Here is a 71,717-nt window from a genome sequence, read left to right as displayed (position 1 = left end):
AATGAAGGATTTCTCGTTACACGCGTTCCTGAATCTCACTCATCTGTGAAGACAAGTAAGAAATGTCCTTTCAACGGCACAACAAGAAAATTGTGACCTGGTGCTGATAAAAGTGGAAGATTAATCAATTCCAGTCCCAAGTCTCGCCAAATTATTAAGGCTTACAGTGTGGGTTCATGGGATTTTGATATGCATCAGACTTTGACATTTTTATAACAACGAGTTTCAAATTGTGAAACTGCTAATTAATGGGGTTTAATTTTTTTTCAGTCAGAGTATGTTTTTTTGTTTTTAATGAATATTTCTTTTTTCATCTTAGTATTTTCCCACAAGGTTTCAGTACTTATTTCACTTGGTTGGCATATGGCTTCATCAGCACGTTCTGTTATATTCCTGGAGGATTAGATTTAGCCTGTACGGGTGGCTAATTAACAGCTAAACAGCAGTATGCAAAAAACATGTTTGAACTCGTTTAGCGCTCTTTTGAAGTGCATCATTTACTGGCTATTATTTCTGCTTAGCTGGTAAATCAATGGCACCCTCAGTCCAAATGGAAAACTGTGCTGAAAAACAACCTCCCATGGTGAACTTCCCTATCTCTAGGGGAAATGGTGTGTTGATTCCATATAGGAAAGGAGTCCTGTATGTGCTTTAAGTGCTTCTCAAGATGTGTACATTTTGCATTCAGCAGAATGTGAGCTGCAGCCTTGGATAAGTCAGGTTTATCTGACCCTTAACCTCTGCTATAGAGGACAGGAACAGGAACGGAGACAGTGCCACGCTGTTTATTCTGCTTCCCGTGCGGCGGTTGATTATTAAGAACTTGGGGCGGCTCCAGACTCTTTCTGTATTATCTTGGTCAAAATGTTCCTCCTAACTTCCGCCAGCAGTTGACTCTAGGCTCCTGAGCAAACAGACAGAGATAAACCTGTTTCTTCTGATGGTCGGGAGGAGAGCGGGACGTGCGTCCTAGCGGGCTCTCCCTTCCTGGGCTTTATGTCACCATGGTCGGGGTCCACAAAGGGAAGGGTGGGATGGGGGTCAGCTCCCTCCATTAGACTGATTGTCCCAATCAGGTTTGTTTTCCTGTCAGCGTGTTGATGGGGAGTGTGTTTGCGTGTGCGTTCATTAGGGATGCTCAGCAGGGAAACAACTTTAAATGAAAATTGCTGGGTGAGAATTTGATTGCGGGATATCCGTGAAGAGTGAGGAGTATGATTATGTACGTGTGCAGCAGGATTGTCTCCACACATCCTGCAAAGCTACTTTATGAGGTGAAGAGGTAGAGATCCAATCAGCCTGACATTGCGTGTAAAGGAGGAGAGACAAAGGGATGGAAATCAGAGGAAATCATGGACATGTCAATTTTAGATCTCGTGACTTATAAGCTTATATCTGATCTTCCCTGTTAACATGGACACATTTATGTGGTTCGACATCATCTTGCCTTAGGTCCAATATATCTGCCACGGTATCATCAGGATCATTTGCTTTGAGTAAATCAATTAGATAACCTTAAAGTATGACTGAACCATGTAATGGACTGTTTGTGTATTCCTTTGAACATGACCAGTACTGCAGTTAAAACTGACCTGACCCTGGCACACTTCAGAGGGCCGTGCCGGTCAGCAAGTAATAGCCTGTGAAAACCCCCTCCAGGGAGAAATGGGCCCTTCCACCGGTCATAATTCAATGCTTTATGGAGTGGAATCTGTCATTTCAAAAGACCGAAATGGGGAGTGCACTGGTGATCAAAATGACACATATGAGGTTATGAAAGAATGAAAATACAGATTTATTCTGAGAGTAATTCTGCTTTAATAGCTTTAACCCACCTCTGCTGTATCCCCACAAATTTCCAACTGCACCGAGTGGGTTTGTGTGAGCGAAGCTTACCTTCTGACTTCATAAAATGTTAATCCATCTGAATTAACCTTTATAATTTAAGATAAGATTCTGGCTGTGATTAAAGGAAACTGCTGAATAACACAGTAGGGCAAAATTTTCATATTTCTCTCACAACATGTGCTGCCAGAGTACAGAGGGGTTGGTTTATGAAAAGGGAAAATCCAGTTCTCATAAAACCCCACTCAAAGTTCAGACCACAGCTGAGAGATTCATAACCATTTATAAGAAGGAGCTGAAGCCCAGCACTAAGCCTGTATTTATTCCTTTTTCTTCAAGCTGGTATAATCCTGTTGTTTACATCTTGTGTTCTGGCTTGTGTTGTTGAATTCCTATCGACCAACCTTAATCTTCATGCTGAAATCATTTCCCTGATAGTGAATTCCTTGTTTGTTTTCATACACTAGCACAAGCATACACACACAAACACACACACACACATGCACAAGCTTATAAGAAAAAAAGCCCTATGAAGCGTTGACTCACTGAAGCAAATCTATGAAGAAGTCTGAGAATGGGAAAGCTTTGTCCGTCCTTCGGTGCGCTTCAAAAAGCAGCCAGGTCTGAACCCGTCTGCAGGTCCAACAGTGAAGCATGAGCGTTTGCCTCCTGCTGGGTAGAGGCTTACATGCTGGTAGCACTAAGAATACAACACTTAAAATATCAGCTGCTCTGCATCACTCAGCTGTGGAAAAAAAGAACATGCTGGAAATGCTTTGGCAGAGAGTGTTCATCGCCTTTGGAGATAATAAAGTTGTTGTAAAAAGAAGTGAGAAATATTATCACTATCACATGATCAAGTGAGAGTATGGATCCCCGGCCCCATCTGGTGCTTCGAACAGCTGTTAGACCCACTGTGGAGAGCACTAGGGTCTAACAGTATCAACAAATTCTTCACAATCCATGGCCTCAGTGAAGGGCCATTTAGGGATTTCAACTGCAGCACAGTGCAAGACAAGTTGCTCGGTCGCTCACAGTTCCTCTCACATACACACAAATTGGAACACATGCACTCAAACACAGGCACACACACACACACACACACACACACACTTAGCTAACTCTCCATGACATTCTCTCTTCCTGTCTTGGAGGTCAAATGGTCTCCTGGCAGGATTTGACCAGTATGACTCTCCAGGGAGGAGAGCAGTCAGTGAATGGACTGCCAACTTCCCCAGACCAGCACTCACACCAAACCACCACGCACACTTTATGAGATGTATTAAGTATTATGTGTTATGTATTATGTATTATGTATCTTACCGCACCTCAATTTAAAAGACAAATGAAAACATCCACTCTGACACACACAGGACATGCTAACAATATCACGCATTTTTACGATATTCTGAAGATTAAACTGTTACGATGAGCATGATGAAAGGCCTCCATCTGCATACAAAGACTGTCTAGTCAACAGCCACTAGAGCATAAGCCTCTATAAACACTCCTCGACCACATCTGCTGCCCTCCAGTCAGTGTAAGAGTTTAACTGAACTGCATGTTGGACCAGCAGCTGCGTCTGGTTTGTAGGTTGAACTGAACTCCTCTGTCTTAAACTTCTCACACAGGCAACGAGACCTCCCCAACGCTGTTATAACACACCTTATCCATCTGTTGGGCTGCGGCGAAGTTATGAGTGAGTGAGTGAGTGAATGAGTGAGTGAGTGGCTGAGTGACTGAGCGAGAGAGAGTGAGTGCACATGTACATGTATTGGTAGCAAAATTTCATTTTACAACACTCACTTTAACACAGCTATGGACAATGTAGCTTGCATTTCTGGGTCCATTTTGTTGTTGGGTGGTGTATTTTTCTTATAAACTTTTCAGCTACCTATGGTAAACATCAGGTTTTGGTGTCAGTCCTTCAGAATCAAAGAGCAAGCGCTGCTGTCTAGACTCACCATTCTGCATTGACGTTCAACAATCACACAGGGAGAAATCCATCGCAGAAGAGGGAGTGAATTTCTCTGACAGTAGCCTCAACAGACCATAACGCAGTACAGCCACAGCTTGCATCTTTGCGGTTCTAATACTTCAACAGCCTTTTGAGCAATCGGGCACAGCACACCAAGGCATTGTTCTCTCTCCACTCTCACTTTTTCTCAGTTGGAAAAACTTAGCAAACTATCGCTATCGCTCTCTCACATACAGCACAGAACACATTCTCTGGGGGAAAGTCGAACTTCACTAACTGAAGTAGAAGTAGACGAGGCAACTTGAGGGAAAGTGGATACAACGAAAAAGGTAAATCACAACACTTATCGCAACATAACTCCTGGAATGCATTGAACATCACAAATTGATTATATCTAGCATCGTAACAGCATCGATTTTCCTTTAACTTCAGATTGCACAGCTGAAGAAGTGTAATTTACTGTTCGCTCTCCTTGGGACTCTGGTGGGAGTCTTGTCGGTGAAACATGCGGCTACTGTTATCAGGGGAAATTGCTCGTTCCATTAGAGAAGACCTGTATGGATCATTCCAAAGACCTTCACACACACATCCTGACGAAGTGCTGTCCCACTGTCCACTTAACCTCAGGGAGAGAATGGACAGAAGTGCGAGCAGGAGCGTGATGGGTTACAGCCCCCTGGAGACACTCAGACCTAAGAGAGCACTTCACAAACCCAGGTTTTATTATGGCGGCGTTCCTACTGTTTGAGTGTTTTCATGCAGCCTTTAGATATCCTGTGAGGTATTTTCCCTTCTTTTACACTGCTTTTCCTCCCGCTGGTTGGCAGTATAAAAGGCCAATATTGACTTTACTGATGTGTTTTTGTTTGGCATGGGAACGCTTCAGGCTTTGGCTGGCGCTGACCGCATTGAGTGGCTTACCAGAGGGGCCTGGCAGATAGCCAACACGTATAGCAGCTAATAATGGACTGTGCTATACTGCTTTGCTCATCAGTTAAGAGAACTGGGAGTGGAAATGCTCGGCCACTATATGTACAAGCCACTGTAATTGAGGTTACTGTATATACTCAGGTATTGCAACGCTTTCAAAAGTGATTTTAGAGTTGTTATGGTGTTATCCACAGAGCTGCATAAGAGTAAACAGAGTTAAATAGATTTAGAGATTTAATAGAGCATTTAACCAGGTCCTGTTTGGTTTCCAGGCGCCTCGAGGAAGTGCTCGATAGAGGAAGGGACCCGTGTTTTATCCTCTACGCCAGGAAACATCCTCAGGCACCGGGAGAGAAGAATAGAGTACATAAAATATGGATCACAATCGAGGAGGAAGGATCAATCGGCCTTCTGCCAGGAGGTTTCATGATCTAATCCATGCACAGAAACTGAGACACAATAGGGTGTTGTACAGCACAGAATAAACCACAAATCCACACAAGCCTTGACAAATCTTTTTTGACTGATGCAGAAACTATCTGCAAGACAAACAGACACACAGCCTGTTTTGGAAGACACTCTTCCAGCCAGCAGTTCAACAAATGCAACAAATCAAAGTTGTTTTCTGTTGATGCTTCTTTGGCTGAAACTAGGGTGTTCCCTCACTGGGTTATGTAAGGTGCAGCACTGCAGAACGAAGGCTTACTGGTTCATTAGGGTGGATTTCCCCTGAGTAAAATAACCAGTTCTGTGGGGAATTCATTATGAGTTACAGTAACCATATTACTGTAAGGCGTGACTAAGTAATATTGTGTTTTGGTTTGTTTTGTTTTTTTGCTAAATTGGCTTGTGCCATTACTGTTATTTAGCTTTCCAACTAAACAAATGTTACTTGCAGAACCATATGTCCGCCAGAGTCTAGTGTTTCAAATTCTGAGCTGCAAACAAAACTTACATAATATAACCAAATTTAATATAATCTGTAATAGGCCTAGGCGATAAGATATTTCTCTCCACAGAAAGCAATATTGTAATATAAAGTATTACTTTGTTTGAAATTAAATTACTCTCCGCTGTCTCCATAACAGAGGGAGTAAAGCGTTCCTTCAAATTTTGTTAATATATTTTGTCTGCCCACCCAAGAAGCATCGTACTGAATAGAAAATTCTAATACAGAGGCATCATTGGTCACATACAAATACCCTAAATCATTTTCTGATGGCCCTGTGATTCATGTTTTAGCTTTTTGCTGTTTGCATGTCAACATAACACAAGTCTTGTTGAGAGACCACACACATTCTGTGATGGTTCCTCCCAGACTAGATTACTGCAATCGATGTAAACCCACAACATACAGTTATAAATTTAATTAATGTTCATGTAACACTTTAACTGCATGAGATACAGTTCAAAACAAGCAACATGTGCCAATATGTCTGTGGTTAATCGAAAAATGACAACAACAATAACAACAACAACAACCACAAAGTGGGTTTGTCTTGTTCCATGGCTGGAGTTGTCATGACGTTCATGTAAATTTTGCTTCTGCATTCCTGTGGTATTAAGACACTCAAACATCCCTGGGCAGGAATTTCCCCTGGCCCGCTCACTGTTTTTACTGCTCTGTCCCTGCCCTGTCTCTAGAGGTGAGGGAAAGTTCAACCACACCAAATCCGGAATCTGAAAGCATATCTATAATTTGCACAAACTTTATGTTCCTCTGCACTGTTGTCTCTGCTTGTATTGGGCAGAAAGTGTGAGTCACTGTGACCTGCTGAGCATTTCCCTTCCAGTATCTTGCATGCTGTCACTAAGTTGCATTCATATTTAAAGGTCTAATGATGGATGCACGTGTGTGTGTGTGTGTGTGTGTGTGTGTGTGTGTGTGTGTGTGTGTGTGTGTGTGTGTGTGTGTGTGTGTGTGTGTGTGTGTGTGTGTGTGTGTGTGTGTGTAGGTGTGTGTGTGTGGTTGGGTGTGTTTTACAGTGGTCGTGGATTTATGTCGAACCCTTTGTGTTACACAAAGGCAGAACATAATGCTCAACAAGCCATGCAAGGCTGGATGTATAGAAATGGATAAAAGAATAGGATAACTGTTAAGACTATGGCAGTGACCTATGGGAGTATCACTTTCACTTTTTGTCTCCCAGACACAGGATGAGAGAAAACACTGAATAACATCATCAAACTATGCCAGAAAAACAAGGAGAGATTCATGTCATTGTCTTGGCAACAACTCAATGTTCCGTGCTGGAAAACGTTAGAAAACACCAGCCCATTGCCATCAGGGACATATTTTCAGAGTTCTGTCCAGATCTGGCTCAAAGTCGTGTTCCCTGAGTGATTCATAGGTAAACTTTAGCCTATAATCGGTATCACCTCCACTCCATAAAATAGTGTTAATTCCTCCATAAGGATTTGTTGATATGTTCAGTGATAGCCAAGATCAGGACAGGGGAGATGTGGTTTGCAAGGGTGGGACTCATCCTGGTTTTCTTTCTCCCTCAAACCTCAGAGGTGGCAGAAGACATGATGTCCAGATGATTTAGCAAGTTAAGGTGGACGCTATGTCCTTACATAGTGAGTTCAAGCTCAGCGATACAATGAGATATAATATAATCAGATATAATGATATAATCAGATATGATGATTGAATGATTGTTTTAGCTTGAGTTTGTTTTAATATGGAAGATACCAAAACAGCTGTTCAGATACTGTCAGATTTTGACTTCATCCCACCATGCTGCATTACAAATATTGCAGTTCACAGTGTACAGTATGTGAAATCTTCTGTGAGGCCTGCACATCTGAGAACGGCGCTGTGCCTCCCCTTGGAGATTAGTGGTGTGTGGGCCAGTGGACGTCACTACTGTGTCCCAGCAGAGAGGCACACTACCACCGCTTTCACCACCACACCATTCCAGTGAAGACATTTATAGCCACAATCGTCACTCCTTGGCACAACTTTGACACATATCCTTCCAGAATATAAATCAACCACAGAATCCCAAAACATAACATGATGTAATAGCCGGGCGAAGCTTTAACAAGAGCAGTGAGATTTAGGAGGGCTTTTTTTTATTTGTAGACTGAATCATGACACACTCCTCAGGACGGCTAGTTAGTGAGAGAGATGAGGTAATGCCAAAGACCCAAAACCCGAAGGCTGCAGCGACCAGTTCTTGAACCCAAACTGCCAACTCCTTCATCTCACCTCTGATACCACACCTGTCAATCCCAACGCATGGGACTTCACCCCCATCCCCCAAACACACACACACACACTCAGATACAAGATCATGCCCCTGACAATCATTTTCTACTGAACATTAGAGACAGACAGGACACACATACTCACCCATACAGTATTGTAAAAGTCCTGGTGGAGAGGAAAAGGCCCGGTCTCTCGTCTCCCAGAGCTAAAAACACTCATGACTGTGCTTGACTGGTGCACTTCACCCTGGCTTTGACCTGGACGGGACAGAGGCTGACAGGCACTTTAACAACACCCAGAGCGCTGTCTAACTGCACCCCAGATTGAACTAAAACAGATGAGATTTTTTAAAATACTAGTAGTAAAAGAGGCTGTGCTATCGGTAAGATAAGGCCTTTCACTGTGCCATTTGAGAAGAACCAGGTCATGGGAATAGGATTGGGGGAGAGGAATGAAGACGGACCAAATGTACGCTAATGTACACTAAGAGTCTCATGACTGATGCTAATGGAAGAGAAGAGTTGATACTGTAACTTAGGGCTGTATGTCATGAACACCTTTACCTATGTACTGGGTTACATCCTCGTTTCTTCACATATTACAACTTAGTTTGTGAATAAAACAGGGCAGCGGTGTTGCATGGAAGCACAAATCCATGAGCAGATTGAGCCATTCATTTAAATCACAGCATCAAGCCCACCTGAAGCTTTTAGTGAGTCTGCCCCTGTGAGAAAGTGTAAACTGTGCTGCCATTTGTTCTCACCCGCTTCCATGACACACACACACACACACACACACACATCTGTGAAGCACAAGTCATGATTAATGTGTGTAGAATTTGAAAGTAGAGGGGGGTTGAGCCTTTGATATCTGTATATCAGTGTTTCCATTACGAGGCCACCTACTCAGCACTATTTATACATCATACTGCAGACATAATCCACGTAGCGGGAGAAGCAGGAGGAGGGCAAGAGTCTGGTGAGAATGGGTGGAAAATGTATGAGGATTTAATTAAGAATGCGGATTAAAGACTGAAATTAATTATACAGCATAAGGACAGAGAGGGAGGTAGAATAGAGTGTTGCAGAGAGAGAGAGAGAGAGAGCAATGCAAAGGACCGCTTGTGTCTGCCTGTTGCTTATCTATGTTTTATGTGTGTTTGTGTTCTTCCATCTCCAGAGGTAAGTGTGTGTGTGTCCGGTCTGCGGCCTGGTGTGGATCAGGTTCTCTCCCTGTGTGTGTCCCAGCCATGGACCCCCTCTGGTGGGCCGAGGTGATGGATGATGCCTGGAAGCCCTGGAGCTGCAGTGTGTTCATAGGTGTGCTGTCTGAGCGCTTACTAGACAGTTATGAATGATGGCTGTTTTGAGTTTGTGTGTGTGTGTGTGTGTGTGTGTGTGTGTGTGTGAGAGAGAGAGAGAGAGAGATAGAGAGGGAGATAGAGAGAGAGAGTGACAGGTTACTGATGGCTGTTGTGTTTTAGATGTTATTCTAGCATTATTGATTACAAGGTGACAGCCCTGTGAAGAAAAGCTATTTAATACTGCGGCACAGAGCGGTGACACACACACCTACACACACCTCCTCCCTTTAACTTGTGTTTGTCCTAACCCCCACTTCTCATCTAGAGTTACGGCAGAGCAAGGCCTGATCCATATACCAAGTGTAAGGCCAGGATGGAGAGCCCAGTTTGGGTTGCAGCCTTTAGCTGTGGCATATCAGACTCAATGAAAGTCTTCATTCATCAGTCTACAAGAGGCAGGTATGAGTTTACAGCACAGTCCAAAAACTGTGAGAACTTTTCCTATTTTCTTCTGTTGAAATCTATTATGCTTCCAAGGTAAAAACACAAAGCCCAGATCAATATAATAAAACCAGTCTGTGTTTTGAGAATATTTCTGCAATATTTTAAGATGAAATATCAACCTTGTATATAAAAAAGTGTATAATATAGCACTAAATAAGTTGTAGAATGAGACAGATTGGACAGTCAAATATTTAGTTGTCATGTATGAATGAGTTTTACTGTGCATCAGTGTGAGGCTATGTAAGTTTTACTATTAGTTTTAGCTTGAATGTAAGTTTGATGTGTCTGTATGAGTCACATCAAGAGAGGCACATCAAAAGAACTTACTCTAGAAAAAGTACTCAAGAAATGAATTATATCCTTGAGAATATTTTTCCTTCATTCCTTCATGTTTTTGTTTGAACATTTCTTTTGCTCAAAGGGGTTTTCATTAACAGGGGTTTCCCACTGGAAATAAGAGAATCAGACACAAAAGAACTAATATTCCGACTACCTCTCATTCCCTCCATCTTTCTTGTCATCTATCTGGCATTTTCTTGGCTCCAAACCCCAATGGTCCTTTGATGTTCCATGTTACCTTGGTAACTGTTGACGGGGCGACGCTGCAGGTTATCATGAACACACATCTTGTTCCACTGCGCTGAGTTGTAACACAAGAAAGTATGTCTAGTATGCGTTCAGGATAGGAATATCCCAAACTGGGCTACTTGGGTCAGTCAACTTGTCTTATCTTAGATCTAAAATATAATTTCTTGAATTTGTTGATCCACTGTACATCAACTCAGGCACATTCAGAAGTTAACCTTACACAGTGGGAGGTCAGGTTTGCTGAGCTCTTGTATACTGTACATAGAAACAAATGGATTCACTGGATTTACCACATCTTTCAGTATGTGGTGTTCTACTGCTATTAGTAATAGGCCCTACCTTCATTAGCTATTTCACAAGGCTATTCAAATCACTGTACAGTAGTGTCCCTGCTACAGCGCTCTTTGTTTTTAACAATGAAAAATACTCATAGCTGCAGCTGTGACAACAATGATGAAGACTTGAGGCAATAAAACCAGTAATTGATACATGGGGTGACTCAAAACCACTGCAGGGGTGAAAAGGGGACAGAGGAGGACAATCCCTGAGTTTGGCTTCTGAAAATCTTCTATTCATAACTAAAGGCCAGAGGGGGAATACAATCCCTGCCGTGTTTTCATTCGGTCAATTGTGCTGGTGAATGCTGAGATTTGGTGTCAGATACATCGGGCGTGTCAGCTCTCAGCTTCCCCACCCAACGCACCCCACCCCCACCCGGAAACTACGGCTTCCTCCCCTCATTCATCTCGCTTCAATTTTGTTTTATTTCTCAGGCGCTTTTTTACAAACTCATTTGTCAAAAGACACAAAAGTTTATTGAGCCCTGTGAAACCATGCCTAGGGAAACAACAGTTAGGAAACTCTGCTTTTCATATGCAGAGGAGGAGGAGGGTGACAGAAACAGCGCTGGGGGGAATCTGAAAAAGCCAGTTAGCAGAGATTTGAGGAGACCAACCACAGCTAACCTTGGCCACAATGTAATATAGTTTGTTAGTCACCTGCTCTACATGGGGAAAGTTCAACTGCAGTTCAGCCTGTGTGCTTATGTTTGTGTGTGCGTGCGCGTGTTCATTTTGGATGCCTTCTTATCGCAGTGGGGTGCACCAACCGTATCAGAGGTTGCCTGTGCTAGTGTGGACCTGCAACCAAAACACAAGCACAGAAGAAGAGTTGAGTGAGCGCCAGGGGAGAGAGAGCAGTGGAAGTATCACTGCTGGGGAAGGGGGAAGGGGGGATGCTATGGAGGTCACATCACAACAACAGATAATGACTAGTATCCCTTGTTTCAGCCAAGAAACTTTGAGGTGTTTGTTGAATGAAATACAGACATTCATTCCCACCTCGGGGTGTGAAGTGTGTGTGTGTGATGGTGTGAGTGTGTGTGAGAGAAACCCCCTGTAAACTGATAGCCACGCTGATACCAGCGTCTGTCTCTGCCCGCTATCCAGGAGAGAGAAACAGACAGAGAGACTCTTTTTTTCCCATGCCGCTGCCGAGGGCATCACGAGGCAAAGTCAGGTCAGGCAGTCAGTCAGTCAGTCAGTCAGTTAGTCAGTCAGTCAGTCAGTCAGGTAACGCTTAGTGAGATGTCGCTTCGTGAGATGGCCTCTAGAGGGTGTCTTTGACTAAGAGATGGCCTCTCGCCTATGGGCTAAATGCCACATTGAGTCCCATACCGATAATGCCATATTGGATCTCACACTCATCCCACATTGAGCCCCATTTTCTGGCGTCAATTTACAGACATCCACATCTTCTGCTGTCCTGCAAACCTTAACGGTAGGTAACATTATTATCTGTGGTGTGTGACGTTGGTGGAATAGGTAATTTAACCGTTAAATGCGGAATAGGTAATTCAATCGATAAACGTGTCGCGCTAGCCGAGCATTGCTCCCACACTGAGCCCCAGTTTCTGCCGTTAATTTACATTCATCCATGTATTCCATTGCCATATAAACTTTAATGTTAGATAACATTATTACCTGTGCTATTTAAGGGTGCTTTCACACCAGCCTTGTTTAGTTCCTTTAAATCGAACCCCAGAGCGTTTACCCCCTTGGTTCAGATCGTTTGGGGTGGTGTGAACACCCTAATCGAACCCTGGTGCGGACCAAACAACTGCTCTCTGGTCCGCCTTGAAGAGCTGGTCTCAGGCTGCTTCCAAGTGAACTGTGGAGAGCTTCATTTCTGGTGAGAACACCATTTGAACCAGTCGCAGGAAGCAAACCATTTACTCTGCATTTTATTGGTTAAAAACAACATCTTCACATCCTGCTTTGGTGACTGGTAGCGTTTGCATGGATCAACTTTTTGGGATTTTTGCATGATTGCAATTGTCAGCTCTATAGTTTGGACCAACCTACCTCACTGGTCTCGTATTGCAAATGCAAACAAGTGGTGGTAGGATCTCATCAGAGCCAACCTTCTTCTTGATAAAATTGTCTGATTGCAGAATGTCTTCCTCGAAATATGTGTATTATTGAATTATTTAATACCCGCATTCTTGACAGGCGTTCATATGCGCAATCCTCTAGAGTCTGCTGATCTGCCTCCAAATCAAGACCGAAATTAACAGAAGTTAACACTGCTCTGTGATGTCAGATATAGTATAGGCAGAAGTTGCGAGGGTTTTGTTGTATTTTTACCCGCTAACTGTCTTACCAATAATCAAATGGCTTTTCCAACCACATGGCTTTGTTTACAACCTCTGGACCATTTCATTTTTGGCTTTGTGAAAGCAAACGGGAACTGAAAAAGGAAACAATGTATCATTCTCGCATTAGGTCCGCACCAAGGAAGTGGACTATCAGGTGTGAAAGCGCCCTAAGTGACGTTAGTGGAATTATTTAACCAATAACCGTGTCGTAATGCTTCAGTGCATTGAGTTGAATTGAACACACGCGCCGTGGGTCTGTACAGGACCTGTGCTTGTTTCTTCTTAGTGACAGAGGAATCTAAACACTGACATGTCATCAGTGACAAAGCTTGCATATATACAGTGGAGTGTCTGTGACAAAGCATGTGAATTGCTGATGGGTAAATTCAATGTAATCACAACTGCAGCTATATAAACATAACAGTCAGGCAGTATGGCGGCTCAGTGGTTAGCACTGTCGCCACACAGCAAGAAAGGCCTGGGTTTGATTCTCGGTCTCAGCCCTTTCTGTGTAGAATTAACATGTTTGGGTTTCCTGCAGGTGCTCCAGTTTCCTCCCACATACTAAAGACATGCAATTCAGGTGGATCGGAGACTCTAACATTTCCCATTCATATGAAAGTGAGTGTGTATTTGCCTATGTGTGTTAGCCCTGTGATGGACAGGCAAACTGTCCCTGACCTCTGCCCAGTGTGTATAGTGATAGGCTCCAGCCCCCATGGCCCTGTAAAGGAATAAGCAGGATAATAGTAAGTGGGTAAAGAAAATGAATGTGGTTAACGAAAATGAGTGTATTCAGTCAAATCACAATATTAATCCATGACATTTCTTTTCCTTTACTTTGTCTCCCCTGATTCTCTTGGGAGAAGACTGATGTGGGGATACTGTTTTACATGCACTATGTTTAAGTATTCAAGTGTTCCCATGATGTTTAATAATTTCCAGGCAAAAAGAATGAATTATGCTGTTGCCAACATATACTATGTGTAATTCTATGGGTGAAAGAGTGGGTATTGGCATTTATTCATATCTTAAACTTTAGGGGATGGTGCATTTCATCGTAGTATTAGAAATTTTAAAAGTTTGTAATGTGAATGACAGAATGCACATTAGTAGAATTGCTAGAGTGGATGCACAAGCATATCATCAGTGTCAGGTGAAAACAAACACCATAACTCCATGTTTTAACTTCAATTGAAGCATTATATGTTTCTGTGTGGGTTGAGAGAATTCTACAACCCTTTGGTTTATGAAACCGTTTCAAAACTGAAAGCTGAAAACCAGACTGTTTTGTTTTTTTTAGTTCCTTAAAGGTTGACATTTTGGAGATACAAGGCTTTAACCCAAACACAACGATATGCAAACTTCTACTTGGTGCATGAATGGTGCATTACACTTCTCAGTCTGGCAAGACCTATTTGTCAGAAATTACTTGTGTGTGGTGTGTCCTGCAAAGAAAAAAGTCTCATGGGGGATCTGTGAGTTTATGAAGCAATAAAACTTATTAAACAGGGTTTTGGTGCAGGGATGACATATGGACCAGACTGAAGGCGTTGGGTTGGCCCGCTTTTGTCTGAACAAACAGCCGTGTTTTTTACCCCAGACAGGAACCGAGGAGGACATTTGTCTGCTCAAACATCATCATAGGCCAAACAACATATGCAGGGAGTGGAAAGCCAAATGTAATGTCAATAATTTTCTATCACTTCAGAGGAAGACATAAAACCTCATGTTGATTTAAGGTGTCACCCTGTCAGATGAGTTCAAAGTTAGTCAGCACCCTTACTGTAACCTTCTCTTTTAGGAACCTAAGTAGGGTATCATTATAACAGTGAATCTCAAAGTCCTGCGGTAGGTTATTCATTATCCATGAAACAGAAAGGGGTGATTTGACTGAATGAAATGCTATGATACACACAGCCAAATTGTGCAGCACATTAACAAACAGTTTTTCTGAGCAGCTCTTTGTTATGTACGTACAGTATATTCACCTATGATGTAATGTCTCATCCCCTCTTTATCTGCGCACAAGAGAAATAAAACAGTCAAAATGAAAAGATATGAAGAGAGATTAGTTAAATAAACCAGTCAAATGTAAGCAACTTGATACTTTCACATGAGGGTGTAATCAACCTCCTCCTGCCTCCACACACATAACTGAACGCTTACAGAATGCACGATGGATACGTATATAATCACACAGGGAAATAGTTTGTGTGGATTTTTGTGCCTCTGTAAGCCGTAAAGCAGCTGCTTCACTTCTCAGACACGTCTCTGAAGCTCCATCATTAATGCCGAAGTGAGCGTGCCGCTGAGCCGACAGAGCGGAGGGTGAACTTCAAGTCGGGCGTCGGGCTCAGCTCTTTAGCAGACGGGATGTCAGATGAATTAAGTGGTGTCTAAACACCGGATCCGCAGCTCGGGCACGGAGTGTGGGATAAATCACCTCCAAAATATCAAACCTTCACAGCCATGCATGTCCTGCAGTTGCATTGTTGAATCTGGAACAGCTTATAATTTTCACACTCACGATGAGCCATGGGATGGTTTATGAGGGGCCGAACATTATCATACAGCGGTAGGCAGCACTAACTGGGAAGCACAGAGCAAAGCACAGCCCATCATTCAGGGAAGATGTGAGGCTTATTTTTGGAACAGTCTGTGTCTAATCTGTGATGGTCTGGACCTCAAATAAGGCTATGTGGTGCAGTCCACAAGGCAAGCAACACTTATTCAATGGGACACTTCAGCCAAGCAATCTGATTAGTAAAAGATGCGTACCAACCATGCCAATGCTTCCCAAAGGTTATGCCAACTCTTATGGTAACCAGAGAGCTAGTCTTTTATTGTTGTATCTATGCTTCTTAGGAGAAAACCTTCCAGACTGGACACGTGTCGGCAATTTGTATAAAAGCCATAACACGCTTGAGGACATTCTTTACTGTGATTATGTGTGCTTCGGTGCTATTGCATCACCGTCATACACATAATTATAGTTAAAAACGCTTTCTCCAGTATTATTTCTGTATTAAACACATGTACAAACCCCTTTTCCTGGGCTGGGGCCCACTTCCGATAAGAGTCTCTTTTCCCCTCGTCTAAACCAGAAAATTTACAAAAAGGACTGGCCATCTGCACTCAGAGACCATGATAGCATTGTCATTACACCTTAACACACCAACACAAACTCAGGCTGCCAGTTGGACCTCAGTTGCTGTTGATGTATTCCAGCCTTCTTAAGTGGACACAAAGAATTTGCCTTCAACTACATGTTATCAGGCCTGCCTGGAAGGTTAAATAAGCTATGTCTCTGTAAATTGATGTGCATGATTAGTGTTGTTTGATCTAAATTCAGTTTGGATGCTCTTTCAACCCTCATTTTCTCTCCTGTTTAACTGAACATCTGTCCAACATCTGTGTGTAACACTTGTCCTCCTCTCCTACAGGAGAGAGCAGTCATGGAGTGTTAAACTATCCTTATCCTCTGACTGCTCCTCATATTCACACCAAAAACTCCCTATGAGCACAAGCAGCTGCTGCCTTCCCCCTTCACCTTCATTAATAATTCAAGACCTTTCATTTGCCATACATTCTCATATGGAATTCATCACAGATCCACCGAAGCAAGCACAGACTTGATTGGGAATTGAACCTATAGTGAATGCTTGGAAATGGGCCAGAAATAATGTAAGTTATAGTTATAATTACACGTCTGTAGTGTGTGTTTATATATGAATGTGCATGCACATCTGTGTGTGTGTTCAGCACACTTGCACAATATGCCCCTCCTGTAAAAAAATTCCAGCCATTACTCTCCACCTCTGCTCCTCCTCCCTACTTCATCATGGTAGATAGTATGGACTACCATTGTACTATAAAGCAACACTCCCTTCACCAGCTTTGTTTCTGACCCATTATATCTGCATATTAAATCAAACCAAAAGAGACAGCCCCATTGCATGGCATGCATTGCAACTCATATACAAACAGCCTTGAGAAAAGCCAGGATTGAGTTAGACAGCAGATGATTTCAGCATACAAACACCAACTTCTGTACCGTACTTCTTGTTCTTGGACCACTGAGCTGTTTATGAACTTCAGGAAGAATTACTGTGCCACGCTTCTTTCCTTTGGTAGACAGAGACGTCTGTATGGAGAGCATTGCAGAGATTCACAGTACTGCGTGTGTTCCTGATAATGACAGCAGAAAGCTGCTGATAAGACAGAGACTGTGTCTCAAAAGTGAACTGGCTTGAAGGCAAACTTGACAGAGTTTACCCCCGAGGAACTGTCTGTATTTCACTCACACTGACTGTGTTTGGGTTTGTGTGGATGGCTGGCTCTAGGATAATAGTCTGTTTGACACGTCCTGTGTAAGCAAATCATACTGGGTGCGGAGGAGAATCAAAAGTGAATCATAACTGGCAAATTGTAAAAGGAAGCAAAACACTTCACAGGATACATGTATGCCAAGTACAACATGGGCCGTTCAGTCATGGAGCAGCAGGAGTGTGTGTGTTACATTCAGGTTCAAACTGTGTATTCAGTCATGCCTGCAGCATCTGAACAACTATGGGTGGGATAGTTTGGGTAAATGCTATGGAAATTGGAGCTCTGAAATATATCGCATCTCATCTGGACTTAGCATTGAAACTGTTATTCACTGCTATGTAGACTCCTATCTCCATTGTGCATTATTTAATACATATCACTGTTTTGTGCTGGCACACTGGGTATGTGTGTGTGTGCTGTGTGTGTGTGTGTGTGTGTGTGTTGTGAGTGGCTTTGCATGTTTTGTGCATGCATGTATATTTATGTTTGGCTATTCTACCTTAACCTGCCACTGCTTTGTGCAACCAGCCATAAATCTGCAAGGGTAACATCCTGTTTCCAGGATCCTTCTGATTTCATGTCTGAAACATAGATTAATTGTGACACCAATTGAAAAACATGTGTCTTCTGTCATGCTAAAGCATTGTGAATGCAGAAGCCATGGTCCATAACTGAACCATGACGTGCCTAAGATACAGTCCATAAGTCACATTAGAGCTGGGTGACTGGATGAGTTCATATGCATGATTTCAGTGCCTCAACAGAAGCAATAAACCTGACTTTCTATTTGGGTTTTTGCTATTCAAAAAGCAGTATTTGAATGAAATGAATTTGACAAGAGCCAAAGAAATCACCAAGGAACAATGATTTTTTTTTGTATTTAATATAACAAAACATATGTTACACATTACAATACCAATGGAATGCCTCTGTTCTTGTAGACACATGTTTGTGTCTTCATTCTTTTCTAATCTCAATGTGGAATCTTTTCAGTGTAAAAGCATACATGTGTAGCCAATCAGATGACACAATGTGCTCTATGTCAGCATATCGAAAAAATATGTTTCCTACCACAGACAGTGAATGAACTGTATAACTCAATGTTCATGACACATAAAACATCAACTCTTGGTGTCAAGCTGTGCACAAAAAAACATGGAGATAGAAAGGTCTAAAATGTACATAGAAACACCTTGAAACCTGCAGTGAAACCACACACACACACACACACACACACACACACATCGATAGAGTTATGTAGCTATGTTTTTTGTTATTTGGTCCCTAATAAACACTTGGTTGTTGCACACCACAGCTGCTGCCTACATGAGTGCAGTAAAGCTGCTGGTGGTTATTTGGTCATAAAGACTTTGCTGTCTGTGGCTGGTGTGCTGACGCAGCAGGATTAATACCACATGGATATGTGTCTCTTTTGCACTATTAGCACTGAAGCTAAAATAAGCCAGTACATCAATTCATACTGTACATTTCAGGAAAGCTCAGTAGTCCTTTGAAGGCAGCAGATGAGGAAAGGGAGTTGAAGCCTTCAGACAAAGAACCATATCATTGTGCTTGGAAACATTTTGAACAAACTGCAAATGTAGAGTTAATCATTTGCAGTGTGAATGTTATACATCATTTGAAAGTACAGAATCTCTACTTACTTGAACTATGAATTCCCAGAACATATATACTTAAGATAATGAGATTTAAAAACCTTAGTCAAATGAAATAACTTAAAATGTATTTATACTGGTATTCGTCTGAAGGATTCAACTGATGTGAAGTGAGGTTGTGATTAATCAGACAGCAGGACTGGAACATTGAGCCAGTCAGTGGCTCAACTAAAACGATGAGGCAGCATTGTACAAAGTGGAGCGCAGACAGAGCAGACATGAGAGAGGCAAAACGATTAAAGAATATATAAATATGATTTGATACAAAAAGATTAACATATAACTAGCAATGGTATTCAATGCCCATCTGACTATGTACAAAGTGGAGGGAGAATTTCTAGCCCCCCCACTGCCCCAACACACACACAAACACACACAATACAATCACTAGAGACACAACAGAGTCAATGATTGTTTCACCTCTGCTACGGAGAGGTACAAATTTACAGTCTCTGTTTTGGCTTTACAAGTGAGCGACTAAAATTGTATGACTTCAGCAACAGCCTTTACAGTAAAACTACTTTAAACAGGATCAATCAGTCAAATTTCTAAGTGCTTTTTTCCATCAGTCTGTCAAAGTTAATAATAGCCAGTCGGAGCTTTCTTTTTTACATGTGAAACTGAAGAACATGACTCAGACCCACAGTTCTGTGAAGAGGATGTTGGATAGACTTTAAATCTTGTTTCCTTGTTTTTTTTCCTTCTAATGTCACACCTACTATGCTTTGGAGACAGGCTTTGGATTGTTCAGGCCCAGATACTGATAAAAAACAAATCTGTCGTAAGATAAGTTTATGTTATGTAATAGTCACTCCAGTTTATACACAGTGTTCTAGAAATGCTCATTGGGCTTGGTGAGTTTCAGATCTGCGGCGGGTTGTCGAGAGCTACGGCGGAGTACTCAGCCTCAGACACATGGGAAGCCTCGATGAGGCGCGCCAGGCCCGTCCTGGTGGAGTACTTAAAGATGAAGGCTTTCATGAGGTCATAGCGGTAGTTCCTGTTGATGAAGTTGTAGAGGATGGGGTTGAAGCAGCAGTGGAGCAGGGACAGGCACTGGGTGAGGTGTAAGGCCACGTAGATCACATTCTCCAGACCGCAGGTCAGAAGCACCAGGCCCAGCTGAGACAGAGCGTCAGCCAGGAGGACGGCGTGGTACGGGCCCCAGCAGCCCAGGAAGACCACAATGTAGGCCAGGATCACCCTGCGGCTCACGCGGCGCTCCTGCTCTACCGTGGAAGAAGAAGAAGAAGAGGAAGAGGAAGAGGAGGGGGTGAGGGCCCTGGCCAGCAGGGCGTAGAACACCGCGATAACGGGGAAGGGGAGGACAAAGCCCAGCAGGATGAAGCTCAGCTGCACCCCCACCATCCACTCCCTGGGGTTGTCCTCCGGGTACACAGGCCTGCACAGCATGGTGTCCCCGTGTGATGACCTCACGGTGCGCAGGAAGTAGGTGTCCGGCAACGAAGCCACCAGAGCCAGGAGCCACACCGCAACGCACGCACCGCGGCGGATCAACTTCCTGCGTGCGCCTCCCTCGCCGTCTCCGTGCTGCGTCACGCTCACGTAGCGGTCCACGCTCATGCAAGCCAGAAAGAAGATGCTGCTGAAGAGGTTGACGGAGAACAGCAGGTGTGTGAGCTTGCACGCTACCTCGCCGAAGGGCCAGTGGCCATGCTGGGCCAGCGAGCTCACCCACACGGGCAGCGTGACGCACACGCACAGGTCTGCGACCGCCAGGTGGGCGATGTACATGTGCGTCTCATGGCGAGGGGTGGAGTCTCTTTGGGCGCGGACGTTGACCCAGAGGACCAGGGCGTTAGCAGCCAGGCCGACGATGAAGATAAAGATGTAGAGGACGCACATGGAGTAGAGCAAAGCACTGCGGTTGAATGCCGTGGCGCACATCTCCACGCTCGATATGTTGCTGAAGGTGTCAGAGAAGTTGAGTTCCCCCAACGACTCCCACAGGTCCTCCAGCTCACTGGTGCTCAGACTCATCTCTCAGCCCCGGGAGAAGACAACCGCACACCACTGGGAGAAAACACACACCGCCTCTCACTGGGACAAGTTCTGTGGAAGCAAGACATCAGCTCATCAGTTCTCGCACCACACTGAAATATAAGTATATGTGGATAAAGATCGAACGGCTAAATACAACCATATGATGGACAACATTCTGGAATTATATTTGAGAGGCAATTTGCTGTTACATAAAGCATGGTTTCACTAGTATATTATGAGATCCAGTAAGAACTTGAACGGCATTAGCTAATAAAACACAAAAGCTACTTGTGGTATGCCACCAGATCCTAAAGAATCTTAATGTGGTTAACTCGTTACAACAAAGCTTTCATGAGTTCATAGAGGTTCTCGGTTGCCGTGTAATAACTGGAGAACTAAGGAGTTTTCCACGTTTGATGTGCAGTCAGGGGGCAGCATAATAAATGTTTACATTAGCCCCAAAAGCACAGGGTGCATATTAGACATGAGGAAATGAGATCGAGAAACCCAAACAGAATGTATTTCCGGAGCGTTCCGGGCGTTCCAAGATATAGCACTGGTCAAGATGGGAAACCTGATGCCACTTTAAAGAATGTTTTCCTTTTGCGTGCTTGTTATAGTAAAAAAAATGTTCCCATGTTTCTCTTCTTCTCTTGAAATAAGCAAGGAGAGGGTGAGAGAGGAGCTGTCACCACCCAGAGGATCAAAGAAAAGCCTCCTCATAACCTTGAAGACGTCATGCTATAACATCTGAAACTAATAACACATAACACACATACATGCACACACAGGCTACATACTCATACACACAGAGTAAAGCAATATGCATGATCAGAAAGGGAGTCTAGAGCAGCTCAGCATGCCAATAAACTGGTCTGACTCTTTTGATCCCAGGGCCACAGTAAAATCCCCGGCCTTCTATAGCTCAGCCTGATTTGTCTTCACAGTTTTTGGTGTGATGTCTCTCTCTGCTCCTCTGACTGCCAGCCAGTCAGCCAGCCAGCCACAGTGTGAGGGATCAGAGGTGAAAGGTGAGAAGTCAAAACCGGTACAAGAGTGGCTTAACCCTCCTGTTGCCCCTGATTGACGTGTACGCCCACAGAGTGAAATGTGTAGAGACATCAGTGGGGGGGCTTAACGCCTGCGATATGGTCTGACCACGGCTAAAACGAGGGTCACCGACCACTGGGTGACACAGCACGCTGGAGTGCAGTGAAATGTGACCGCCTCAGACAGCTGTCTGTGTAGGAGAGTGGGAATTTGTGATGTTTGCACACAGCATCTTTGGCACAAAGTTGCAGGGGAACAAGGCATATCTGACCTTGCATAAGGACAGCTTGAACATATTAGAAATGCGTGGCTTGGCCTTCGAAGTTGTGTTATGTCTGTCTTTGGAATCTGTCTAATAATTCTGTTTAGAAGAAATGTCAGAAACCTTGCATTTAATCTCAGTTTCCATTATTTTATGCCTCTGGAGAATGCTGTTCTTTTCTAATAGAGGGATTTTGTATGCTGAGATAATCCCTCACAGTGGTCTCTGTATAATTCCTTTCTATTATATGGAAAATACCTGGAGGTGCCAGGTAAACCCCACAGGCTTCAAGCCAATTAACCTCTTCACACTCACACCATCAGATAACAGAGCACATAGTAAATCACAGTCTCTCTCACTCTCTCCCTCTCTCCCTCTCTCTCTCTCTCTCTCTCTCTCTCCCATACACAAGCCGACAGCATCCAGTTACAAATTAGTTGAAATGCATGTAAGGCAGCTTTTGTTTTTCAATACACAGAAAATAATGAGCTCACTGAAGGCCGTTTTCATGTGTTAATGCTGTCGAGAGGAACGCTGCAGGTGCGGCGTGTCTGTAAGAAATTACTCCTGTTTGCCTTTTTAGCAGGCTTTAGTTGGGATGAAAGCTGTTAAATTTTTAAGACAGGTCCATGGCTTTCCCCGTGGGCTAAGATGTCCATGTTGTAACTGCTAAGAAGCAATTTCGGCGTTTCACAAAGTTTCGTCTTATCGTCATTATGCACAAGTGCTGAATGCACCGAAAAATCTAAGAGGTGATGTGCTGACTGAGTACACATACAATGTCACTGTTGTCATTGTTGATTTATATCACGGTGAAAACAAACCTTTCTTATCAGTTACCAGCTTCGGTATACAGTGGCCTTACTCGGTGTTTGAATGTATAGGCTGGTAATCGGCGCACGGTGCCGCCTACCCCGCTGGGAAGCTGAAAAATCCACATAGGGACCAACTGGCCTTAGCGAAAAAAGAGAGAAACCCCTATAATATTCCTATAATATACCTATAGTATTCTTGTAAGAACTTAATTGTGCGTCTGTGGTACTTAGTAGTGAGTAAGCTATACAGTAACCTTAGTCTATGGTATTTTTTTTTATCTCCTTTGGTATCACTATAATATTCCCATAATGTGCCTGTAGGGACTTAAACGATTTTTTCATATAAAAAATATTAGGTTAACTGTAGGCTACTTCGCAGCCAGCCAGCTGTAGCACAAAAAGACAACAGCGATTCTCCAAATAGTATGATTCCACACACAATATGCACTAATAATGACATGCATTGAAAATGTTAGAAAGAGAAACTTCCCTAATAGATACCCTTTTGTCCTATTTGATCTCATTTTTTTGCAACTTACTTTTTTAAGAGTCCTCGTCCCTCTGAAGTCTCCTCTTTTGAAGAATAGAGTAGGCTAATTTTCGCGTATTAGTTTTACTGATGAGGGATGACTCTTCCACGGTACGTGTGTCTCCCTCTGTCTCCTAAAGTGAATCTGAGCCTGTTCCTCCTCCTGCACTTGCTGATACCCTGAAGAGCTACGCCTCCAAGGTTGGCCCTAAAAGCCATGCACATTAACTTGGCATCACTTCAGGCTCTCAATACACAGCAGCCCGGGGAGTTTCGGCCAAGAAGAAAAAAGACTGCAACCGGATTTCCACCTTGCATAGGATAAACTTCTTCAGAGGCGGCATGCTGTAATAGTATTGATTGTGCAAGATTTTGATCACACAGGCATGCTCAGGCCCCACAGATGAATATTAGGGCCACATGTGAAAAAAACGAAAAAAAAACAAAAAAAAAAAACGTTTGAGTTCTGAGAATTCTGAGAATAAAGTGTTATTTTTTAAAATTAAAGTCAAAGTTGTAAGAGTAGTCAGAATTCTGAGTTTAGAATTCTGAGAATGAGAATTCTGAGAAATCAAATAAATTGTTCACATGTGGCCCTAATCATCTTCCATATCAGGCTGATGAAGAAAAATAAGGGCAGCTATGATTTGTCACCATGATTAGAATGATTTACTGAATATTACTGATAATGCTAACCTGTAAAGCTCAATGCACGATAAATAATATACCTAATACATAAGTCAGTCAGTGCATACACCCAGTGCCCCGCCCTAAGCTTACCTAAATCTGAAACTAGAAGAGCAGACATGAAGTATCTGGTAAACCACAACCACAGACATCCACTCCCACCAAAGACCAGCAAATGGGTTAAACCCAGCACTAGACACACAGTGGAAACTGAAAACGCCCTGTCAATGATGAACCACACCATAAAAACATGTTAATGAACAATCTGATGATTCATTTCATCTTTCAATTTGCAGCCAGCCCATTTCTGTCTGTCTGACTGTCTCACTGACTGAATGAATGAATGAATGAATAATGAATGCATGAATGAATGTTATCCAGGTTTGGGGGAACAAGATTCCACAGAGTGTGAGGTGGTATTCTGCCCATCTAATAATTGCAGGTTTAAGCTTTTATTAGTTTGATTAATCCACTCACAAAATAAAGCTGACAAATGGATCAAACTGTTTTTTAAAACAATTAAAAATAATGCACGGCTTGCCCCGAAAATATGAACAGCAAAGTCAGGTGCAGATGGCTTGTTGTTGTTTTGTTGTCATTAGCATTGTTGAGCCTCAGCATTCAGTCTCACTTCAGGCACATCCTCTTGGAAGCAGCACAAAGCATTGTGGGAGTGCTAATGTGTTCACTCAAAGCTCACCTGCAACTCTGCTGGCCTTGCAGCTGCTCTCACCAGGGCACTGAAGCCCATTGTCACACTCACACTCTAATGACAAAAAAAATTGACAAAAATGCAAAGATATTCTCAGAGAATTCGTAAGTAAAAGTAACACTTTTGATGAACATCCAAAAAAGCAGAAAAGCAGTCACTTGAGCCGGTATGGCCGGCATGTTTGGTTAGGACAAAGACACCGGTACATGGCAAAGGTCACACGACTGAAGTTTATTATCATTGTACGCCCTGTATTCAATGATGAAATACAGTAAGGTGGCTACTCTGACCTCATAAAAGACCAGAGTAGTGAAGTTTGTTTCTCTGAGGCTTTAAAGAGAGCTCCCACTACGCACGCATATCCATTGTCCTCCGTATCAGGAGCATCAGGGGGGATTTGTAAGCCTTTCTGATAAGCATCCGTAGCCCTGCAAGCTGCTGCCAACCTCTGTTCTCCAGGCTTCATTCACAGGGAGGCCGGACGGAGAGGTTCCTCTGAGAACAGCAGGGGTGTGTGTGTGTGTGCGTGTGAGTGTGAGAGTGTGTGTGAGTGTGAGTATGTGTGTGTGTGTGTGTGTGTGTGTGTGTGTGTGTGTGTGAGTGTTAGTGTGTGTGTGTGTGTGTGTGTGTGTGTGTGTTGGTGGGTGGTCTGAGAAAAGGCCATACAGTTCCCATATAATTTCTGTTATAATAATGTACTTGTATGTATGTAAGTAAATAGAATAGAATAGAATAGAATAGAATAGAATGGAATAGAATAGAATAGAATCTTTCTTGTCACACGACTAGGGCTAGTAGCACATCATGATTGAATGAATGCAATAGCTCAGCTACATACATACACACATAACAATAAGTAGACACCAAACAACACATATAGAGCAAAACAAACATCAAAATAAAGAAAAATAAAATAAAATACTAGTATTGAAAGATGGCAAAGTAGAGTCACAGTAAAATCTTTCCAGGTAAACCGTTTTATTGACGTTGAAGCATGTAAGTTTTGCTTTTTTGTCTTTTTTTGTCTTTTTTGTCTTTTATTTATCCACCGTTCAAACACAAGACATGTTTGCCGCTGCGGTCACCTTGGTCATTTTCCGAGAGAGCACCCACAGGGTGGCCACTCTCAACCGTCCTCATATTACACACGGCCAAGGTCGTCACACACATGTTTTACACATTGGATAAACAGAACGATCAAGAGATAGGGTGATGGAAAAGGGCGGGAGACAGCGAGAGGGAAACAGGGGAAAGCAGCGGTGAGAGAACGAGGGGGATGGGTGGGGGGTGGCGGGAGAGTTAGATGAGGAAAACAGAGAAAGAAAGATGGAGTGAGTTATTCCTAATGACTGCTCTCGCCATTGTACTCTGTCCCTGCGTCACAGTGGGGGGTCCGAGAGACACATTCTATTTTGGTGCAAATCTCCATTCAGAGGGTCCCTCTCGAACTCATTCTCAACCACATCTTAACTGTCGACAGCCAGCCTCTATCCCTCTCTCCCTCTCTCCTCTACTGCATTTTCTCTACTCCCTCGCAAACTCCATTCTTCCTTATCCTCTGGCCCCCCACTTACCCTTCTAACCTCCATCATCTCTCAGGTAATTAAGATTTTTGTGACGCTATCTTTACACGCATTTGTATGCATTTGTCTTTTTTTATATGGAGACGAGAAGGGGGGGGGGGATGATGGAAGTTGGATAAGGAGTGGGCAGAGGATAAGGGTGGATGGAGCGGGTGAAGAGGAGTTTTGAACCTGAGGGAGGGGAGTGATGGATCTGTAGAAAAAAGGAAAGAAAGGTTGGCTGCCGTTAGTTACAGAGTTCAAGAGGGTTTGTTTGAGCATTGCATTTTGGGAGGACGTGTTGTGTTATTGTTGATTTTGTGCTCGCTTAAGATGAGGTGATCCTTTGTGTCTCTCTGGGTTATGTTCATGCAGGTGTGCATTTGGCAGAGAGTGTGTCTCTGTCACGAAGTGGAGCAATCAAGGCATTCCACACATTGACAGAGCGTCCCTCACACCAGCCCATGACTGGAGTGGGAGTGAAACCTGAGAAGAGCTTAAATGTCAAACATGCAGGGAAAGTAAGAGTTTACCAAGAGCCTTTGTGTTACAAACAGGTATGTACGTAGGTGTGAAATACATACTTCTTTTCAGATTACCATGCACATTTTGTACATTGTATTTCTCTGTCTCTGTCTCTGTCTCCCTCTCGCTCTCTCTCTCTCTCCCTTCCCTCTCTGACCTCACTGTATCTTTCAGTGCCTTTATGCATGGCTGTTATGAATGGCCGTAGCTCATACAGTCCATTGACTTTGTCTATCATCTCCGCATCGTAACTCAAACAAAAGCGAGTTCTGCTTTCCCCAAGCTCAGTTTACACGATTGGGTTCACCTACCCTTTCTCCACACTTGCACGCACACACACACACATACACAAACACAGATACACGTCCTTGCACTTCTATCCATATGAGGACCTTCCACTGATTACTTGCATTCCCTAGCCCCTAACCCTAACCTTAACTGACACCACTACATACCTAATCTTAACTGTCACCTCACCCTAACCTAAACCTAATCCTAATTGTAACCTAAACCCTAATCCCAAATCCTGAAGCTAAAATAGCTGTTTGTCAAAGTGACAACCGGCCAAAATGACCTCACTTTGCAAAAGTGTCCATTCTGAAGGTGTGGTTCTCACAAGGATAGAAGTGCAAGAACATGCACTTACACACACACACACACACACACACACACACAAACAACATGCTCAATAATATGAGCCAGGCCATTAGGATTATGTAGAAGATGGGTAATAGCTGTGGAAAGGTTAGCCGTAGGGGACGGAGAGTGTCCAGTGTGGATTAGTGAGTGAATGGCGACAGAATCTTTCTACAGAGGGCATGACATGGTGTCCACTTCGCTGTGTTCCCTAACGCTTGCGGCGCTAATGTAGTAATCCTATCCTGACAATCCTGATGTGTGCTTTAGAAAATGCTGCTTTTCCATGCTGCCTGACACAGAGTTCACAGATAAGGTGGCTGACTTTCTCCGCTATTGTCCTGTCACAGTAAATGAAAAATGGCCCATCAGGACTGTTGGAATGCAGTGTGATTTGGAAACGCCTGCAGCAGTAGTTACAGCAGCTATATTACCTGTAGCTGTTGCAATGCTAGTCCATGGCTGCACATGAAAAGTTCAATGTTGTAGGCCTACTATTGTCACTGGGTTTAAGTTCACCATTTAACTCAAGTTTTAAACTGCTAAATAACATCTACGGTAAACACACAGACTCAACATAGACAAAGTAACATTCCAATTGCAAACAAGAAATGCAAAGTTCTTCAAGAGCATGAGCACTGAGAGAAGACCAAACATTGCAGTCTTTATTGGATATAAACATAACTCCAAACCAGTCAAACAAGCTGATGGAATAAATAATGTAGATAAACATGCTGTGCATTCAGCTTGCAGAATGAAACATAGGCCTGACTCATTTCAGTAGAAAAAGAAGGAAATGGCTATATACTGTAAATATCTTGCTCTTAAAAGGAGCTCTGTGGCAGAATGTGATTGATCTGAGTTACACGTGATGGAAAATTACCTCTAGCTATTTTTCTCCCTCCCAGGTGGTTCCCATTCATGGTCTACCCACCGATGGCATACACACGAGCGAATGCGGCGCTGCAGGGGGATTACGACCAGGATGTGGCAACCCAGCGAGCATCTGGAGTTGAGCCCTGTGCGCCTGGAGCTGCTGGTGAGGGACACTAGTACTAGCACTCCCATTCATCTATTCTTTCTACTCTTCCCCATTGTCTCATCCATAACCCTGAGCCCCAGTTACATCTATTACGCACAGACAAAAACATATGAGCTATTTGTAGTCTTTTTTTTTGTCTGACAGTGAGAAAAATAGGCAGCGAGATGGAGGAAGCACACAGAAGAAGATTGAATCAGAGATACTGAGGAAAGAAGAGTCATCAACAGAGCAAGGGATCAAACGAGCGTGAGGGAGGGGATGTACAGTGCTCACCATGCGTCTGTTTCTCCCATCACTTTGGAGTCTGTGGTGGAGATAGGAGAGATCTGCTTCTCATTACAGCATAGAAGGGATTTAGAGAGGAGTGTAATGGCTGACTGCAGTCTTAACCCTGTCACTCCAAGCCTGCTCTGACGCCCCAAACCACCAAAACCCCCCCTGTGCCTCCCAGTCACACTCAACCTCTGCCTCGAAAATATGAAACAGCTTTGCTGCCTCACATCATCCTCCTAGTACCAGGCACACTATCCTTCGGAGCCAGAATGGAGGCCCGGCCTGTAGTTCATCCATTCATCAAAACCATAAAGGCAGGCCTTCCGTGTGAGGGTTTCAGAGTTGCAAAGTGCAGGCATGCCTGGGCTGCATCACTGGAAACCCAGCGGGGTAAAGTACCTGTCAGGGCCCTGATCTGAGAGTGTGAGCCATTACATGGTAAAATACAGTGTAATCCTCTCAGGAATACATCTCAGTGAACATTCAAATCTCTGATGAGCAAAGGTGTGTGAAAAGTCCTGATGTGGTCAGTGCCAATGGTTTCCTTCATATTCACACTGAAGAAAGGACACAAAAGAAGGATGGAGATGAGGAAGGAATGAGTAAATGATGAAAGACATGTCCTCCAGAAGTTCAGGAAAAGGAGGAAGGAAGGAGGTAGTGTTTGTTGTTGTTTTTTCACCCAGGTTTTCCCTTATTTCATTTGGACCTTGCAAAAAAAAAAGGATCTCCTTAGCTATATTTGTGGTCCTGTTCCTCCACAGCTGTTGTAGTCCACCTCTTTATCATTCATCTAACCAACTGTTAAACAAAACATTAACCTCTCAAGCCTAGTGCCCTGAAAGATACATCTTTGGCACACACACACACACACACACACACACACACACACACACACACACACATGCACTTACAAATACAAACATGCATGCACCTTATGCCCTGAATGTTTGAGAAAAGAAGTCCATGAAAGTACCCCCCTTCATGCATGAGGCTGTAAACAGAGCAGACTGAAGTCTAGTGTCTGGCTTCTCATGTGCCGTGTGTCGTCTGCTGCTGCAGTCAATATACCACTAACATGTTATTACCTGAAGTAAAATCACTTTCATAAAGGTCTGAAAGATATATTTACATGAGTCTATAGTGAGTCAAGAGTTTTTTCATTGACAGGACTACAGCTTCTGAGCTATGAGTCTCATAATTCATCTCATTAACAAGGAACTGTGGGAGTCGCTCTATGTGTCCCAAGACAAACTGGATTTGGGAATCTACTGTGATTGGCCTACTTTAGAGGAGGATTGCGCTCAGATGTCAGACTGAGTGAATTCCTCAGTTCCATAATGGTGGGGAACACACAATGGACACACTATGAGACCAAGGGAGAGGGGGAATTTGGATCTTCAGTTAAGGGGAGGAAAGCGTAATCCTTTCCTACAGCGGGGTGAAGGGCTTTGGGGAGGAGGGCAGGTATACACCGGTAGTGGTTCGTTACAGACCTTTCCTGCTGCCAATCTTAATAGAGCTGCCCTGAACTGCGTCTCACTTTCCTCACGTATGTGCACACACACATACACACAGTTAGACGATCTGTTTTTTTTTCGTTGAGGGATAATTGATTAGATTTTAATGTAGCCCCTGACAGAATGAAAGGATAACACTTGCATGATATAAATCTCCCTCAGTTTTCACCCCTTAACCACTCATTTCTCACCCTGCCTCTTTTTCTTGTGCATTTCTCTCTCTCTCTCTCTCTCTCTCTCTCTCTCTCTCTCTCTCTCTCTCTCTCTCTCTCTCTCTCTCTCTCTCTCTCTCAAGCTTAACCGCTACCCTGTTGTGGGTCATAGTTTTCAATGGCTGGCCTGTTGTTAACCCTGTCACATCTGGCGCAAACACAGGGACTCATTTACTGCCCCATCAAAACACCCAACAGTCAACGGAAAACAGATCAATCACATCAGTTTCCTTTGGCTCAGCACTGCATAAACTTCTAATGTGTCACTCAAACCTCGCCTCAGTATTGGGGTATCATATATTTTTATGTTGTTTTTTAAAATATGTATATTTTGAAAAAGCAGCAATATATTTGTTTAGCACAGATTTGCATATCAAGGTTATTATACATTAAAATATGGGAAGCATTTCCGTTTAATTCTAGCTCCGCGTTAAAAAAAAGTCTGCATGTACATTTAATAGAATGGTGGTGGGGGAGTATAGTGCCTGTTTGTATGTGAAGTCCACCTGCCTCTGAACATTTTAAGGCTAAATTTTTTCTGAATGAATGTGTGTATTTGAGCTTCAAATAGAGCAGAACTGCTTTTCCGGAGAGCAACTGCTCTGTGCCTGGGAAGAGAGTGCCCACTTCCTCCCATTGAGCCAGTGGAGAATGGCTTTCCACTAGCCAGGGTGGGAGAACTGGGATGGACAATGGGAGAGCAGGATGGGCATCGGACTGGAGACTGTGATCTCCCTACACACATAAACACACCATGCCCCCATACCAGTCAATTCTAACTCCATCACTACGGCTCTCTTGTCTGTCTCGGACAATGATCCATATAGATTAAATGCTTTTCAAAAGAAATAGGGCAGAAAAGAAACAATCATTTGATATACCAGCATCCCCTTGCTTCCCTTAACTGTACAATGCTTTTGGTGGCAAGTTTCAATTGCAAGATGGATGGGGGGTGGATCAATGCACAGTGATTCATGCAATTCAGGCTGGCAGTAGTTGCTCTTCAAAACAAATGATATGACCACATTCTCATCTACTGCTGCCATATGGTAAACTATGGAAAGGTGTGTGTGCTCAGATGAAACAGGCGTCTCCCCCCTAAGAAGCTCCAAGTCTTAGCAGCACATGGGAATCACAGAAAAGAGACCTCTTAGTCAAATAAGTCACTGTGTAGGATTCAGGATCACTGAATTTCTTATTTTAGACTGCAAATATTTGAAAGGAGGAAATGATCAGAACATTTACTGGCTCCAGAGACACAGGTGATTGTGAAACTAGATCTGGCTCTGTAAACAAACACATTGTGACCTTGTGAGACCTCAGCTGTGAAATTTGTCAAGAGTTCCTATGTCACAGGCTGCAGTCTGTACATCAGAGTGCAAGCCCATTTCCTCAAGTGCCCCATACCCCCCTTCCCTCATTTCCTCCATACCCAAACAAAAGCTGCTTCTCTGGGAAAAGTGCTAGGCCACTTATGTTGCTGAGTAGGGCCCAAACCTGCACATTAGCAGACTCTTTCGATCACCAGCGTGTCTGTACAGAGGGAGTAGGAACACTTGAGCTACATGGTGCCAGGTGGCATGTGGGACTCGAGTTTGATTTGTTGAAAATTACCATGTCAATCCAAACATTTAAGACATTAACTCGATTGACCCAAACATTCGAGTCATAGCCTCTACCACACTTGTCTAAGTTGAGTAACCAAGAAGCAGAAAGAGAATGGACTACAAGCTTTGTTGCGCACACAGAACCTAAAGTCCAGTCTTCAGCACTAGGCCATCTACACACCAGCTTTGACCTGGCTGTTGGGTGGGAGTGGTTTGCCCAGGTGGGTTACTTAAAAGTCTCTTCAACCAATCATAGCCAGGTGTTTGAAAAGCTGTGATTGGTGGGAGGGACTAGAATATGAGCAGCAGCCAAACACCTGTCAATCAGGCTAGCTAAAAAAAAAAAAAAAAAAAGTTAGTGTTATGTTCCCTCGCTCATTAATCCAAGTGTGTAAACCCCTGGCCTCAAAGCATGCACATCTAGTCAGTCATCTTAAGATGATACGATTCTTTCCAACTGTCGGTACAGAGACTGCAGTTTAATGTGGGCCAGTAGTTTCATAGTCAAGTGCAGAGAGTAGAACTTGAGCACTTTAGTACTCAGTAGAGACATGGGCAAAGCAAAACCCCAGAGGCTCCTCAATATCTGAAGTTTCCTGTGCCAGTAGTGGCTGGCAAACAGATTAATCTGTTCAGATTGGCCAAAAATGTTCATATTGTGCCTTTGTAAAACCAGTGATTAGATTCTCAAGTTCTAGTTTCCAGTATTAGAGATTTAATCTCAACAAAGAATATTTAGGCCTGACACCAGTTTAAGAAGCCATTTATTTGTGCAACACTTTATATACAGTTAAGGCAGACATGACATTAATTGAGGACCCAGCAGTCCTCAGACCCCAGCTTTGATCTGGCTGTTGGGTGGGAGTGGCTTGCCCAGGTGGGTTCCCACTGTCAGGCCAAACTCCTTGTTGGCATGCTTCTCCTGGATGTCGGGCTTCAGCTGGAAACCCTTCTCTCCATCAAAGCAGTCAGAGGGAGTAAAGGAGAGGGGCGTTTCTCCCAGGAGGCCCTGCAGTCGTGTACGCCAGGCCTCCAGCATGGTGCTGCGGGCCTCAGAGGGGATGTGGGATGGAGCCCAGTAGATCTGAGGGGCCAGGACTTGAAAACCACAATAGTGCAGGATGCCATTCTGGACAGGACAGACATTTGGTGTTACATGTAAATATTGATTAATGCCCCCTTCACTTGTCCAGGAAAGGACCCAAAGATACCTGTAGTGGCCACAGGGTGACGTTCATGTCTCCATTGATGCCATTTGCACTGAACATGGACTCTTGGGATCCAGTGGTGAATGACAGCATGGCCCTCTTATCCTGAAGAGGAAATGACAATTTAGAAACCAAACTGGGCACATTAATGCAAACCTCTTGACTGGCTACCTTACCTTGAAGATTCCCTGGCTATACCTCTTCTCTGATGTGTAGGCAAAGCCCAGTGTGAGCACCCGGTCCATCCAGCCCTTCATGATGGCAGGAACAGTGAACCAGTACATGGGGAACTGAGAAGTAGCATCAAGTTAGCTGTAACGTAGAGAGTTGAAGGCAACATGATGTTGTCCTCTAGACTATACCTGAAAGATGACAAGGTCAGCTTCAGTGAGTTTACGATGTTCTTCAGTGATGTCAGCAGACAGTTTTCCCTCCTCCCACGCCAGTTTGGTCTCCTGTGCATACTGGAAGTTTTCAGCATTCTTCACTTCTCCTGCCGAGACAGAAAACAAGTTTCTGATGGGCCTGAAGAGCAAATCAAAGTCTGTCAAGTTGAAATTCATACCAGTGATGTCCTCAGCAGTAGCGGTGGCCTTAAACTTCATGGCGTACAGGTCGGACACCTCCACTGTGCAGCCCTGAGCAGTCAGAGCCGCCACAGCAGCATCTTTGGCTGCAGCGTTGAATGACCCAGGGCTCTGATGGGCATAGACAATCAGCACTTTCTTTGCTGCTAAAACAGGTAATCCAGGTTAGACCAAGTGCACATCAGCTCAGCAATGAAGTCAGCAAATGATATTTAATAAACAAATACAAGTTGTGAAAATGTCCAAGCTTAAACAAAGTTTGAGTTAACCATCAAAACTCTCTGCAGTTCTTAGACAAACACAGCAGAGCAGCAAACTCACCCATTGTGATACAAGATGTCTACTGCAAATGATGAACTACAGATTTTGCTGGTGTGTTAATGGAGGAAACACAGCTCATTGTGAGATGAGGCTAAAGCTGCTGTTTTTATACATCTATCCTTCTGGCGCATTCCCACTCTCACAGCTGCCTGTCAATCAGCAATCAAACTAATCAATCAGCCAATCCAGTCATGGGATCTTCTCTCATACCTCACATCTACACTTACTCTGCCCATCCCTGTTTTCATGATGAACACACAATTCACAGTTAGATACATATACCAAGCATTGTTAGAGCTACCTGCTTTCCCTTCACAGACGTGTGTGTGTGTGTGTGTGTCTGCATGTCTCTGCCTTTGTGTCTTTTGGGTCTCTGTGTGAGTGTGTATGCGTCTTTATGTGTCTGTCTGTGTTCAGTATGTGTAACAATTGTGTGCAGTGCCTGATGTCAAGGAGCCACATGAAGCAAATGTGGTTGAATGGCTCAATACTTTACTGCTGCTGGTTTTCAGCTCTGTTTTACTTAACATTACTTTCGTCTAAGAAGCAGTTGCCTGCGGTCAAGCCCACTCACGGATGTTGTCCTGTAAAAAAAGACCAAAAGCGAAGGGCATCAAAGGCAAGCGTGAGCTGGCACACATCTGGGACCAAAAACATTCCTAACTCCCATCTACCCTGCCACTGTCGGGTGGTGGGGGGCCACTGTTGAACAACTGCTACATATTAGCACATGGGCACACATGCATGCAAACACTCCACATGAGACAGCACATTAGTGAGACTCATATGGATATGGTTTGTCAACTATTCACTGTATTCTTTCTTCCTACTCTTTGTGTTCTTTCTTCTCACTTACTGAGTATTTCAAGTGATTTGAGTTTTAAGGACTCCGAAGTCAAGCTGCTCCTTGGATTGTTCAAATATACAATTATGAGGCATTGTGGTGTTTATAAGGACTCTTTTCATCTTTACAGCCCATTGTCATGTGCCGCATCACCACACTACGTATGCTGGTATACTTTCTGGCTGCATTATCTCTGCTGTGAAGGGACAGGATCACATGTGTTATGCTGGGAGGTATGTTTTCATGGTTTTGTGATGTACTGTGCTACATGATCTCAGCCTGTTTTCATGATATAGCTTGTGTTGGGCCCACAGGTATGTTTTCATGCTTTCCCCTGCATGTGTCTATTTGGTATATTGGTGTATTTCACTACAGAAGACACAAAAGGAGCATCATATAATCACAACCATTGACAAAGTTTACAGAGTGTACACAGGGCACACAAAGTTACATGCAAAGGAAATCATGCAAAGGCTCACACACAGATTTAGTGTACACCAAGCTTGCAAAATGATATGGAAATATAGCCAACAGCGCCCTCATGTGGCCAGCACAGAAAAATACGGCGTTGTGGTAATGTGTGCATGGCAATTTTATACACATAGCCTATTGAAAACAGTGACTGTTAGTGTTGTCACTGTACACACAATAATGCTTTCACATATTGCAGTTAAGGACAAGTTGAAGGGGATACATATTGTTAGAGCAAATTCTATCATATAACATTGTAAATAAATAAAATAAAAAACTAATAAAAAAAAACAACAACAACATATACACAGTTGCCACAAAATTAAAACAAGATACTCTTTCTTGTAAATGTCATAAGTGCAACATTGTTGCTGTCTTACCATCCAGAAAATATGACAACCAAAGATCCCATTTACTTCCTACAGTTTACCACTAGATGGGGACAGATCCTCAGTGCTCTTATAGTTGAGAGATTGATTTGGTGCTGTTTATGGTTTAATCACAGTGTGTGATTGTCTGCCAAGGCTCACAGAGGTTAAGGCCAAAGTGAGTAATAGCTATCCAGATGGTGAGTCATGAATTGTGGCTATATACCGGCAGAACAGTTCCTCTGTAAAGCATGCAAACTACAACCTTTAACAGATTAATGTCACTGATCTAATCACTGGAATGGCCACGAGTAAACACTGCACCAGGATTTACTGTGATCCTTTGGCTCAGTCTCTGCTCTGCTGCCTGGCGGGCACACAAATTAAAAAAGTTCCAAGTCATTCAAGGCATGATAGTCAGAGAAATTTCACCTCGTGTAGCGGCCTCTTACAAAACCTTGAATATCTTTGTTAAAGCTGGCAATTTCTCTCCTGTTTTATTATCACAACCAAGAGATCTAATTATAAGATATAACTCCAGTGAAATTAAATTCCTGCAATTAACTTGTTATATGTGCTACTCCACCAGGGAGCAGCATATACTGATATTTCCTGATATACAAAGGGCCACCTTGAGAGGGAGTATCATCTGCAGCAAAGGAAATCATAAGAGGATTCCAATGATTGTTCACTGAATTATCTCATCATCTCTAACCATTCTTTATGACTTTGACATGGTACCAGGTGCACCACTGTTGGATATTCACATAAAGTTTGTAGTTGTACGATATAATAAAACTTTGTGAGTTTTGAAAACAACATCATGCCCATCTGGAGCAAGAGCTCATTTTTATCAAATTGATATCAAAATGCTGCCTCCATGATTTAAACATTTGGTGTTATGAGGATTTTCCAATTAAACAGAAGTGGCCTCCAAAAGTTTGGCCTGATCTGTCCTGACAGGTGTGTGTTTTGAGAGTAGTGCAGTAGTGTTGTTCTGCATTATATTCAAATGCTGGCAGACAGTGCGAAATCACTGGTTGTATCCTCAGATATATATCTTGTGAGTGAAGACCATGTGGAAACCTCTTTTACCTTGCATCTCTGTGACACTACAGCAGTAGCCAACAGTGAATATATACGGCTCGAGTGGAGATGTGTACAACAGATGGAAGGAGCATAATTGGCACACAGTGGAAGCCAGTGGCAGAGGAACTTCATGTTGTCATAACACCAAGTCTCGTGAGACACTGCAAAGTGAAAGAAAGCTGGTGACTGAGCCTATTGACAGAGTGTTCATGTTGCTTTACAGGTGCATTTTCTTTTTGACTTAGTAGTCATCTAATCATTTGCCACATTTAACATATGACCCCTTCAACATCACTTTCAAAATTCATATCCAGGATGTAATCCACCTTCAGTCCAATCATCATCTGACTATTTTTTTTAAGGTTTAGACACACAGAGGAATAAAAAAAAAAGGCAGTGAACATGGTGAGGAGGCCTCTTGGCAGTCTTCTTCATCGTGTCTGATATTTAACACATCAAATCCAAGTGTGAACTTGCCAGTACAAGACATTTTTAAATGTCCCAGCAGGCATTGTAGTCTGATCTCAAGGTGCATCATACTAATTCTAAGTTGATGTGGCATATTTGCATTAGATTTGAGGCACACCGGCTAACAAGTGACACACTTGAGACCGAAAATAGCACCAATGACACAATTCTGAGTTCCAAAAATTGCAGAGTTTATTAAAATATGAAATGTTGGTTATTCCTACATCAGGGTATTCTCATTTGCATATTATAATGAAGGGGGACAGTGCGAGCCTCAAGGGAGTAAAGTGTAATCTAACCATTCTCTCACCTTCACTTCCTGACAACGCGCCTGGGGAAGTCTCTATCTAGATCGATCTAGATCCATGTAAACACCTGAAGGCTGGTCAAACACAGGCAGCTCAGGCCTGATGGCGGTGTATTGTTTTGTTTTGTTCCTAGCTGGGTATTTTCATTTTAGCTGCAGAAAATTGTTTCAATATAGCCATGACAAATGCACCAGACACTCTGTTTGGCATGGGTTTGGCCAAGCATTTTATACATCTGCACTCCTGGCCAAGCTCATCCTATCTGACTGTTCTTATATCAGACTGCCCCCAGTTCAGCCATAACGAGGCAATAAGGGTCTGGCATAGCCAACAGCTGTGACCCCAAGTTACCTAGCAACAGGTTGTCCCAAAATGAGGAGAGGTACCTGCCTCTTGTAATTCCAAAAAAGATTGGGCGATGGAGGAAAGTGGATGTTGTGCAGAGGTAGATAATCTGTTTGTCTGGAGGCAGCGAAGGCCAGCACAGCATACAGTAAGTACTCCCCACCCTCAAAACCCCAAACTTTCACCTATCCACAAACAATTATACTCACACAGACACTCTCTCTCACACACACACACACACAGGCATAGACATGCATACAGATTTCCCTCATATATTTCAATAAACAAAAGTGGTCGTTGGACTGTGAAGTACACTCAGATTGCACTGAGTTGGATGGGAACCATGAGGACAGAGTGCCTCTCTCGGGGCTGAAAGGGTATTAGATTCAAAATATATTGTGTGGCCATATACTGACGAGGTCATGTGCTCGTGGTTTGTGTGTGTGTGTGTTTGCGTGTGTGTGCCTGTGCTTGTGCGTATGCATACATACAGGATACATGCATTAGAGCTACATGGGAGCATCTCAGGAGTCCAACTTTCATCTCATTCTCATTCTAAATGTAGACTTACTTGTCTCTGTGCTCACCTTTCTTTCTCCGCCCCCCTCTCTTCTTTCCTCATGGGGATAATCAGGCACTTACTGTATGTTTGCAGGCCTGGTATGATTCTTAAGCCGAAGCCCCTCAAGGCAAACCGCTGAAGTGATGTTCACTCAACTGTGACAGAGTATGTTACAGCAAACTCTGAGTTACACTGTTAATGGAGGGGATAACAGAGAGTCTTCTGAAAGTCCTTGTGTGCACTTACAGTAGGAGCACTAATGAATGTTACAGTTCATGGATCCAGATAGCAGTTGTCTGCTGTCAATGCGTCCTGTGTCAATTCTCTGCAATGTGATTGAAGAGAAAGTCTCACTCTTTCAGTATCTTTGTCTTCTCTGTCACATTAACATGTTGTATGCTTCTCCGTTTTCCACTAAATTCCCCTGTAGAAATAGAAACAGGTGTCCTCCGTAATACTGTCTAACTGAATTGCCTAAATTGAAGTACGATTTAAGTAGTTAGTATACACAGCTAATTGAAGTGACTGCTTTTAAGTATGAAGGAACTAACATTCACATTTCTCTATCAGGGAAAAACATGGGTATTCCCCAGTGTTGTTCTCAGCTGTGCAGTCTGCCCAGAGCAAATCCATCTACTCTGCTTTTCCATTCATGCTCTTCTGTGTCAATTATATTTTTGTCAAGGGTTTGTTTTTCTGCCTCATCCACTTTCTCATGCTTGTTTTTCAATTACAGTACAGTTTGGTCATCTTGTGTATAGAGGCCTGAAAACAAGACTGAACTAAGTGCCAACTTGGAAAGAAAAATCTGTGAAAGTTGTTAGGTGGCTAGATGGATAAATGGATTGTCTGTTTTGTGAATAAAGAGAAGACAAGGGAATTATTCCATTGAATTATATTATATTAAAATGTACTATTCCAAAATGTATGCTACATCCTTTACTATTAGTATTTTTTAATGTAACACATAGTATATGCAAACTAAATCAATCCAAAGGTTCACAGGATGATGCTGGGGCGGATTTTCATTGAAAGAGTGAGAATGAAAAATGTCCCCAGTTTTTGTGATGCATATGTTTTCTTCATGTAAAATAATTAAAATCTACAGCCTCTGGTGTCCCTTCAATAATAACATTTTTCACAGACCATGACTCTTATAGTGAACCACTTGAGGCAATGGTAACTCTGTCATATGTGGTAGTACATTACTCAAATACATGAGGATACAGATGCCTTTGTAGAAGACAGACAATTATTTTGACAAACATGGGATGTGAGATAATTGCCTTGAACTAAAACAATGTCTCATTCCTGTTCCATTCCTGTTCATTTTTTATCTCCACAAATACGCTATTCATGTTCGTAACTTTGCAATGCATGCCTTTGTCATTGAAAATAATTAATATGTACAGCCTCTGGTCTTCCCTCAATAATAAATTAAATGAAAAAGATAAAGTCAAAGTTCTTGACTCTATGTGTGTGCACCGGCACCTGGAGGTTGTGCCAAAAAGGTTGAGAACCTCTGAACTGCCATAATGTCTCATCTCTCTTTCCCTCCTCAATTCCCTCCTTTCTCCTCACCCCAGTAGCCATGGTTACAAAGCTGATCGATTATATGTCATCTGATTCCATATCAGCAGAAACAAAAGATGACAGCAGATGGTAACCAGACAGAGAGGCGGGTTGAGGGACGGGGTGGAAGAAGACAGGGAAGAGGGAAAATGAAACAATTTCAAGTTATTTGTATCTACAGTATGTGTGATTTGTTAGTGTTGATGCTCCTACAACAGAGATGACACCTGAAACAAGCATTTAGGCATGAAAGCTTGAAAAATTGTGGCAATTTGCCACATTTGCACACATTTTAGGAGATAAAAGTGACCGAAAGTGAGAGACAGCAAGAAACCAGGATGCAGAAGGAAAATGTCCAATACTGAGTAACAGATGGTCCTCAAACAAATTCAAGGCTCATGGGAGAGAGACAATGAACACACATAGGTCTACACACACACACCAACACACACACACACACACATAATATTTAGCACATACACATGCAAAACACATGCACACACAAACTTCTTTTTAATTGAAATGTACACATCATACGTGCCTAAACATAGATGCATACATTTTCGTCTAGCTAATGTAATGCAAACACTCCATTTGTTTTATTGTGGGTGTCAGTACACACATACACACACACACAGACACACACACAGATGAGGCAGGAGGTGAAAACATGAGGTTTGGGGCTCTATCCTTTTATATGACAAAACAGATGGTGTCCAGGCAAGGCAGGCAAGGGCTACACCCAGGAGAGTTGGAGGAGAGCGGGGGAGGAGAGGACACAAGAGGAAAGGGAAGAGATGGGAAGGGGAAGATGGAGTGTGGCGAAGGGCAGAGAACCTGAAAGTCTTCTTCTAATATGGTCACAAGGGATTCTGCTGAAATCACAGCCGTTATATGGGATATTATTGCTACATTACACATTGATTTTCACATTGTTGTAACTAAAGGGAAGGGCCTGACCAGTCATACAAAAACCTATACAGACACAGATTGGCAGAATCAATCGTCATTGATTCGGTAATTATGGCAAATTAAACTGTTCAAAGCACCCCTAATATGTCATCCTACCTAAAGGTGACATAGGAAATCAATAAAAATCAATAAACGTGATCCATCCTTCCTGTCAGCATGACAGCCAGATAGTCTGCTGTCTCTGGACAGGACTATGCCTTGGGAAAAGAAGCTTTCCATTGCCAAGACTACGATTCCTACAGCAAACCAATGGTAATTCTGTCATACTTGGTAATACAGTATATTATTCTAAAACAAGCACTTTCTGATGAGTATTTGACTCTGTAGGATAAAACTGGCTTTGTAGTAGACATGCAATTGTTTTTGACAGACATACCATATGAGATAATTGCCTTGAACTGCAAGAGTGCACCCTTCTCCCATGGCCTCTTAGCTGATGCGCAGTCTGTTCCATGTCTGTTTATTTTTTATGGAATCTGAGGATGCAGACTGTTACAGTCTGTGCTGCAATTACTGTAGACAGCTGGTTTACAGCGAAACACACACTATACTCACCGCACACGCTCGTGACCATGTACACACCAGCCCCTCTGACCCTCACCTCTCCCTGAGACTGACAGAGTGCTTTCATTTTGACAGAGTGGCTATATACCACCATGCCAAAACTATTCCCATGGCACCCCTTAAATCCTATTGGGATAGGGGTATAGCTACATAATGCCATATGTCTCTTTCTCACCTCTGCTGTTTCCAATCTTTTTTAGAGTTAGATTGTGCATGTGCTTTGCATCTAGTTTAAAAGCCCTCCATTTGGTGCTTTATTCAGTAGTACTGGGAAAAAAAGCCTTCTGTATTGTGTTAGAGGCTGTTGTCATTATTCAATCCTGAGCCTTTGTTCAAATAGAGCTTCATCAGATCGTCAACATACAACATATGGCCAAAATCAAGGAAACACCAACAAAGCCCAACCAAAGTGAGGTGTTCTGTAATGGTGTGTATTTCCTGGCCTGCATCAATCCAGAATCAATCCACTCATCTCTGAGAAGACTAGGCAAATACTAATCATTACTAACCTAACAATTGTGAGGGATCACCTTCATCACATCATGCATGTCATTCCTGGGATGAGCAGCATGTCCAGGATGACATTTCTTAATACATACAGTACATAAGACACAAATGGTCACCTGGTGGTTTGAAGAGAGTGGTAATGATGTTAGCCATATGCCAAGGCTTTCTCAATAACCACACATGATCCCAATTGAGCATCTACTGTAGAATCGCTAACAGTGTCTGAAATATTTTCCACCGTTAGTATAAAGATGGAGGGTCGAGGTGACTCACTCACCATCATTATGTTAGTAATGATTAGCAATGACATTGCCTTCTAAGAGATGAGTGGATTAAAAAAAATGCTATAACCCCACACCTACCACACATAACCATATACACCCATTCCCAAACACACATTATACATATGCAGACACACACTGAACCACAGTATCCATGGAGAGGCTTTATGCGGTTTTGCTGCTTTTTTTGTACCATACGATATCTTATATGGTAAAATATATTTATGTCCTATTGTAATAAAAGGCACTTACACGCCTGTGGGTAGAGTAACCTTCACTGAGCGTGCTGTCCATCTCTTTTTCCTCGCTTGAGTGGAGGAGCAGTTTTACTGTACCGCCCTCTATTCACTTCCCTTACAGATTGTTTATCCTATGCCTCCATCTCTTAACTAGGTGGCTCTATGAGCATTGGGCCTATTAAAGTGCTGGAGATGGCAGAGCAGGTGCCCTGGTGAAATTTTACAGCTTATGAGGTGACAAAACTCTCTGTTGTGTCCTATGGTTTACTGCTCCCCAGCCGTATACAGGCCCGCTGGGCTTTTAAAACCCAATCTCGTCACCAGCACCACGTCCAGCGCTGGCACGGCTCTGACCCATCCTTCCCCTGGATCCATAATAAATATCCTCTTCTAGTCGGCCGGCCTAAAGGAGCTGCTCTCTGCTTTGCCTGCCATGGTTGGCTTTAAGTTTTAATGGTCGGACGACAGCAGGTGTTTCAGCCTGTATCCGTGATGGAGGCAATTTGTGTTTTGGAAATGAGACCATAAAGGCACATTTCACTCAATTTGCTTTCTATTAAGACCCAGGTGCTCACTTGACCTTATACTGATAGGATACTGTGATTGATTTTTATAAAAGATCACGTTATTGGTAATAGTTTCACGTTTAGGACTATAATCAATCCATGCCCAGTCGATAAGGCTGCAAATATGGGTAAAAATGTCTCCACCTAAAACAACAAAGAGGACAACTCTGACTGATAGAGGCTCTGCACACAGGGGGATGAAAGATACAAGGGAGGAGAAAAGGGGGAGAGGTTTAGGCAACACACAGCATCTCATATTATCCTGCATGTCGTCACTTCACTCCGGTCTTTATGGACGAGAAGATTGCGCACAATACAATCAAGCGAGGTTGAGAGGAAAGTGAGAGCAGGAGGCTGACAGATCAACAAGCCGAGCTGTCACCTCAGACTGAAGGATAGCCGCCAGCATGCAGTGTGATGTGCACCTGGCATGATGAACGACAGGGAGGAGGACGGACAGGACGCGGGGCAGTTTGTCACCCGACCTCAAACCTAATCTCATGTCCCGTTTTGAGCTCTTTATCTCGACTGAACTGAATCAAGACCGGAAAAACAGAAGCATGGGGACCGATGGGGAGCTCAAAGAGACAACTTTACTACACCTGCAGGCACCGCACGGACTGTATTTTGGTATTCTGAGACGGGATGCGGCTTAATGAAGACAATACATTATTTCAACTTTTAGGCCTACTTTTGAACCAGTTGGATCTAGCTCTTTAAATGTATCCGGTAAGTTTAAATAATAATATAATATAAATTAATAATGTTTTATACTCTGCATCTTGGTAAATGTTAGTGATGTTGCTAATAACAGCCCCACAGCAATGTTTCAAATGTTTAGGCTATTCCTTCTACCAACAGATAGCATGTGAATCTGGAGCTTCGCTTCTGATTTATTTCATTATTAACTTCCCTGTCGTTTCGTTAACTTATTAGTTCAGAGATTGCAGAATCATAAGCTATACCCACTCGGGGAAAATTTACTTGCGCTGTTAAAGCATGGGGAACAGAATAAAACAGAATAAAACAAATCTAAGCCTACAAGCTCGTGCGCTCTGGAAAATATAAACAAACAGTTCAATGCAAAAAACAATATCCATGTTAAGTCAAGCATGATCGAGTTATAAAATCTTGTTTTCTTTAAAACAAGTGGAGAAAATGCCAAAGGAGTGTGATACCTTCACTTGTTTGTTTTGTGTCAATATTATGAAATAAGGCAGAATAATGCGGTTCACTCCACTAATGCCACGTGATTCAAGGAAATTCTTGAAAAGATTCGATTTGCAGTTTTTTACTTATTGTTTTAAGAAAAACAACATTTTATAAAAGCTTCATTACCAGACTAAATGCATGTTTCTGCAGTGTTGACACTGTTTCAGCACCGCGGACAGCGCCGTGCAGATCCGCCGCCTGGGGGCAGGAGTTACAAAGATTTAAGTCCCTTTGTCCCGTGACGAGCTTTACGAGCAAGATTAGTCTCACCTTGGCCACATAGTTTACGACGAGCTACAGGCAGCGATGTAGTGGTAGGCTAAATAAAAAGGTGGGTAAACTAAAACCTACTGCAGGTGTACCGGCAATCATCAAGGAAAACAATAACCCATCTAAACAAAAATCAATTAAACTTTCAGAAAAGCATTATGCTTTATTCTAAAAATAGATAGGTCTACCATAAAATTAACGTTTGTGTCAGTTTAAAAGGGTGGGAAAACTCTATTTCGCAAATAAAAGGCTGGGTGAGGTTTGAGTGGTTTTACTCTCATCCGTGGTAATGACCAATATCACATTTGCTATTCCTGGAAGTTTAAACAAAGTAATGTCACAACTCTCAAACTGCAGCTGGGCGATTTACTTGGCTGAACCTCTGTTATTTGTCTTAGGAGTTTTGAAATCGGACAAGAAGATGATGCTCAGTCCAGACCAGCCCGGGCCCGACCTGCCCTGGGGCCAGACGGACACCGAGACCCTGTTGGACTCTTTCAAGGTGGAGTGCGCGCCCATGCCGGCCGAGCCCGTGGATGGAGAGGGTAAGGCGCGCTCCCTGACCGTGCCCGCTCTTAGCAGGGAGGAGAAGAGGCGGCGGAGGCGAGCAACAGCCAAATACCGATCTGCCCACGCCACCAGGGAGCGAATCCGTGTGGAGGCCTTCAACGTGGCCTTTGCAGAGCTGAGGAAGCTACTTCCAACGCTCCCACCCGACAAAAAGTTGTCCAAGATAGAGATCCTGCGACTAGCGATTTGTTACATCTCCTACCTCAACCATGTGTTGGATGTATAGGTTGTGAGGACACGAACAGCCATGCAGGCCGCCGTCAGCCACGAAGCTACGAAAAAACCCTATAATGATTTATAGAAGAATAAAATATCACAGCAAAACTGTAGGACAATGATACCACAGGAGATAAAAAAAAAAAATAAGATCACTATAAACGTATTATTGAGTACCACAGACACATAGCCTACTTTTAACACATCACAGTGGGAACCTGTAGCCTGCTTTAGGACTACAGTTCAAACTAGGCTTACTGTCACCAAATAAGAAAGACGAAGAAAGCAAATACCTGCTGTAGATTTTGAAAGCTGCTGTATAGGAGATTTGTTCATTGAAAACTTAAATGTGCAGGCCTCGGCTTTTGTTCAGGCCTATAGGCTATTTGTAATAACTGTGTTTGCACCAATTTATAAATATTTATTTAGTTGTCTTAATTTAAGAATTTAAGAGGGGATGTTGTTGTTTTGTGCACTTTTATTGACTATAATTAAGTCCCGCAGGCCGAATTGCAATTGCAACTGGGAATTTGGGTTGCAGGTATTATGAGGTTGGAAATATACTGTTAAAACTAAAATCACTGTTAAATAAAAAAAATTAAAAAAAACAAACATTTTATAGCTTACACTTTTTGCAGCAATGTTGAGGACTGTCCACTCATATACTAACCCTTCCTAGCCCAGAGGGTCTACTTTGCGTTTTAAAGAAAATCAAAGTTACAGTTTATTTAAACTTAGCCGAAAAATGTATGATTGTAGATTTTCTTTTAAAAAATGTCTTTGCCCTGGTCGTAGTTGAGGCTCTTATTTCAAATAAATGTCTTGAATTTGTTGTTTTGTTTTAGGCTATATATCATGTTCCCTGTCCCCTTTATAAGCACCGTGGTTTGAGTGAGGAGAGGACAGCGACACAGCGGGCAGACAGACTCTTTCCCCCCATAGATGGGGCAGGTGTTGCTCCAGACGAACCGAGACAACCACATTACGGCCCATCCGTCTGCCAAGTCTCCGGGGACACACACGCACACACACACACACACACACACACACACACATACACACAAGACAATGTGGACCTAAAGAAGAAACAACAGAGTCTGTCGAACAAAATAACACTCAAAACTAATGCCAGACATTCGCAGCAAAGCAGTAGATTTTTATTCAGGGTGAAGCAGCTATATAAATATTGATGCAAAATGGCCCACTACTGGCAGTCATAGTGGGCTAAATAGATTTTAGCCCATATTAAAAAAATATCCCTGAAACCCATAACATTAGTTAGTGTGGGACGAAGAATATATTCTCCTCAACCTGAGTGCCTCTTTCAACACAACTACTTGTCCCTTTGCTTTTTCTCTCCATTGGGTTAGACGCTCCTATTAGGCTACTCTTGTCTCTTTATGCGTGTCTCTGCGGTGTAATGTGGCCCAAGGGGTAGAGAGGGCATTGTCCCTGTCCACTCCAGCAGCAAGAGTGACAGGCCTTTGTCTGCACACTGAGAGAGAGAGAGAGAGAGAGAGAGGGGGGGGGGGGGGGGGGGGGGGGGGGGTATGGAGGGGGGGGGGGGGGGGGGGGGGGGTATGGAGGGGGCTGTAACCACATTGTGATATAAAAGGGGATGGGGAAAATGTTATAGCCTATACCTGTGATTATGATATTCTGTATAATTATAGCCCATGTAGGTCAGATATTAAAACTAGGCTACAACTGTAGGCCTATTTTCCAGTCAAGCTGTGCCACACACCAGGGGTCCACAACGATTTGAAATTAGATTTGATTCTTCTCCTTAGGTTGAATATGCTGGAATGTGTTGAAACAGGTTTGGAGGTTACATTATAGACATTTTCTCGCAAAATGTCATGCTTCGATATGTGATATTCTTCAATGTGGTGACTCGCCAAAGGCCATGTGCCGGTTTGGAAGGAGCAACACCGCCCTCTGTTGGCTGCCTGGCAGTGCCTGGTGGATGATTCATGGTTCATCATGGGGGAAAATTAAACTGTAGAAGGTTGAAATTCTAAAATGTAAGTTTTCAAACTGATTTTTTTGAATATGTTTCTCCTGATTGGTATATTTTAGATTTTTTTTTCTTATCCTAGGCCACTGCAGATAGGCTAATCTGTTTTCAAGAGAATTTTGCACCTTTTGCCTATGGCTTATATTATCCTGCTTTTTATAGAGGCCTTTCAAAAAAGCGCATGGGCCTTAAAGAGCACATCAACTCTAAATCACATTGGGCAGAGAATCGTTGTTGCACTGCACTTGAAATTTTTCAAGCATGTTGCACTTCTGGCCACGCCCCAATCAATGACGTCAAAGCAGGTGTTTTGCCTCTGACAGCTGATGCAAAACACCTGCTGTGACATCACTGATTGGTGTTTTCTGCCTTATATGATTTAGTGTTGAGTTGCTCTTTAATTCTATTCGTGTGTGTGTGTGTGTGTGTGTGTGTGTGTGTGTGAGGGCGGAGTCACTCATACCAGGAACACTTACAAGCAGGGGTCATCAGTCCCGGTCCTCCTCCGGTTTCCTGTGTCCTGCAGACTTTTGTTAGTTAATGAGCCACATCTGTTTGTATCTACCTGACACCAGGTGTGGCTCATTAACTGCCACGGAGGAGCAAACACCTGCAGGACACCAGGATTGATGACCCCTGACCTACAGTGGTGTGGCTTAGCAACCATTTAGTTGAGCTCATTGGTTTTCAATCCTGGACGCAGAGTACTGCTGATTTTCTATCCTACCAGACAGCTAATTGCATTTAATTGCAGTTAATTTCATTCACCTGGCAGCCAGGTGTAAATCAGAACCCTGATTAGATGACTAGAATGAAAACCAGCAGGGCTCTGGGTCTTGAGGACTGGGATTTAAAACTACTGGTTTAGTTACTGTCGAAGAACTGTATCCCACGGTGGAAGAATAATATTATTAATTAATATAATTATTATTGTCAATAAAACCTAACATTTATTGAATGTTTACGCTCTTCTTTTTTATACAATGGGTAGTGTCCCTACAGCATGGCAAAGCCCTGCATCCACTATAATTTTCCACCAAAACTTCCAACGCCTCTTATACAGATTAAATTTCTGGGGCCAATTACTGATGGCTGAGAAGATTTTATTATTTGGTAAATTACTGGTCACCGGAGCCCCTAAAGTCCCGAATGGTGATTTTTTTTTATCTGCGCGCACAAGATAATAACTTGTTCCCACAAGATAATTAACTTGTGCGCACAAGATAAAAAAAATATCACCTTTCGGGACTTTAGGGGCTCCGTACCCAAACTATCTTGCCCAGTATGGGGTTGTGTGCCTAAATGCTCCTAGATGTGATCTTTTTAAATATGGTTTCCAGATAGATTCTAGATGTATTTTTTTTTTTTTTTTTGCATATGCTTTGCTCTTTATTATAAAGATAAAAACCACAATATCAAATTTTAACTTGGGATAAGGTATGTCATACCTTGCCATACCCAGGTGACGCCCTTGCTTAGCGGGTCTAAACTCACTGCAAAGCACGACCTCTCGTGGCTCGATGCCTAATTTCTTCTTTGTAACAAGTGCACTGATGCCTCTAGCGTGTAGCCTATATTCCTACCTCCATCCTGCCTCCCTCTCTGGTCCTACTAACCACAATAGCAAGGCGCGTATGGAGGGGCTGCCTCTCCTAGCGGCGGTTCATCAGTTGGCTTTCCAGTAGGTGCGCCCCGCAGCAGCGCAGCGGCAGCACATCTCTCCACGCCGAGACGCAAGTGAAGGAATGGCACACTTTTGAAAAGGTAAGTAAACGATTTCGGATAGAGCGGATATCTGTCCTTTTATATACGATGCGGAGTGTTCACCACACCGGCGTCTCCAATGGCCAAAGCCCGAGACACAGCACGAGACAGGAATTATAGGCTGGTGAAGTTCAATGCTGCCGTCGTGAAAAAATGGTTTCCTTCTCACCAGACAGATGTAGCCTGTTTCTAGTCTGACAGATTACATAGATTGGGCTATATTTTGTGTCGCAAACCCTTTCAATTTTACCTTTCATTTGACTAGTACAATAGATAATCGTTTGTAAATACACCGAACCAACAGAATGCATGCGTGATTTGGGGTGATAGCTTATATATAGCTTATGGTGTTCAGGATGAGACTGAAACGAGATCTATTGTAACCGAAGCTGTAGCTGTGTAATAGAGAAGTAACGTGTCTTGGTCTCTCAGCCTCAGCAGCCTGAAACCTAAATGGCGTTTCAGTTGAAGCTGGCCTCTGATGTGAACCCTATATACCCTATAGACCTCCAGTGGGCTGACGGCGTGTTTCATGCTGCTCGCCATCATCAGCTGTCCTGCTGCTCACCTATTCTGACAGCACACTGTGCACAGCTGGGCGAGCTGTTAATATGGGCTTGACTGAGGCAACTTCACGTGCCTCCACTAGCTCTGCTAAACTTAGTCATTTCTACCTCAGTAGCCTCATACCCCTCTGAGACATGATGGTGCTGTGAAATTGTACAGCACCTACAGCCATTTATTATTGAATAGTGCTGATAGGTCCCATCCAGTGAGGTTTAGGGGTAGGCTACGCTCGGCTGGGAGCGGTGGACCTTTGAAATAGATGAGTCATCCCTTGAAAGATATCAATTCTTGCCCTGAATGCTCACTGCGGAGTAGATGTGACATTGATCTCGCCATTGTTCACCTTCCCTATTTTTAAAGCTTGTATTCAGGCTAAAGTTGCAGTGTAGTCTAGCTGTGATCTACCTTTCAGATACCTTTAGGCTATTCAGGGGCATTGGCATTCTGCAAAGCATGGATGGCAGACTGCAGAGTGCATTATGGAGGTACATTAGTATATTTATTGACACAAAAGCACCCAATACTGTTGTTAAACCAGGCATGTTGCCTTAACTCCGCTCTGAAGAATGTCTCCCAGACCCCTCCTCCCACCTGCACCACTTCTCCCGCTCTCTCTCTCTCTCTCTCCTTCAACTCTCCTTTTATTTCGTTCCACATGAGGGGATCAGGAGTGACGAAGTTTGCATTCCAGAGAACTGTGTCAGCTCTTAACTTTCTCCTTTTACTCTGTGTGTGTGTGTGTGTGTGTGTGTGTGTGTGTGTGTTGTGTGTGTGTGTGTGTGTGTGTGTGCCAGCATATTGTAAGGGCAGCAGGGTGGGAGGGGCTGATATACTATCCTGTCACACAAAGGTCACAGGTTTGATCTCTGCCAATACCAGTTTCCATCCCTGACAAATATCTTTGTGTAAGGCTTTAAACCCCAGGGTGTCGCAGTGTTCTGACCCCACTGAAACACCATCTAAGGGAAAATATACAGAAAACAAATTACTAAATTAATTACACTGTGTATCCTAGTGGTTAGACCCACAAAATTTAAAAAAGGCTTTTTGCAGAGGGCTCCATGTCTGCGTATCTTTGGCTTTGTCTGTGTGTTTTTGGTCAGTCAGTGTTACAATATTATGTTAATCAACAGCTGTTCCTCAGGGTTATCTGTAGTCCATGGGGGGATTGGAGATTGCTATCACTATATATAACACTGGCCGACACTCTGTCACCCTTTATTTGATTTCAGAGAGCTTTTACCCAGCTTACTGGACTGTGTCAATGTGTGTGTGTGTGTGTGTGTGTGTGTGTGTGTGTGTGTGTGTGTGTGTGTGTGTGTGTGTGTGTGTGTGTGTGCGTGCGCGCGCAAGCATATTTTGTCTTTAATTCCACTCAATTTGCCACTTTCAAAATAAGTGCTTTGTGTTTGCGTTATGGTGAAATAATGTATATGGTAGGCCTGTATGTTGTAGATGGGATTTGGTGGGTTGTAGAGTGCTTTTAAACTGTCAAACAAGCAAACAAAGCAGACTGCCAGCTGCTGCATCTGGCACATTATGGCGCAATGCCACCAGGGCAGGGCACACCGAAAAGAAGGAAGGCAAGAGGGCTAATGAGTGTAAGGGAGGGAGGGCACAGATGCCATGGTAACCAGGCCTCGGTGCGTACTCTAGATGAGGTATGAGGTTGATCTGTGCCATACAGGGTGCCAGTGCTGTATGGCATTCATGAGTAATAGATGATCTGGATCGGCAGGGAAAGGATTCCTATGAATAAACTGACCTGTCAGTTGTTGTAGCTTCCCCCCATGGAGACCCACACCCTGCTGCTACTGTAGAACAATTTCTTAACATTGTCTCTCTGGAACAAGACTAAAAACGATTCCCTAACAGCACACACATGCCTATACCTCTGAGTCTGACCTTGCATAATTAGCTCCCACTGTGCCACAGACTTCATCCACTAAGCAAACACATTAATGAGTGTTTGTTTTACATTAGTGTCACTTGCTGCTCTCGTGAATTTCTCCTCAGTGCAGCCAACCAGAACTGTCTGCAGAAATGCAATTATGCTTCACCAGAGCCGATATTTTCTGTGCAGTGTGCTGTACTACTCAGTTTCTGGACGGACAGACGTAGGCGAGGCAGGCAGCCGCTCGCTCACATCCCCTGTTATTCCATGCTTTATTCATGTTTATCCCTTGGTTTGTAATTGATAGTTTTTCTTACCCTGTGGCTGTGATTTTCCACATGGCCTGTTTCTCTGTGCCTCTTCATGCTCGTCTCGTGGATGAGTGACTTCTCAGAGGGATCGGCCTGGCCCATATACCACCGCCACACGTTCAGAGATCAGCGCTCTGGGGGTTAACAGCTTTTATTCAAACCATAGGCTTATTCATTTAACCATAAGGATGCTTAGTGTGATGAGAGGCCATTGTTTGCTCTTTGTGCCCTCTCTCCTTGCCACCCCCACCCTCTCTTTCTTTCTCACACACACACATGAGTGTATCGCACAAATTTACTCTCAGCAGGGGTGATTGATTATTGCTGCTAGAAGGGCCCTCCTGCCTCCAGTGTTACCAAGGCAACAGTGGACGCTCCAGATGTGGGTTAGAGATGAGAGATGACTCTCCTCCGTCTAACTCCGGCTGGTGTTAAAATTTGATGCCCTGACATCAGCTTTGATGCTGTGAGTGGTGTGTTCCAGTTATGTTCAAGTCCATTATTTATTGAAGTCTTGCATATATATTGCTCAGCCTTGTTCGACGTTATGTTCCCTGCTTGTAAATAACATACGTCGCGGCTCAGTGGAGGCAGATGGTATATACTCTCAGAAGAAAAGGTACAGCATTGAGCCTTTTGTCACAGAGGCTGCTTTTACACCTGTTTTGAGTGGATTATAGTGGGTTATCGTGGTGTGTCTGAAACAGCATCCCACCCCCAGCTTGTGTCTGGCACATGAGAAATCCTATAGACAGATCCTATAGTGGTAATGTTATTACATAATTCATAATATAGTATCATATCTGAATACATTCTGTAACAGTCCTAATGGCAAATCTGTGGTTTCTCATATGCAGTAGCCACATTTCCCATGATGGGTATTTCTAATGGAAGGAAAGACGAGCACTCAAACCCCCCCCCCCATGTCATCCTAATGCAAATCAGCCACATTTCAATGTTTTCCAATAACTGCAGCTTTCAGAGCATCATCACCATGCTGCTATGTCGATTTGCATCCTAATATGCTGAATAGGCTATTTTGGTGTTTTATATGCCCCATCGGTTAGAGAGATAATTAATAGCCTCTAAACAGGGCCTGAGAATGCACAATATTTGCATAATCCTGGTTAGTAAAATGAGACTCGGCCGGGGATAGTGATTGGCAGGTGGTTGTCAGGACAACTGCTGGGGGACAGAAAGAGAGTAGATTGAGGTCTAAATGAATGGTCACGCATGGTGGGATGCTAAGACATCCTCATGGAGCACACAGCTCACATTAGGGCCCAGGAAGGGAGTCTGGCAGATTCAATCTGAACCCATTACCACTAAAATGAGAACGACACGATGGAGAGTCAGTTCAAAATGAGTCCATTTTGGAGAAAAAAATCATTCCCCTCAGTCCATCATCTAGTATCACAAAAAATAAAGGATTGAAAGGAGTTATCTTTTTGTTAACCAAGGACATAAATTGCTTAATATTGTTTAAAAAGTACCACAATTCGTTTTAATTGTGTGTTATCAATCATTTTGTAAGACTAGGTGTCACTTTTTTATAGCCACCTTTTTAATATGCGCAATGTTTCATTTTGAAACCTAATTCTTCAATGTTGTATCTTCAATATTTGAAACTGTGCTTCTCTCTGACGTCCATTATTCTCTATTTTGCTTCCCAACATGTGTGTCTTTTGGATACGTGGCATAGAATAAAGCTGCCTGGTCCATAATTTAATGATAGATAATCTTATGCATCTACCTGCCTTTCAAATCCTCTTATAGGCCTGCCTGCTAGCGAAGAGAGGAATTGTGTAGAGAGGCATAGCATGCCACTAGTCCTCTGTCATAATGTAATGGATCATAGCTCTAATACTCTGATCACTGGTTGTCATTCTTCCCCCATGGAAATGCATTGAACGCTCAGTATCAGCAAATGCCTGTACAGCTTAGTACTGTACAGCCAAATATAGACTAGAGTCTGCATGAGCAACACCAGGCCGGAAGTACATCTACTGCATTATTTGTTAGTTGTAGCTTGCTCTAATGCAAAGCTTTGATGGGAACCTGTCTGTCTGTCTGTCTCTCTCGCTCTCTCTCGCTCTTTCACTCTCTCCTCTCTCTCTCTCTCAGGTCAATGTGGCCTCTACAGCAGCTCTCCTGGGTAGTTGTCATCGCAGATTCCTGAGGTCTTCTGCAGGCCAGTCTCTATAGCAACCCCTCCCTCTTCCTGTGTGCCGTTGCCAACTTGCCCTCTCTGCCACACGTCGAAAATCTCCTCATTTCCCCAGCCAATCGCTGGGCCCGAACTCCGTTGGGATGGACACCGAGTCGACCCACTCAGGCTACTCCTATCACTCCAGCCGCTCCGGCAGATCAAACCGACATGGGTATGTTTCATGCCTGCTTGCCTTACTATCTGACTATCTGTGTGTCTACTGTATCTGTGTGTGTGTGTGTGTGTGTCTGACTGTATCGCTCTCTGTACACATACTGCATCTCTCACGCCTGCCCTTGCTATGTATGTCTGTATTTCATGGAATACATTCAGCGCCCGTTGTGTGCCTCAGTAAAAGGCGCTGATGTTTGCTCTGCTGCTTTTTATTTGACAGTTTGTTGTTGTGTGTATTTGTTTTCGATTTGAGCAAGCCACATGGAAAAATAAACGAAATGAGAGCGAGAGAGAGAGGGAGAGGGAGAGGGAGAGAGAGAGACAGAGCGAACAAGCGAGAGATTGAGAGACGGACAGAGCTTGTGGATTAGGGTCGTCACAGCTGAGTGGCTCTAACCTATTTCACTGATTCACTAGGCCTATTCTGTAAATGAGAGAATAATTCGATCCCCCTCGTCTCCGCTCCTCTCTCCTCTGCTTAGCTGCTGGAATATTCATTTTGCACGGGAATGTTTGTGTGTGAGTGTGAGTGATAGACAGAGGAAAGAAGAAGATTTTTATATTCTGTCATTTAGCAGACGCTTTTGTCCAAAGTGACTTACAATAAGTACATTTTGTCAAACTGACCGTATGAAATGGCATAATGTAAAAGATTTTTTGATCTTGTGTGTGTCAATGTGTCTCCCGCACCTTTCTGAATGAGTCTATTGTTATTTGTGTGTGTGTGTGTGTGTCTCTTGCAGGGAGCGAAGCCGTGAGCGGCACAAGGCCAGCAGCAGTAAGGACAGCAGTCGCTCTGAGAGGTCTGTCATCATCAACCCCCCTGACACGCCCTCCCAGAACTCCCCCGTTCACAACGGAGAGCCGCTGCCAGGAGAACCATCACCGGCAGCAGAGCATGGAGACGATGCCCAGGTACTGATCCAAAAATGAGTGACCTGCGCTGCGTTGTCCTTAATGTGGAAAATAAATGTGGAATGGAATGTGTGAATGAATGCAGCCTGGTTTTTAGAAGTGCATACTTTCAGACTTCCTTTAAAGTAATCCCATTCCTTTAGACTCAATCAGAAGACCCAGTGAGCCATCTGTGAACTCTGCACCATGACCTTCTAAACTCATCCTCACACAGCTGGCTGCTTATTGCTGTAGTGCCTGGTCCATAATCACTATGGCGACAAGGGACCAAATAGGTCAGAGGATTAGCATCCCTCTTCTAGCTCTGGACGGATTTGTACGGACTGTGCTGCGTTGTAGTGTGTGTGTGTGTGTGTGTGTGTGTGTGTGTGTGTGTGCCAGTGGGTACAACTGTCATGTATGTGTGCATTTGTATCTGTATTCATTTGCATTATACTCATTATTTACAGTGGAATGGAAGTTTACGATTTCATGATGGCCTTGAAAGCAGAGCATACTGGTAGCAGTCATTGCACTAGGCGCAGAATGTTAAAACCATTTTCACTTGTGCAAAACATCACAGATTCAGAAGCAGGCTTTCATTAGTCAAATAGAAACAGGGCTAGCACTTGCCCCAAGTTTTTGCTGAGCACTGCAAGCAAAAAAGGTGTTGAGAAGACGCAGGCAAGAACAACACTATGATAATGCTGTAACACTGAGTGGGCTTTAGCCATTGGATATTAAACCAGAGTATAATGCTGTGGGGATAAAGATCTGGGCAAACACTGAGTGATCATCATTTAAATACAGAGGGGGAGAGAGGAAAACATCAGTGAAAGGTGAACGAGAGATGGAGAGAAGTGTGAAGAGAAGTGATAGACAACTAAGGAGAGCGAGGAGGAGAGAGAAAGGGAGTGGGTGATAGTTATTGTTCTTGAGAGACTCTGCCTTGGGCTGACCTACTTGAAATCTATAGTAGAAAGAGAGCATTTTTTCAGTGCGTATGTACTGTCAGTGTGTGTGTGTACAGTATATGTGTGTCTGTGTGAGAGACTGACAGAGAGAGAGAGAGAGAGAAAAAAGTGTGTGTGTGTGGCCGTCCACATGCTGCATGCAAACAGATGTGCTTGCCCAAACCGATAGTAAGTATAATTTCCTATGTGTAGGATGTGTACACGTCTTTTTATTCAGCCAGCCTTTCTGACAATTTCTGATAGATCTGACCTATTTTGCCGCCTCGCTCGGTACCCCCCTCTGGTTGGTCTCGCAACATTCCATGCTGTCATGTGATCATCAGCTTGTAGTTTATGTCCATTGTCTGCAGTGAAAGGTAATCTGCCATTGTGTTACATTAGCCCTCCAGACAGATGTGTCCAAATGGCATACCACTACCACCACCACCACCACTATCACCACCACCACCACCAATTCCACCCCAGCTAGTGCTTTAAGAGCAGTTCTGTGAGATGGCAGAGTGAACACTAACAGGCTCTAGTGCAGAGAGGAATTCTCATAGACTGAGATTAGCTTTACATGCAGCCAAACACCACTCTGAGGAAAGCTGATATGGATAATCCTCTATGTTTACACGCATGCCTATGACATAAGGGTATAGTCTTGATCTGTGTGTGTGTGTGTGTGTGTGTGTGTGTGTGTGTGTGTGTGTGAGTGAGTGAGTCATAGAGAGGGTGCCAGCCCTGGAACTGTGAGACTATCCATGCTACCTTGTGAGACTGAGACATTATGACTTTGTGCCAGAAGGCAGCAGCTTGGGTTTCTTCAAGATGTCAGCTCTAGCACCACTAAAGCGTAGCCTATCTGTGCGTGGAGAGAGGCACATAGTGTGATTTTGGTATTTCACTCAAGCTCGTGTCCTTGCTTCTGTCCAACGTGCGCATGCACGCACACACACACTTACAGCTTTTGATGTTAGAATAACCTACACTGTAAAAAGAATGACGAAAACAGGAGGAAACCTGCAAGGCATTTTAAACAAATGCCATTTGTTTTTGTCTCTCCTATCTCCTATGACTCATATCAACACACAAACACACACACACACACACACACACACACATACACACACATACAAACTACACACTGACACACCACGCAAATGTGTCATTCTAACCTCCACCCAGGCCAGTGGGTCTTCGTTATTGTGTTTTGTGTTTTGGCAGACTGTCCGGGGTGTGTTTGTGTTTGTGTGTGTGTATATGTGTGTATGTGTGTGTGAGAGTGAAAGAAAGCAGAGCTAAGCCTATCATTTAGTCCGTTGTTTGTTGTTGTGCTTTGTGATGGTGTAACAGGCCTAACCATAATCCATATTCACCCACAGCCAGGAAAGGCTGCCAAGCAAGCAGCAGCCATCTCTTTCTCTCCTAACCCTTCTCTCTCTCTTTCTCTCTCTCTCTCCTCCTCTACTCGCTTTATATAGAGATCAGGCCTGATTAGTGTAGTGTTAATCTTTGGGATTAAGCCACTGACGGTCAGTGTTAATGGTTGGTTTAACTGTGTATTAGCTGGGTCAATAATACACTGTTGTCTCTCACTAACTGAGAAGTTACCATGAAAGCTTGTCTTTATGAAGTCCTTGGCAGGGACGATGTTAAGGAGGATGAAATGTTCAGAATGAGGAAGAAGCTGATTTAGAATATGAAACATTAGTGTGCACAGGCTCTAAAACAACATGAGCTGTCTAATTTGAAGTACATGCACATGGTATTTTTGCATTGTCGTATACCTCACTCATTCAGATGCCTATTCAGATGTCTGAGGTGTGGATTGAGGTTTTACTGTGCATCGTTCACAGGTTGTGCTCAGACTCCAAAGGTAGAGACCCTGTTAAAAGAGTTGGCTTAAGAAAGAATGGGAGTGAAAGGAGAGAGATGTGAGAGGAATGGAAATGAGATGGGATAGTAAGCGGAGACAAGGCTGATGACAGTAACATTTTCGGAGCTGACCTCCGATCACACACATTACTGAGACAGAGCCACAGGATGAAATGCTGCTTCTGTATTCCCCCGCCTACTGTCTCCCTCTGCTCTTCTACTGCTATCCCACACTTCAACCCCCCACTGCCATCCTCCTCTCTCACTTCCCCTCCCTCTCCCCCTCTCACTTTCATTCATCCTCTGACCCCTGCTGGCTTCCTCTCCTCTAGCATGGTTGAGTTAATCGGGTGAGCGCAGTAATGGAGGGCAGAATTCATACTTATGTGCCGCATTCATGCTCTTACTCTCTATTTTCCTGATTGCCAATATGCACGGCCAAGGTGGATTTCATATTTCACATTCAACAAATAGTCGCAGGGAGCACTTAATCTGACACAGTTTCTAGCACCTCCTTAATAGCCTGGAGAGGAGCGGTTCACAGTGGGACACTCTAGACAGCCACAGTGGGTTATCAGGAGAGTAGCAGTCAATGGTGAGAATTAGTCTGTGTCCGTCCTGCCCCCTACCTATCTCTTCGCTCACAGCCTGCCTCATTTCCTAACAGCTTCATCAGGTAGTCAGGTCCATATGGCCAGAGTATGGGGGTTTTACACACTGTGTGCTGTAATTAAGCGTGTGTGTGTGTGTGTATGCGCAAGTGTGTGTAACTACAACGGCTTATATTGAGCTCATCATTTTTCTATCCCTCTACAGTCTTTCTGCAGTGGCTGCTCCTGTGATTGGTGGTAGTGGGAGGAACATGCAGTGACACTCTGGGAGAAAACGAGTGATTAATTACATGAATTAATGACAGGCAGGCAGACAAAGAATGAATGCCTCTGTAAGCAGACTTGTCATTCATTTCTTCTAGCTGTGCCTCTTTCTTGGAAAGATGTATGCTTAAAATGACCCTGCCAGCTAGGGAAAATAAAATTTGACTCTAATTTGCAATGATGGGCCTGGAAAGCATCAGCTTTTGTTGTGACTCAGTGTACGTGTAGCTGTGTATGTGTATGTGCGTGTGTGTGTGCATCTGCATATGTATTTGTGCGTGTGTCCTTGTATGCCTGCATCTGGTTACCTGAATATTGCTGCATGACCCATCCTGTCATCCTGTATCACATCAATGGGACTTTGAAGGCTTGCCATAATGAGGCAGAACTCCAAGAAAATCAAACGTCTCCAAATAGCATGTAGGATGTGATGTGTGCGCGGTGCATAAAATCTGTGGTGATTCGTAGTCATCATCTGTTCTGGCCTGTCACTCTCGTATTTGTGCAAAGAAGGGGGGAAAATAGGATAATGCAAGCATTGTTGGTTGTCTGATTCAGGTTTATATTTGTCAGTTGTTTTGCCAATTTCATGTGAATTTCCCTCCATGTTTCGTCTGGTCCGTCTCTTTTTTAACCTTCACTTTATTCGGTTCCTGGGAGAAAGTGCTTGCATGCTCAGACAGGTACAGTCCAACACATCAACAAATGTACATCCACCAGTCGTAACACATCTTCCCTTCATCTCCTGTCAGGATGATAACTGGGGGGAAACCACCACCGCGGTGACAGGCACCTCGGAGCTGAGTCTGTCCCAGGAGGAGGTGGTTGGCCTGGGGAAGGGGACAGAGGACCGGACCCAGAGCTGCCGGCGTTACGTTCCCCTGGCTCTGGGCCTGTGCTTGGGGCTGCTGGTGCTGGCCACACCCCTGGCCTTCCTGGTCCTTCCAGCTGTAATGTGGCCAGACAGGCTGCAGGCGTGCGGCGCAGCCTGCGAGGGCCTCTTCCTCTCCATCTCCTTCAAGCTCCTCATCCTCCTGCTGGCTGTCTGGGCGCTGTTCCTGCGCCCGGCCCGCGCCGGCCTGCCCAGAGTGTGTGTGTACCGCGCCCTCCTCGCCACACTCACGCTCCTGCTCACCATGTCCTATTGGCTCTTCTATGGGGTCCGGATCCTTGAAGCACAGGTGGGGTTCAAGGAGGAGTTATGAGTGTGTTTTCAGGGTATCAGCTGATCCTTAAAAAGTCTCAAATTAAATGATAAAAATTATAAAAAAGTACTGAAATGACTTACAGTTTTTAGAGGTAATATTTTTTATCATGTAATGACAGGTTTATTTTTATATATTTATTATATATTTATTTTTAATATGAAATTAGATTAATGTATTGACAGATTCTTTGAATTTGGCGATATCTAGTCAAAGCAGAGATTTAAGATTTAAAAAGCAAACAAAATAAGGCTACGGATGCAGTTTCGCCAAATGATGTGAATGGCACCAGCAGTAATGTCACGTTTATCTTACATTGTATTACTTGCATGTCCACCCTTAGGTGAATATAGAACAGGGTTAATACAATATGCAAAATATGTTTTGTTTTCATCGTATCTGCTGTAATAAACACAGTTGGACATTGTGTGCCTAAACTGTTAATGTCCTTTTTCTTGTACTTTTATAGTGTTAGGACATTCATTATCTTTGTACTATTGGAAATAGTCTGTTGTGACAGTTTAGTTTTTTAATTCGGTAGATAAAGTGGTCATAAATTCCATTCCAGGTAGCATTTAAAAAGTCTTAAAAAGTCTTTAATTTGGCTTCTTTAAACCTGTGTTAAGCATTTGGGAAAAACGCCTTCATATTCATACTGACAACCATATATCTTTAAAATCACACATCGCACAGCGCATACATAATCATAGGAACTGTCAATACAACAAAAAAAAGAAAATCACAGGATTCAGAGTTAGGAGGTTCTCACCCTACAGCAGTGTATGTATTGATAAAACCTGCGGTGTGTCTGAGCAGGATGAGGACTACCACGGCATCGTCCAGTTCGCCGTATCCCTGGTGGACTCCCTGCTGTTCGTCCACTACCTGGCCGTGGTGCTGCTGGAGCTCCGCCACCTCCAGCCCTGCTACAGCGTGGGTGTCATCCGCTCCACCGACGGAGAGACGCGCCATTACAACATGGGACAGCTCAGGTACACGTGCTCACTCTCTGCACTACCTTCGCCTATGTGATTTACATGCAGTTTATAATTAAATAAGAGGATTAAAGAAACTATAAATATCAGCCTTTTACATTTTCACATGAGAATGCATCTGACACTGCCAGAGGCTTTGTAAGTGCAGGTGAGCACATGCGCACACACACACACACACACACACACAAACACACACACAGATACTGTACACATCCACACACAGAGTGATACTTAGTCACAGTCATTACATTCTACCATGTTGAAGTATGTGTGTAATTGGAGGCTCATGTCCAGAGGGAAGAATGGCGGTGGCAGTAATTGAGTTACTCATCATTCAGTCTCCTTGTCCAGTTTGCTCGGGGCGGGCTATTCTAGGAGTCTGGGGGGAGGGATGGGAATGTGCTCCAGACAGGCTCTGATCCTATGGCTGACTTATTTTGTCCCTGTTATGATCAAGCGTGGGACTATGACAAGGCTAAGAGACGTCAGTGTTATTTCAATAAAGTTGTGTGTCACTAAAAAACAGACATCGCTGACCAACTAAGACGCGATGGATTGGTTTTTGGTCTGATTCTGCCTGACTTGGCATGAAGGTAGAGAGGAAGGTCAAGACTTGGACAGGGGCAATAAAATCTGCTGTTATGGGAGTAAATAATTTGATCAATTCAAGGCCTTCTGTTCAGTGGGGATTGTTCAAAGGGATTGTGATTCCAATTAGTTAATCATATGAGTCAAATCATCCAGGACAATGTCTTCCTGCTGTCTCCTTCGGTCTCTGATTTATGTCTCTCTGACTTCTCTCTCTCCCTCTCTCTCTCTTTCTCTCTCTCTCTCTCTCTCCCTCTCTCACACACGCACTCTCTCTCATATCTCACACAGTATTCAGAGGGCAGCTCTGTCCATTCTGGAGTTCTACTACAGAGATTTTCCTCTCCACAACCCGGCCCTTCTCTCTGCCTCTAAACACCGAGCTGCCAAACACCTGGCTGGATTAAAAGTCTACAACGTAGACGGTTAGTTGCCTCGTCTGCCTCATTAATTACCTCTTATCTCATATTATATTTAAATTGTGTCTCAGTTGGTCTCCCTCTCATCGTTTCCCTTCGTTCCATATACCTGGTTTACCGGCTCTCCTCCTTCCACTCTCTTGTTGTGATGTGTTTTTCTCCATCTCCCCCTCTCATGCCGTCATAACCAGCTTTTAAAAACAAACTGAGAGCGTACCTTTTGGACAGTAAGTACCGATAAAAGTCCTCCCCGTCACTTGGCACGGCACTTTATCACAGGAAACTGCTAATCTCATGGTTCAGCTCACTCCCATCTTTACCCCACTCTGCTGCCTCTGTGCGCGGCGTAATGTATGTATTGCATCCTATACACACACACACACACACACATATACACACACACTCCAGTCTAACTGTCGCTCTACCATGCTCTAGATATGCAGCCTCCCCGCACCCACACCCACATACACACACACACACACTGCAATGCCACATACAGCACACTTTCCTCCAGTTAAAAGGCTCCCCCACCCCCCACCCACACACAACCCCCACCCGTCAACCCACCCCCCACCCGCTGCACGGCCTGGTGATTGTGATGATCTACGAGAGAGATGCAGTATGGGATATGGTGTCCTTATATCACCCCCCTCCACCCTCCACCCCCCACCCCCGCTATCAAAGTACAGCGGAAAGGCCTCTAGGGGCCGTGGAATTTCAACCCTTCAATAATTCATCAGAGTGAAGCTCATTCCTCACATACCCCCACATCTCTCCCTCCTCCTGCTCGCCCCGTCTCCGGCTCGGCTCCCTCTCGCTTTCCTTCTTTTTTTTTCTCCCCCTTTATTTCATTTTTTTGCACTCACTCCAACCCCCCTCCCCTCTCTAACCCTCTGCCATTCACTCTCATAACATGCAGGCCAGGATTTTTCACGTTCACCTATATTACCTATATTATTTTCTGCATTTATGCATGGAAAATATTTACAGTGCTCCATCAGAAAATAATCTGATGAATAGGATTCAGGTATGGTGTTTCAGCCACATGCTCTCTCTGTTTCTCTCTCTCTCTCTCTCTCTCTCTCACACACACACACACACACACACACACACACACAGGTATGCAGATCAGATTATTAATGATTTATATCCTATACCTGACCTGCAGGGGTTGTATTCTCCAACCTCCCCCAAACTGTACTGATCTTCATGAATATGGACCAGATTTTACTCCTCCAGAGTCCCCAGGAACTGTATACTGCTGTACAAGCTCCATTAGCTTTATGGGTTTGTCACACAAACTAATGAATTCACAGAGCTAACTGGAACTATGGCCTTTGAAGTGTAAAATGATGAATATTTAATCCACTCCCCCAATAAAAAGGTTTTACCATCAGTCTGTGTGAGTACTATAATTAACAGTCTCTATGACTGTGACAGCTTCGAGATAAACTGGCAGGATGCCCCAGATATGTAATGAAGATTAACATGCACCCTCCCCAAATCTTGAACTTGGAAAATCTCAGTGGAACATAAAATGGTCGTAATACTGACCAGAAAGGCTGATTCACAGTTGTTTTAAACCTCCAGCATCAGACCTAGTACGCTGAAGTGGAAGATCCCGACGTTCCTCCCATCTGACCTTTTCTTCCCATGATTCAGATTGAGATACAGCCCATTAATCAGAATCCAGGGCATCAGGGGCCACTTCCTCCAGCTCCAGCTGATATTACCATTATGCCTCTGTCCTCTCCCTCGGTGCAGGCCCGGGGAGCACAGCGGGGGCGCAGCCTGGTAATGGGAATCAGTCACGGGCGATGGTCACAGCTGCCGCCAAGCGCAAAGACAGCACCCACAACGAGCTGTACTATGAAGAGGCCGACCACGAGAGAAGGGTCCGCAAACGCAGAGCCAGGTGAGAAACGGGAACAACGGCGAAACGACAGCATGTTGAGTTGCTTCATAATCATTAACACAATATAATCAAGTAAATGTTGTGTGTACACTGCCTCGTCAGGCTGGTGGTGGCCGTGGAGGAGGCCTTCACACACGTCCGCCGCATGAAGAAGGAGGATGAGCGTGCAACCCCCTCTGACATTATGGATGTGCGCGAGGCGGCGCTGGCCATTTTCCCCTCTATGGCCCGCGCCCTGCAGAAGTACCTCCGCACCACCAGGAGGCAGCACTGCCACAGCATGGAGAGCATCCAGAAGCACCTGGCCTTCTGCCTCGTCAACAATATGAGCCCTAAGGTAAGCTTGGGACATCTGATGTGGTTTTTAACCCCTATCTTTAAAACAGAAAAATGAAAAAAATTATGTTTTGTGAATATTTCAGGCTTTCTTTTTTTGCTCATTCATGACACAGCAGGCAGTTTTTACAGGACTTAAACCTTCCATCAACTTAATATCAACCTCTTAATATCATGCTGGTACAAAGCTAGTTTCCTCTTAGTGAATACAGTAACAGCAGTGTCTGTTTGTGTGTGTCCAGGCCTTCCTGGAGGCCTACCTCGCCCCTGGTCCTACCCTGCAGTACGGCCCTGAGCGCTGGATGGCTGACCAGTGGACTTTGGTCAGCGAGGCGTCGGTCACCAGCGGCATGAAGGAAGGGACAGAGTTCCTGCTGAGGTGCCTCGACTTCAGCTTAGCTGTCACTGTCAAGAGCATCCCTTACATCCGAATGACTGAGGAGTACATCGACCCCAAGTCGCACAAGTTTACACTGCTGCTCCAATCAGAAACCTCAGTTTGAAAGACCGGCCGTAACACAGTGGGCTTGTGCTGCTGATCTGGGCTTACAGGACTGTTAGGATTATCTGACTGGATTTTTCAATTCCAAAAAACACTTTTTGTACTTTTTTTGTACTTGTGTTTTACACCTTCTGTCTTTTTCTCTCAAATTATTTGCTCACATACAATATCGTTGTGAATTTCTTTGGGCACAAAGCTAGCTTAATAGATTGAATGATCGGATATTCAACCCAGGCAACGCGCTGAGTCTTTGTCCCTGGAGACATGAGAGAAGAGAGGATAAAAGACAGAGAATGGGAGGAAACATGCTTGGATCTCTCTGTCCTGACACTCACAGAACACAGTTCAGGTATTCCTCTATGCACTACAGATGACCCTCACAAATTTTGTTCTTCCTTTATTTGCATGTGCCAGTGCGTGCCTGCTTGGGTGTTTCAGAGAGTGAGTGCTCATGATTTAAGAAGCGCACACAATTGTGTGGGTGTATTGGTCTAAGAATAAGTGTGTGTGTGTGTGTGTGTGTGTGTGCGCGCGCTCGCGTGTGTGTGCGCTCGCGCGTGTGTGTATGTGTGTGAGTGTGCTGTACACCCTGGGTCTGTCTCGACCTGTCTCCACTTTCTCCTTAGCGTTGCTATAGTAACCGAGATATTTTCCTATTGCTTGGTCGCCCTTCTGATATGAACAAAACCCTTTTTCACCAAAACGGCTCTTATCCAGTCTCAGTCTACAACTCATGCAATGATTATTTAACTGTCATGTATTGCAAATTTTATGTATAGTATTTATATGTGTATATACTTTGTCCCTATATACTTTTTATATCAAAATTGTGGATTGTTTGAATGTTTTTTTTTTACCTTGACTGGATTTTTTTTTACCTTGTCTGTCTGCACTGTATCTGTGGAGATAACTGGACTGTAAATAACCTAAGACATGTTTGTAAGTGTCAGACAAATAGCTGGAATCATGTGGACTGAACCGTAGCCACAGTGCAGCTTAATACTGATGTAGGCCTACCCAAGAGATTGTGAATGAACACATCTGACCACGCATTATCTACAGTTGGTTTGTACAGTAAGTGTGTGTGCGGTGTGCACAGGGAGGACTGGTTCCCTGTGTACTGTTCCATCAGACTTCATCTTCACATCTTAATGACAAAACATATGCCCCAGATTTTTTTTGTCTTAATTCAACATGAAAGGACCCCATTATTACAGTACATCTTTCCATGGCATAAATCCTGTAATCCAAATTAAATATACTCGGCTTTAAGGTTCTCATCATCTTCCTAAAACAATGCATAAAAGGCATAGAAGATTATTTAAACTGCTCCCGGTTTTCAAGAGCAATTGAGACTTTCTCTCAGACATAATATCCTTCTCCAAAATTTACAGTCACTTAAATCGCACTGGCATCAGTGTTTAAACAAGTGTTGGAATTTAATAAGTTAGTGTAGATGAACTTATCCAGTGTCAGTATTTCTAGTGTCAGTATTTCCAGCGCGGACACCAATTCCTGAGAGTGTCACACTACTGCCACCTATCTGCACCCATTGGAAACACCATTAAGGAAATACTTTGTCTCTCTTTGAGCACCAATCAAAATGTTAATTTGTATGAATATTATCAATGTATTTCAAATCCTCTCTATTTACTAAGCCTGTTATGTTGTACATTTATATTTACACAAGTGTTACTATTGTCACTGACAGTATGTGTAGCTTTGTTTAGGATTTTATAGTATTGATGGTTGTGGGTAGTATGATGTCTCCTTGACTACACATGTGCCTCGGTTACATATATTTAAGGATGTGCTCAGTATACATGTGCAGTTGTGTGTGTGTGTGTGTGTGTGTGTGTGTGTGTGTGTGTATGTGTGCGTGAATGTGTGTGTGCATGAGAGAGAGAAAGAGTAAAAGAGAACAGTAAGAAGAAGAGAGCAAGTGATTGCTTTCCAAAATGTCATGCAGCTGACAAGTCATGAGTTTTCCCCGGCTCCTTTTATAAGACGAAACATGTAAAATCACAACAGCTGTGTCAAAGTCACATTTGTAAAAAAAATAAATAAATATTTGTATTGACCTTTTCAAGACATTTGAATATGATTGTGTTTTTATGGAATGCTGTATGTATTGATAGATGAGAGATGTGTCATCAGCTATCTTTAATCAGTAAAGTGAATGTACAGCTTTCGGTAGGTAAGTCTGGTATTTAGGGTTTACAGTGTAATTACTACATGTAATTAACCTAGTTTAACTACATTTTGCAGTAGCTTAGTCCAACCAATATTTGGATAGTGTTTTTGTAATTTATTACTTTTTTGTCATTTTGAGGCATAGATAACTACAGAAACTACCAATTATTTTTGTCTATAAAAGAAAAAGAAATAGCATTTTTTCATCATTAATTTTTGTAAAGATTATTTTTTATGGTATTTCTGTTTTATTGGATAGTACAGTTGAGCAAGAGATACAGGAAAGGGGGGGATAGAGGGGGATGACATAGACAAAGGTCCCAGGCCAGATTCAAACCCTAGGTTCGTCTCTGGCAGACAGAAACCTGAGTGAAAGAGTGCCGAACATTATATACAAAAAGTGAACATTCCTTGCACTTCTTCCTGTGATGAACCCAGGTAGGATTGTTTAGTTTGTGTTTATGTCCAGACTAGTTTCTGGCATGCAGCTGTGGGTGTTATAAACACAATGAGCATCCATTGCACTTTATTTCAAATAAAATACGATTTTTTTTTAACATCCTAATCAGTGGGATTTTTGCAGTCATGTGATTTTGTATTATATGACACTGCAGATAGGATCATTTTTACAAAGTATTTTGGACTAGGCCTACTTTTTCTAAGTAACTAGTTAAAGCTGCTACCTGTAGAATCTTAAACTTGATGACTTTAGCTTTGAGTTCCTAATCATCTGTCCCAATGAGAATTATATATTGAGGTAAATATTCTACACGTAGGCTGCAATAGGCGACTTCAGTAAACTGCACACTCCTTGGATCTAAGTTTCTTCTTCTGAGTGGCTAGTAGGCCTATTGGTGGAGACAGTGAAAGAAAAACTTTTTGCAGCAGGTTCAGCCATTGCTCGCTTTGTTTTGATTTGTCACTTCCCTCCAATGACTGTACCCGACACTAGAAATTAATTGTTGCGGTCTCAATATGTAATATGATAAGACAGGTGTATTTGTATATAAAAAACTCACAACAAAACTACTTTCTCTTCAGGATAGCTTCGCTGTTGTTCAGCTTCTTCCAATGTGAAGTAACTGATAGCTTGTAAGACTTCAAAGCAGCTTCCCCAAGACTGAAGCTTTGGTGTTTGGTGTCTGTGTGACAGAGAGAGACAGTGAGTGAATATCTAATGGCCCCTTCCCCCCAACCCTGGACCACAAGAAGACAGAAAACACTCCTGCCACAATATATTTTATCTGCTTTCATTGTGCAGGGAGGGAGGCGAGGAGCAAGCAATGAGTCAGTGAGGGAGAGAGAGAGCGACAAAGCAAAACATGGGAAGAGAGAGTGCTGGAACACCGGAGTGCAAGAGGGGAAGAGAAACATGATGAATTAGCATTCAAATGAGCTTTCCAGCGTCTATCCAACAGTGTAATGATGATATTATCTCCCTGTGCAGCTGCTCCCTGCTCCATTGATTCAGGTGAGAAATAAACCCTGAAGATGGAGAAGGAGGAATAAGTGAGAGATGAGAGAGGAGATTAGGTCTGCTGTTGGAAATGGAGATTGTCAGCGAGTGCCTTAATGATTTCAAAGCTGCAACCCCCGGGGCAGAAAATGTATCCTACTCCGTCTAGGTAAAACGAACATTTAATCTTATGTTGCGTTACCTGAATAGAGGATGCAAAACAAAAGCAAAATGAAAGGGAAACACACAAATACCACCCGGTTTGCTTTATTGATATTGAGGGCAATGAGCCGCAGTAATTAACTGATGTAATCAAACAGACTATCAAATAAAAGAACTAAAGTTTAGAAAGTGCTGCTTTTGGTATTCAAGTTTCAGTCGACTTGCTATTCCACAGTTGGGGTAAGTTCTCTCTTTCTTTCATTCTTTCTTTCTTTCTCTAGTCTAGAGACTTGAGCCCTCACAGTATATCGGATTAAAAGAAGACAGAGAAGAAGTTCTTCAATGACAAAGATAATTTCAGTTGACTACATGTAATTCTAACATTCTCAATACATTCATCTGACATCTGTATTATACATTTACACTGTGTTGTGAAGTAAATGTCTGGTCCAGACACCTCTGCTGTCTTAAATATATTTTTTTCAAATGCATTTTTCTTATGCATCCTAAAACCCATTCCAAGTTTTTTTTAAATATCACTGTCATAAAATGACATCTTTGCTTGTTAAATAGACTTATTATCAATTTTCACACCATCCAATACAAATTCCGTTTTACTTCTGAGTGAAAAGTAAACACTATTTCAACCTGACCCAGTGGTTTCACTGAAGTCAAGTCCAGATCTGATCCACTCAGCCTGAACTCAGAGTGAAGAGATATAATTGGTGATAAAGATTTACAATTCACAGTCTATGGATTATTCATCGTCGTCGTCGTCATCATCGTCATCATCCTCTTCATCATCATCGTCTTTATCATCATCATCGTCATCATCGTCATCATCGTCATCATCGTCATCGTCGTCGTCATCGTCATCATCATCGTCATCATCATCGTCATCGTCATCATCGTCGTCATCGTCATCATCGTCATCATCGTCATCATCGTCATCATCATCATCATCCTCAGTGTTGACTTTGCCAGAGAGCACGTCTTCAATCCAGTCCTCCAGCTCCTGGGCGGTGGGCAAGTCCTCCTCATCGTCCATCTCCATCCACACACTGTCGGCCTGCACAGAAGAGACACAGACAGAAAGGTCAAATGATGTCAGGAGGGATCCAACACACTATTCTGACCTCTATGGGTTTTATTGGACAAGGTTGACATGGACTTACATCAGTAACATTGACGACTCCGATCTGTGGTCTGAACAGGTCCACCTTGAAGGTCTTCTCCCAGTAGGGGATCAGCTAAAGGGGGTTAGAGTGCATTAGACCTTTGGCTACAGAGCTGAGTATCTATCCACATCTTTGGTTTAATGTTTCACCGCTTTCCTGTCTGCCTTTCTGTCTGTGTGTGTGGCGGTGTCATGGCTCACCAGGGGGAAGTCATCGGGGTCAATCCAGACAATGCTGAGGTCCGGGAGATGGGTATTGTCTCGGGCCACCTCCTTCAGGATCTCCAAGAACTCATAACCATCTGGGAGAAACCAACACATCAGGACACAAGAGTTAGCCCTGCAAGTGTGGTGTCTAGAGCAATAATGTTCCAGGGGCTCATGTGTTCAGCTGCCCTTCCAATAGCCATCAAGTACTGATTTGATATATTTCGTGAAGCAGGATCACGGTGTTGCTCTCACCAGGATCCTCCTCCTCTGCAAAAGCCACAATGTGGATCCCTTCGATGTCATCCTCCTGAGAAATAGAAATGTCATGTTACTGTAAATGTCAAGTATGGAACCGGCAGTCCTCTGGAAAACTAAATTTAGAGTTGTTAATGTCGCTTCTGCAACTCAACAAGCCTCACTCACCCAGGTCTCAAACATGTCCTCTGCACGCAACTTTCTCAGAGTTGGTCTGATAACACAGAAAAGAGAATTGCATCACACATCAACTCCATGGATGTTATGTGCAAAGTCCTCAAGACATTCATTCCTTTAAAAAATCTCAAAGAAGAGGGTCAAATACACATTAGGTGTGTGTAGTACCACAATGCTCTTTCTTTACCGTCTGTGCTCAGTTATGAATTCCACCAGTTCCTCCTCAGAGTGTGGCTTGCCTGGGATGGTGACGGGCTCCTCCATGAAGGGCTCATAGAAGTCCACCTCGTTCATCTTCAGTGTCAGCTCCTTGGCCACCTGAAACACCAAGGAGAGCTCACTCAAGAGACAGTGACAGGTCTATTTATTTATCTAAATGTCTTTCTTTTTTCCGCATTAAATGCTATGTTACTCACAGATTTCTCAAAAGTGGCAAAGAATTTAATGTAGGGCTGGAACTGCTCTGCAGCTTCTTTGAATTCATGGTAGTCTGAGGATCAAAAGAGAGGAAAGGCATGAGGAAGAAAAGAGGGATAGCGTAGGAGTTGGAAAAATGAAATTACAAATACATAATTTCATAAGTAGTGCG

The 71,717-nt window shown here is 43.4% G+C and overlaps 5 protein-coding genes across 6 annotated transcripts; 2 read left to right on the top strand and 3 right to left on the bottom strand.

Annotated features, from left to right (window-relative positions):
• Positions 1 to 18,271: 18,271 nt before the first annotated feature.
• LOC139643191 (atypical chemokine receptor 3-like) lies at positions 18,272 to 23,819 on the bottom strand. Its single transcript, XM_071518371.1, has 2 exons — positions 23,697 to 23,819; positions 18,272 to 21,099 (listed from the first exon to the last, which is right to left on the bottom strand). Exon 2 carries the CDS (start codon positions 21,025 to 21,027, stop codon positions 19,888 to 19,890), a length of 1,140 nt encoding a protein of 379 aa, XP_071374472.1. The 5' UTR covers positions 21,028 to 21,099; positions 23,697 to 23,819; the 3' UTR covers positions 18,272 to 19,887.
• A 9,472-nt stretch (positions 23,820 to 33,291) lies between these two features.
• On the bottom strand, positions 33,292 to 34,582 carry LOC139643189 (NAD(P)H dehydrogenase [quinone] 1-like). The gene is made up of 6 exons (XM_071518369.1): positions 34,579 to 34,582; positions 34,236 to 34,403; positions 34,033 to 34,163; positions 33,847 to 33,960; positions 33,674 to 33,775; positions 33,292 to 33,591 (listed from the first exon to the last, which is right to left on the bottom strand). Exons 1-6 carry the CDS (start codon positions 34,580 to 34,582, stop codon positions 33,292 to 33,294), a joined length of 819 nt encoding a protein of 272 aa, XP_071374470.1.
• Positions 34,583 to 44,368: 9,786 nt separating this feature from the next.
• On the top strand, positions 44,369 to 46,012 carry LOC139643196 (helix-loop-helix protein 2-like). Its single transcript, XM_071518378.1, has 2 exons — positions 44,369 to 44,463; positions 45,615 to 46,012. Exon 2 carries the CDS (start codon positions 45,638 to 45,640, stop codon positions 46,010 to 46,012), a length of 375 nt encoding a protein of 124 aa, XP_071374479.1. The 5' UTR covers positions 44,369 to 44,463; positions 45,615 to 45,637.
• An 8,853-nt stretch (positions 46,013 to 54,865) lies between these two features.
• LOC139643195 (vang-like protein 1) lies at positions 54,866 to 65,499 on the top strand. Of its 2 annotated transcripts, none has more exons than XM_071518377.1 (8): positions 54,866 to 54,936; positions 55,691 to 55,853; positions 60,291 to 60,719; positions 61,560 to 61,735; positions 62,618 to 62,751; positions 64,510 to 64,660; positions 64,763 to 64,997; positions 65,239 to 65,499. In XM_071518377.1, the coding sequence occupies exons 1-8, from the start codon at positions 54,866 to 54,868 to the stop codon at positions 65,497 to 65,499; spliced, it is 1,620 nt and encodes a 539-aa protein (XP_071374478.1). The 2 variants fall into 2 exon arrangements, with proteins under 2 accessions (XP_071374478.1, XP_071374477.1); XM_071518376.1 differs by having other exon boundaries at positions 55,682 to 55,853.
• A 3,943-nt stretch (positions 65,500 to 69,442) lies between these two features.
• On the bottom strand, positions 69,443 to 71,622 carry LOC139643187 (calsequestrin-2-like; the record flags this gene model as incomplete). The annotated part of the gene is made up of 7 exons (XM_071518366.1): positions 69,443 to 70,378; positions 70,485 to 70,559; positions 70,688 to 70,788; positions 70,949 to 71,003; positions 71,120 to 71,165; positions 71,316 to 71,446; positions 71,545 to 71,622. Coding segments are annotated over 7 exons (798 nt in total), but the record flags the coding sequence as incomplete, so codon positions are not given.
• Positions 71,623 to 71,717: the final 95 nt, after the last annotated feature.

Source organism: Centroberyx affinis, unplaced genomic scaffold (genome assembly GCF_046629955.1).
Source record: "Centroberyx affinis isolate AG114_WGS23_722 - 3 ecotype Tasmania unplaced genomic scaffold, CSIRO-AGI_Caff_v1 ptg000576l_1, whole genome shotgun sequence".
Classification (NCBI taxonomy): Eukaryota; Metazoa; Chordata; class Actinopteri; order Beryciformes; family Berycidae; genus Centroberyx; species Centroberyx affinis.
This window is presented reverse-complemented; position numbering and strand designations above follow the sequence as displayed.

Bases quoted from the DNA above. Each gene is read 5' to 3' on its own strand.
- LOC139643191 (XM_071518371.1), bottom strand. From the start codon at position 21,027: ATGAGTCTGAGCACCAGTGAGCTGGAGGACCTGTGGGAGTCGTTGGGG.
- LOC139643189 (XM_071518369.1), bottom strand. The intron at 34,164-34,235 runs GTATGAATTTCA...CTGTCTCGGCAG, and splicing joins TACTGCTGAGGACATCACTG to GAGAAGTGAAGAATGCTGAA. The intron at 33,961-34,032 runs GTATAGTCTAGA...GCTACTTCTCAG, and splicing joins CTGACCTTGTCATCTTTCAG to TTCCCCATGTACTGGTTCAC.
- LOC139643196 (XM_071518378.1), top strand. From the start codon at position 45,638: ATGATGCTCAGTCCAGACCAGCCCGGGCCCGACCTGCCCTGGGGCCAG.
- LOC139643195 (XM_071518376.1), top strand. From the start codon at position 54,866: ATGGACACCGAGTCGACCCACTCAGGCTACTCCTATCACTCCAGCCGC. The intron at 55,854-60,290 runs GTACTGATCCAA...ATCTCCTGTCAG, and splicing joins AGCATGGAGACGATGCCCAG to GATGATAACTGGGGGGAAAC. The intron at 64,998-65,238 runs GTAAGCTTGGGA...GTGTGTGTCCAG, and splicing joins TCAACAATATGAGCCCTAAG to GCCTTCCTGGAGGCCTACCT.